Source organism: Periplaneta americana, chromosome 16 (assembly GCF_040183065.1).
Source record: "Periplaneta americana isolate PAMFEO1 chromosome 16, P.americana_PAMFEO1_priV1, whole genome shotgun sequence".
NCBI lineage: Eukaryota > Metazoa > Arthropoda > Insecta > Blattodea > Blattidae > Periplaneta > Periplaneta americana.
Window position 1 is genome coordinate 154,657,717 of NC_091132.1, and position 72,089 is coordinate 154,729,805.

The window sequence follows — 72,089 nt, forward strand, 5'->3', positions numbered from 1 at the left end:
TTCGCTGTACTTCAGAATACCGCGTAAGTACTTACGTACAAAGACTGCAAATTAGAAATAATTAAAATACATGTTTTATTGATGGCACAAAGGTAGTTAAATAAATAAGTACATAAAAAAAATATATCCCCTGGACCAAAAATAAATAATTCAACAAAGCAATAACGACATAATGTATGTACTTACGCGGTATTCTGAAGTCGTTCCTTTATTTTAATCAACTCTTGTGACCTGATTTAACTGCCATGTGACTTGACCTTCTTTACTAGAGAAATATTTGCAAAAAGTGTCTCTAATAACGTATGACTCAAATGTGGAATTTCCACCTTGCCTTCCCTTTGGTATTAAATTATGCTTAGGTAATTTGGCATCCTGTTCATTTGTTACCTCAATATTGTGTGAAATACATTTATTACGTAGAAGATTGTGGATGATACAGGATGCTATAACAATATCATCCACTGCTTCAGGATTGACAGTAATGGGGGTAAAAATACTCGGAAGACATGACACAAGATTCCAAAAGCATTCTCAGCTGTTCTTCGTGCTCGACAGTGACGATAATTGTATATGGCCTTTTTTATGTCAGACTTTGATTGTTCTCTGGGATATGGCCTCATCATTGATGTTGTTAGTTTAAATGCCTCATCACGAAAAATGACATGTAGCAGAACTGTACCTGTACCTGGCAATGGCATTGGTTCAGGGAATTTAATTGTTTCGTTATATATTGATTTCCCTAAATTTGATTTGTTAAATATACCAGCATCTCCTTCCTTTCTATATGACCCAACATCTACAGCCAAGAATCTACACTTTGCATCTACGACAGCAAGTAAGACGATCGAGAAATAATCTTTATAATTGAAGTAGAGAGATCCAGAATTATCAGGCCTCAAAATCCGTGTTTCCCATCTATTGAAGCATAGGCATTAGGAAAATTCCAGATTTCAAGAAAATCTTTCGCCAAATTTTTTAGTACTTCTTTGTTAGGGAACGGTATAGCAAGATCCATCATCCTAGAACAAATTGCTTTCAAAGTGTCTCTAATGATTTTACTGATCCAACTGTGAGAAATCGTGTACTGAAATGATAAGGATCTGTAGCTTTCCCCAGTTGCCAGGAATCTGAAAATGTAAATAGACCTAATTAATATGAGAATATAATAAAAATTAAACTATCAGTTTCAGAATGCAAAGGAAGATGGAGAACAATCAGAGATTCATACAGAAAAAATAAAAATAAAATGAAGATGGCTAGCACATCTGGATCAGTAGCTTTCACAAAGTCCAAATATAACAATGAAAACTTAAGATTCTTAGAAGAGTGTTTCAAGGAAAGGCCGTAAGTACATTATGCGATACCGGTATTTATTTTCTCTTTATTTTTGACAGTACCAATTGGTGCTTATAATTACTATATTTTATAATTTAAACCCCATTACAATTTCTGTCTGTAATGAAGTTACCATTTTTATTTCACATCTCACATCAGAGCTATGAGTCTATTATATAGGTGCTAAAGTAAGTTGTATGCATTTTAGAATGAAAAGTAGCTTCTTCGGAATCGAGTTCTCTTCTAGAAGTAGAAGATGTGAGCCAACCAAGTAATAGCACCATCAAAAATACTGAATTACAAATACCGGTATTTGAAATTGTAGAGAATGTCACAGGAAATGAAGAATGGGGATAGAGATACAAGACATTAACGATAAAGATGAAGGCGAAGAAAGGGGACAACCAACTGATGATGAACAGAACCAAGAACCGTCATGTAAAAAGCAGAAATATTCCGAAAAAAAAATGTTCCTAGAAATTAAAAAAAGTCGTGAAGAAAGAAAGGTTTTTATAAAAGAACTTCTTGGAAGTAGGATGAAAAGAGAAAATGGTCCTATTGATTGTTTTCTAAAAAGCATGGGTGAGACAATAAAGGCATTTCCGCCACATCTAATTGCTGAAACAAGACTAAAAATTTGTGAACTAGTCACACAGATGAAGCTACGCTCATTAAAAGAAAAAAATGTTATGAGTTTAGTGAGTGAGGAAAGAATTAATAATTGTTAATATGTTATGGGATGTGTGTTAGTGATTATTCGTGATTTTCATTATCTTAGAGTTAGACACAGTTTTTCTTGAGCGGATCTGGTTTTTGACACTCAATTGCTTCTAGGAGTGGTTATATCATATTTTATAGATGCTAGAATTGTCATAAATAAATGTCGAGAACCTCTAAAATATTCCCTGAATTTTGTTTCATTATCAATAAGATGTTTCTTAATCAAGACATGGAAGGTGCCTTCTTTCCTTTTTTTAAATAGTTCATTAGGGCTGTCCCTAATTGCACTTATTATTAAAACTTCTTCCACGTCTGTCTTATGTTCAAACAAACAAATAAGTGCAAGATCTATGTTGTCAGCCATCTCGATTTACAACGACGCAATGACACGCTGTTATAAAAACCAGTTAACGCTGTCATAAAAACCAGACCCTGCTGTATACCGCAAGCGTGAACACAATTTCACGCACAATACGTGGGATCCGCGGCTGTTGGAAACCACTGCTTAAGAGATTTTTTATGGAGATGCAGTTTATCGTATATACAAGGCATAATAAAAGCCTAAACTAACGACATCTAACCTGTCACAAGGTGTGAACAGAATTACAAGGGAACTATCTCAGCTCAAGTTTAGCCAAATTTTATTAGTTGCCTAATTCTGTTTAATAAACAATGTACAAAGTCATAAAATACGCATATTATTATTATTAGTTCATTGATCAGCTGATTCTATTACATGTAAGGTTAAAGTCGTAGATGGTAATGAGTGGTTTAGTTACAGTGTCTGTATGTCGTTTGTTGAGGTTAAGTCTGACAAGCACATGTTTTTGTGATATCTTGTCTGTTATCAAAGAACAAGAAAAATGTTGTAGCATTATTTGTTGTGAAACTGCCCATAGGCCCTATAAGTACTGATTTGGTTTAAATTACACTTTGATAAAGATGCGTTTCCAACATTTTACTAACACAGTGTGGGGTTATCAGGTTTCAGTACTTCCAATATATATATATATAATTTATGAAATTGTATTATTATTATTATTATTGTTATTATTATTATTATTATTATTATTATTATTATTATTATTATTATTATTATAACTGCATTAAATAAGGTAAAAATTAATGATTTTAGTTTTTTTTTTACTATGTAATAGGGAGAACAAAGTAACAGAAATTGCATACTATACGTTTTAAATGTCATGTTAAATTTTTTTAGTTGGCTACCGTGTCTTTAAAACTTTATGTACGAAAACTAAATATTGTATTCTGTCCTTGTATTCAACAGCTGTTTATTTACTAACATGAAGCTTCTGAATTCTGCCCGCTTGCACAGCAATTTTCCAGAACCGATTCGAATGTGCAATTGCAATGTCATTTATACAGACGAATGTGTACTATGTCATGCCGATGAGTGCTCCAACGCTATGTGTATCTGCTTTGGTAAAGAGGGAGGTTACTGTACCCCTCATTTGAACGACTCCTCAAAAGGTGCGAGAGACGGAAAGATGGCTCGTACACCGGGGACAGAACATCTAGAAGCTTGCAGACTGTTACTTTTAAGCGGTCCAACCACCCCCTCCTCCCGCACTAGCAGGTACGGTACCATTCAGCTGCAAAACACATTCTGAACAAAAGTTATTGTATTGTGAGAGCGCAGCTAGACCAGTGAAAGTAAGTGGTCAACGTTTTCAGTTTTAGTGCAACGAACAATTCTGCTGTGTGTGGACTCTTCTGTACTGACGTCACTGAGGCCTCTAGTTGTTCTGTCCCCGGTGTAACAATGAACGACTCCGACTCATCACCACTAGTAACTGTTACTTCGGAACTGTTATTTGGAACCAACGAGTTAGAAAGAGAAAGATATAGAGTGGTCATTGCGCCGCCATGTTTGAAGAAAATTGAACGACTGTCCGCCATGAACTTATGCGCCCAAACAAAGTGGGCGTGGCATTAGAATCGTCAGCTGTCAAAATTTCGTTTGCATAAATCAGTTAAACTGAAGTGGAAAACCTAATATTTCGTCAAATACGTGCTAGGAACTTAATCTAAACTTATCCACGCTAAATTTAAAACACTTAAGCTATTCCTAGAAGGAATGCTTAAAAGAATAACCTAAGCAAAATTGTCATGTAGTATGACAAGAAGTCCTAGCAAATATACTGAAGAAAATGTTAATATTTCTAGGTTCTTTTAAATGCAACCTGCAAGATTGCCTATAAAATGAACGAGTATGATTCGGATGTTTTTATAAAATTGTTTTCCCAGTCTCTACACGTTGCAAAACTATTTATTATACAATAAGATATAGAATGAAAGTAGGCCCTAACTGTAGTAAACAAACTTTACCTCGAAGCTTGTAACGTGGGTAAATCATGACCAAACACGCTTTCAGTTTTTTTTACAGTAGAGTATAATTATTATCGAAATGTGAACGTGAGGCCAACAGCCGTCTGGTCTGTCTGAGCCTTTCAAGGGCTGTGGCACCACAGATTATTATTAGTGTATAATTGAGCACCCACGTACAATAATGGGGTAAGAAGTTACGAAATATATTTATACTTACCCCATTAGTGCACGTGGGTGATCAATTATGTTCTTTGATGTCCTTCCAGTCAAAATACTAACAACAATACGACCTACCCCAGAGTTTTGCGTTATTTTGGATGCGAGTATCGAAATACAATTTTAATATTTGATTGCAATTACTGGGTTTGAAACGAAATTGTAGCGGTTTTATCCGTATTTAGTTTAACTTTATTACTAGTGAACCATTTATTTGATTAATCGTTTGTCTTCGAAATAGGCCTACTTTTTATAACCTACAGCTCATCGTCTTCTATAAGCAGTAAGGACAGAAGGAGCAGAAATAAAGGATGCCGGTGTCGAAATACAATTTTAATAATGTATTGCTATTTGTTTTTCACTGGGTCTGAAATGAAATCGTAGTGGTTTTATCCGTATTTAGTTTTAAGTACATTACCAGTGAACCATTTATTTTGTTTATGCCGGGCGTTGTTACACATTTATGCATGAAAAAAAATGCTGCTAATTAACAAAACTATGGACTTAACTTCATAAAATTTTCATGAAATATGATATATCAGTTGTATTTTTCCTTTTGATATTGCAGTTATATGCAGCACACAGAACAGGCATGTTTTTTCTTCGTTTCTTTGTAGTTCTTACCTCCGTTATACAACATTGTAAGCAGACGAATTTTTACAAAGGTGAGCGCTTAATTCAGATCTGCCGTGTTTCGCGGTGGCACCGCAAAGAGCGCTGTACAGGACAACATGGCCACTCTATAGTCTTCTCTTTCGAACTCGTTGTTTGGAACAGTATATTTTTCGAAACCGGAACCGTCGGAACTGTTCCGGGAAAAGAACAACTTCGCATATCGTCGATAACGCATCACTGGGGCAGTGAACATAGTCACTTTCACGACATTATAGATCCCTATGGTTGGCGTTTTGTGTGGGTGTAGGACGATAATGTTTTCATTTTAGATTTTAGAGTTCTACATTCGTTTCGTTGAACTGCAGTTGTGGAAGAGGTGTGTTGTAATTTTTTACGGATAAGGTAGAGTATCCACCGTCCACTGAACGACTGTTGCACACTTGGAATTATCACTAAATTAACACATTATTTCAGAAAACATACACTGAACGAACTAAATGTAATTATTATGAAAGTCGCCATATTTTCTTCCCGCATGACGATCCACTTCCCGACACGAGTAGCATGTATAGTAATACATGCGAAAGAAATGGTACTGAACATGAGGAATGTTGCTACAGGTGTGTAGTATTGTGTGACAGGTTAGATTAGGTGTGTATTATGTCAAAGAATTGGGTTAGAATGATAATTAGAGGAGAAAAATTCGCTCTGGCGTCTTGGTTCTACGTACCAAGTGCTCTAACCACTGAGCTACGCCGAAGTTTAATCCACTGCACCGGATGGAATCCCTCTCCTTTAGTGTTTTCCCTTTATGGCCTGACTCTAAGTTCGACATACAGTCAGTAAAAAATGTCTCCGTACACCAGGCTCACTTACAAACATTTGTGAAGAAATCTGATTAAATATATAGTAAAAAAAATTAATTTTATTATTACGTAAAATATACTCTGTGTACGGTTAATATCTACAGAAAACAGCGCAGTTACCTCTGTACAATTTCTTGTAAACACGACACAACACAACTCAGAATTAAGGGAGAGTACATAAAGTGTCCGTACGGACAACACTGGTGTAAGAGAACCTGTGTTTGTTGTTGTTCAGAAAACTACAGAGTCAGTATAGAGTTGCCTGTGATTGTAGTAAGGTAAGACGCAGCAAACCTTGTGACTACAATGTGAATACCAATACCAATTGGAGAGTTAATTGTTAAGTTGAGAAAGGAAGGACAGTCGATAAAAAAATATCAGAAAATGTAAAAAAAAAAAAACCCTCTGCTGTACAATATGTGTTTGAAAGGTACAATGACACGAAATAACTGGTTAGTAGAAGTCGATCAGGACGATCCAAGAAACTGGAATCCAACAATAGACGGGCAGTATTAAGATCTGTCAGAGAAAATCCAAAGATAACCCGTACAGAGATTGTTGGCCATGGTTAAAGAATATTATGGGGTAAAGGTGGTATTACAGTCTAGTATATACAATCGCGAAGCTCAATATGTAGTAAATATGCAAATATTAGATAGTTGCTCACTGCTAGGATCGCTAATATCGCCTCATTACAGGCAATGCAATATAGTACCGTCACAGTCTATTGTTTCCAGCACCCTCAAAACTCAAGCTTCGTGACTGTATATAGTAGACTGTGGTGGTATCTCAGCCTATAAGAAATATCATAAAAGACGAAAGTTACCATGGCTGAGTTGCTCGAAAGAAGCACTATGTGAGCAACGTCAACAAGCAGAAGAGATTGGCTTTCGCAAAGGAGCATGTTAACAAACCGCAGGACTTCTGGAATTCAGTCATAATCTTCAGTGATTCGTTTGGTAGGACAAGGGTATGGAGAAAGCCAAGTGAACAATTACTGAGCAAGAATTTGTGCCCTACTGTAAAACATGGAGAAGGTAGTGTTTTTTTTGGGGGGCAGCATGAGTGCTGCAGATTTGGGAAATTTGGTTTTTGTGGACGGGAATATGAACTGGATACAATATTTGAACATCTTGAGGGAAAATGTACACGACAATGCTGAAAAACTCAACATCAGTGAGACATTTATCTTTCATCAAGACAATGACTCTAAACACACTGCCTCAAATGTAAAGCTCTAGTTATTGTACAATACAAAAAACAGCTCTATACTCTTCCCCAATTCCCCGACATGAACCCCATAGAACATTTATTTATTTATTTATTTACTTACTTATTTACTTATTTATTTATTTACTTATTTATTTACTTATTTATTTATTTACTTATTTAATTATTTATTTATTTATTTATTTAATCTTTGTTCACGCCATGGCGGATTAGATGTATTCCAGTTCTTAATCCGCCATCACTCTCAATACAAATATAACAAACACTAATACATATTGAACCTATAAGTATCCTCTGTTTACAATAATAATAATAATAATAATAATAATAATAATAATAAAATAATATTAATAATAATTATAATATTAATACTAATACTAATAATAATACACAACTAATAATAAGTATAGCTCTTGTATTTAAAACTCCTACCTTAGCTTTTCATAGAACATTTATGAGATGAAATGGAATGAAGGCTGAAAAAACACAAGATAAGAAGCAAGCAACAATTGAGGGAAAAATTCTAGACAATGGGACAACATTGAGCCAAAGGAAACAAGATAACTAGTACAAACAATGCCTAAAGGCATGAAGGATGCAATAAAAACAAAAGGAAGTCCAACTGATCACTGAATGAAGAGTGGTTGGTGATTTGAATGCATATAAACTGTAGTGTACGGAGACTTTTATTTTATTATGTTTTTGGTTTTCAGTTTCATTTAATGTAATATACAAGTTTGTTTGTTTATTTTTCAAACTATTGTATATAATTCCGTTAGTATAAATCAGAATAATCTATAGAAATGGAACAGCATGTTTTTGTTTTACTTTTGTATATGTTATTATGTAAAAGAGAATAAATTGGTAGGTTGAACGGAGACATTTTTTACTGACTGTATAGTGTATGTTGATTTAGTATATCAACTGTCATTATACAAGGAGCGCACTCAATTGAGTGACTTGGTGGTCTGCATTCCTCAGTAATATGCACTGTTGGGTGAAGAATCTACGTAAAGTTTAATTTTTGGTCCTACAGAATTTATCTGTTATGATAACAATGATAACATTAGAGAAGAGGGGCTCGATCCCGTTTTGTGGATTGAACTTCGGCATAGCTCAGTGGTTAAAGCATTTGGTACATAGAACCAAGGACCAGGGTTCGATCCCCGATGCTGGAGCGAATTTTTCTCATCTAATTATCATTGTTACTATAACATATATTCTGTAGGACCAAAAATTAAACTTTACGTAGATTCTTCGCCCAACAGTGCATATTACTGTGGAATCCCGCCACCACGTCATTCAATTGAGTGCGCTCCTTGTATAATGACAGTTCACTTACATAATTATATGTTGAACTTGAAGTCAGACCACAAAGGGAAAACACTAGAGAGGATTTCGATCCGGTGCTGTGGATTGAACTTCGGCGTAGCTCTGTGGTTAGAGCACTCAGTACGTAGAACTAAGGACCCGAGTTCGATCCCCGACGCCGGAGCGAATTTTTCTCCTCTAATTATCATTGTTATCATAACATATATTCTGTAGGTCCAAAAATTAAACTTTACGTAGGTTAGATTTGATTAGGTGTGTAGTATTATGTGAGAGGTTAAGTTAGGTTTGATTATGTGTGTAGTATTATTACATTTTTGCGACACTGAAACACACTCCAGTTTCTTCTTCGAATTACGTCACATTAACGAAATATGGCCGTATTCTTCATTCACGCACTACAATTTTCGTAAATAAGTAAGGTACGGAATTAGGGAGGGTTGGGTGGGCTTACAGCTCTCTCAGTGATTTGTAATAAGCTTATCTATTTTATGTACTTATTTATTCATTTACTTCACCAATAAAATTATATATTCATTTTATAGACTAACTCTTGTGTGAAAATATGTGAAGGCAGTTGAGTCTGTCTCCCATCTCTGAAATGAGAAATAAAAGTGGGTATGGTTGAAGTGCAGTTATTACACAAAGAAAGGTTACACGAGCGTTGAGCTACTTCCCTTGCCTTTGCGGATATGCACCTTGAACCGTCTTACATGTACCAACATAACTTATGTGACATTACGAAACTTTCACGCTAGTTTCCAATGTTTCAGCGGGAGAGAGAGAGAGAGAGAGAGAGAGAGAGAGTATGTGTATATGTGTGTGTGTGCTTGCTTGCGGGCGCGTGTTTGCGATATTATTTATAAGTTCGAGTATTTCACTGTATTTAAAATGACATAAGTTCTGGGAGAGGCACAAAAGGAAGTGAAAGATGAATCCTAATGGAGTCCCACACCTCCTGGTTCTCATTATATGCGACCTTGATCCGGTACTCTGTCAAGGCTGGTTCACAATAAACCCGGAACGGAAACGAGAACGAGAACGGAAATAATGTTAAAATAAATCTATTTAAATGTGATCATTTACAATAGTTAATTGTGAATCCTCAGATTTAAATACATTTGTTTTAACATTTTTTTCCGTTCTCGTTCTCGTCGTTTCCGTTTCCGGTTTATTGTGGACCAGCCTTCACGGCTTATCTCCAAACAGCTTGGAAGAGACAGACTTGGATGTGCATGCCGGAAAAAGCAGTTTTTGCTGCATTCATGGCTGCTAACTCGAAGTCACTGAGAAATATTGACGGTTGGAGTGGCATGTTCATTCTCTGTTCATGCACATTTTCAGTTGCTCGGAAACATTGTTTTATGTTGTTTCTTATCTACTGCCAGTTAGTACATACAAAAGGGAACACAGATTCCTGCATTACACCAAGAAGCTTATATAACTGTATAAATATTCCTGGAACTGTCTTCAAAGTGCCATCTGTGAATACTGTAGGACTGCGTGCTATCTGTGCATTTCGAACTGGCGGATCAAGGTCACGTACAAAAGTACAAACCACGCACGAGTCACTGAACTGAAAACTGTGAACTGAAGGACTGGTAATTCCGGCTGTCCCAGCTGACTTTAGTTGAGGAAAATGGTCCAGGATTGTGGTAAGCATAAATGGAAAATGCAGTCCATTGCTTGACCTTGAGCCGCCAGTTCGAAATGCACAGATAATACTAAACCCAGTGATGCGTCTCTAGAAAATATGAAAATTTTTTCTGAATTGCTCGCTCCAGAATCATAGAGAAGGAATCTGTCGTTGTTGAGGGTAAGGTTGTAGGGATTTAATACTTGAACGTCCGTCAGGGAACATAGCACAGGAGGACGGTTAATATTCTGGTGTCTGTTTATACAGCCAGGTTAGTTGGGGATGCTTGAGTTCTCTCCGAAAAGCTCTGGACAAGAACTCGAGCATCCCCAACTAACCTCAATGTACTTATCCTAACAGTACTTCTGTCTGACATACTCATTTGTACTGACTCACTTCAAACTGTTGCTGTTACTGCCCTGTACTTTGCAGTAGGTGGTTCGTTTGAGTGTTCTTCAACCCACAGTTTTTTCGGTCGTAACTCATATTGTACTTATAAAGCAATGCTATTGCTCTCATGCATCTGGTTCCTCTTAGAGATAATAGTAACTTCTCTGCCTGTATAAAAATTTCTTACAGCAGGTGCCGCACAACCTTCTTGCTACTCGCAACATCAGTATTTTCCAGTTTTTTTCTTGTGACACGAATGATGATGGTACCTGTAATTTTGATGCTCCAAAATAGGTTTACCACACTAGTGGAATATACGACCCTGGGGGCCATTTTCGAATGCAGTGAAATGTAACTTGTCGCATTTAGCAACGGGAATAGGCCTATATCTTTAGTAATGTGAACAGTTGCCGAGCAACGTTCTAGAGTAGAAAGCCTGCCAATATAACATAATATGAACAGTTGCCAAGCAACCTTGTAGGCAGAAAGTCAGCGAATATAACTATAATATGAACAGTTGCCTGGCAGCATTGGAGTTAGAAATCCTGTGAATATAACATAATGTGAACAGTTGCCGACCAACGTTGTAGAGTAGAAAGCCTGTTAATATAACATAATGTGAACAGTTGCTGAGCAATGTTGTAGAGTAGAAAGCCTGTTAATATAACATAATGTGAACAGTTGCCGAGCAATGTTGTAGAGTAGAAAAGCCTGTGAATATAATATAATGTGAACAGTTGTCGAGCAACGTTGTAGATAGAAAGCCTGTGAATATAATTATAATGTGAACAGTTACGGACCAACGTTGTAGGTAGAAAGCCTGTGAATGTAACATAATGTGAACAGTTGCTGAGCAACGTTGTAGATAGAAAGTCTGTAAATTATTTGTTATGTAGGAGACTGACGAAATGTCATTTGGTTAAATGTTCAGCATTGTAAATAATTCACGAAAGTGATATGTGATTTTCGACGAAATTTTTCATGAGCGAAATAATAATTGGTCAAATATTTGATGGACGAAATGTCTGTGTGTGTCTATTATGCGCATGGAATAATATGGATATATTAGCATATACATTAAGCAACCAACAATAGTAAATTTATTTTATAGAAAGATCTATGTGCTCTTAGTAGAGTACATTGTCTGTACTGTAAACATAGTTGATTTTTCGTAATAGTATCACTTCTACTATTTATGTTCTTATTTCTATTTAACATTATTACTAGTTAGAGACATGTTTAAGATGTAACACATTCACTGCCGGGCATTTAAAGGGCTAGCCTTTGAACTGAACCGGGGGTTTTAAGCATGACGTATGTTTTGCAGTGGCATTAAATGGACTATGGTCGATGCTGGCAATTTTACACGTTCAAACCAAAATCGACATAAGTCGACTTTGGCCGTAAATGTGTTAAGATGAAAAATGTCATAGAAACTTGTAATGGACTTTTCTACACAGCTCAGTTTCTCTAAATCACTTTCAGTTACTGAATTTTTTCTTTCAGTTGTGATGGATGAGATCAAGACGGAACCTGAGGTTGACTTGTTTGGCTTACAACCACATGATATCAAATACGAAATAAAAGAGAATATGATTTTATCAGAGGTAAACTGAAAAGACTTACTATGTGTTTTGTTTATTTATTTGTCTAACAATTCGAATCGTCGAAGTACATGCTATCATTGTTATCAACAAGAATACGCTGCCAATATTGAAATAATGTGGAACAAAACTTAGATTAGATTAGATTAGATTAGATTAGATTAGATTTATTTATTTAACCTGGTAGAGATAAGGCCGTCAGGCCTTCTCTGCCCCTCTACCAGGGGATTACAACTATAACATGAACAATAAGATTACAATTAATATTAAATTTACAATTACAATTACAATAAAAATTAAAGTACGACAAGAATACCTGATTAATGAAAGCTAGACATTTTATCATAGAAGTTAAGAACAAAGAATATTTTTGTATTTATTAAATTACAAATTAAACCTACAATAACAAAATTCTATAGTGATGAAATTACCGGATATTGAGATATTTTGTGGTAGATTAAAATAACTATTTACAAGAAACCATGTCTGAACGAGTCTCAATTACTGACCAAGTGCCTAGTAAGTTTGCGTTTGAATTGAATTTTATTTCGACAGTCCCTGATGCTAGCAGGTAACGAATTCCAGAGTCTTGGCAGGGCTATTGTGAAAGAGGATGAGTATGAGGAGGTGCGATGGGATGGTATTGTTAGTACTTAGACGTTAAAACTTAGACGTATGCTGAGTAGATATTTGACTCTGTTTTTAAAGTCCAAGGATATTTTTCGTAAAAGTCACTAATTATATTGATTAATAATATTGTGATTAATAAAATAATGAATCAGTTAACGAAATTCTGTTTCATGAAGATTTTACATACAAATTAAAATAATTTTACTCATGTGATTAGTTTGACAGTCATTTGTTCCAATTTCATTGTTTGTGTTTTGTCATTTTTTATTATGAAGCTGTTCTATGTGCGATTTTGATATTACCTAATACTAATTTATGAAGAAATGAAACGAAAATAATATTAAAAAGAATGTGTCTTGTGGTAAGTTCTCGAATTAAATAAAGAATTATTTGGAGCCTTCTCAGTGAATATTAATAAGGACAGGGTAAGAATTAAGAGATTATGCTATCTCTATTCAGTGATTATGCTATGTCTACTGAACTCATTTTCAATGAAAAAGATTTTACGTACGTCCGAGATGCTACGTGGCAAAATATCAGATATCAGTATTGATAAGTTTACGTTTATTTCAATTTATATTATAGTTTAAGCATAATCTCATTTCTACTACTTACATTTGTAGCTACTTTGAAAGTATAAATGAGGAGCTCCGAAACAAAATCCGTTAAGTCCACAAATCATACATTTTCAGGAAAGACGATAAAACTTCTACTGCTTAAACTTGTGAATAAAAAAATAAAAATAAACCACTGTCGTAAAAAGGACTCTTTCTTGATAAGAATATGACTAGCACTGAAAATCAGTTGCATCTAAATTAGGAATAATCGCAACTTAAGAAAAAATATCGGGTGGACTTAACTTGTTTTGTTCCATACGGGTGGACAAAATGGCTTTTGAAACGGAAACTAACTAAATACAAGTATGTACTTTAGGAAATCAAGTTTACTAAATCAAAATTAATTCGTACCAGTACATGTTAATGGGCTATTTATGAAAGGGCTAAAGTCGCTAATTTTGTGAAAATGAGTGTGTAATATAATACTGCTCTTTTGGTGTAGATATATCGATTTAGATATGAAGAGGACTAAATTTCACACTCTAATGCTTAGTAGAATTTATGATATAATTTTTAGTTCAGCGTTAATTTCAAAATTTCGGCCTGTAAGCAGTTTTTCTTAAATTTCTAACAATTTGGTATTCAAGACTTAGGCCCTTTCATAAATAACCCACTCATGTTATAGTGATTGTTAATGAATTAATGGTGTAAAATGTATGACTGTTATGTATTATTCGTCTTCACAAGCAAATCAAAACACAAAATAATATGCTATATCATTCCAAAACCTTCTTCATTATCAAGACAATCATATCTTTCATTTTCCTCTTCATTCTGAGTCATCTTTCTGATAATCAACAATGTTTGCGTAAAACTGTAGTTTTGCCATGTTACTTCACTCATCTCCAAATCTTTGTTTCAACAAACAGTCCATATCAGCCTTCTTTGCAGTTTTTACACTACCTGGGCAAAATGGTATGTTCAAGGGCCGAGTTATATCTTCCACCTGACAACCTCTCTTTAACAATGATTTCTAGAATGATCAAGTTGATATGTCACATTCATTGCTACATTTACATTCGTTTTACCTGCCTTTATTTTCTTCATCAGACGTATCGTTTTCATAGTACTGATCCCTTCCAACTTATGAACTTTGGAGGTAAATGCCTTGAAGTCTTGAACTTTCTAATCTATCCCCAGAACGGAAACTTTGTCGACATTATGACAGAAATTGTGGTGGTCTTCAAGCATAAATATTTCAGAGTGCCTTCGCAATGCTTTTTCTATTATACCAAACGCCCTACCTATTGGGAGGACATGAATGGCCTTGACCAGGAAAAGTCATACATATGTCTTTCACAGATTGCGGTGATTTTTCCAGACTCCACCATTACAGAGCATGTACAAGAATGGAATTTCGATTTTATCTTCACATCCGTCTGGAACTAGCCTTTTAGTGGAGACAGCTTCATCAAAATTCTGTCTGTTAAGACAATTTTTAAGAGCTGAAACTACTTCTTTTGCTTCTCGGCGTGCCTGATTTTCAGTTCTGCAGTAAAAGTTAGGGGATTTGTTCTCAACATCTGTAATACAGAATGCTCGGAAACTAATCTAGCATACTTATTGGTAGTTTCGGCCACGGCTGAATCTTTGTAAATCGAAACAAAGAGTGTCAGAATTTTGTGGAGTTTCTTTCAACATTTTGTAGAATTTCTTTGCTTTGATTTTGTGGGCGATGAATGCAGCACGAGTTTCTTCCTTTTTCGTACTGCTGACTGAGGATTACACTTCATGATGCATTCTTGCACAATATCTACATGTGTCCGTAGCAGGTGTACCAAACCTCAAGTTGAATTCAGTGGAAAGGATGTTGTAAAAGAATCACCATTTTCCTTTCAAAGAGTTTGACACACTGGAATTATAAATTTTGTGTAGTTTGCTTATACTAAGTTTTGAAAGAAGGTACAATCTCCTACTTTTTCTGCGAGAGTAGTGGCTTTCGCATGCTTCGAAGTTTGATATAAATGTAATAACCAGGGAACGGATTTATATGGACTAAAAATATATGAAATATGTAAATATATATGTAGTTATTTTTACCAAAATATGGAATTAAATATGGATTTTTACCAAAATATGGAATTAAATATGGACTTAAAATTATAAAAAAATGACTATGTACGTTAAATATTGGTACATTTTAATCAAACTAAACAAAAAATATAGTGGACGTACCTTATCTTCCAATGTAGTTTCAACAAAACACAATTTTTATTGTCTGTTACCATAACAATAGGTTACAAACATTTCTTTCAAGTGCTGAAAAGTGAATCTTCTTCTATTGTCTCTGAGGATAGATTTATACTGACTAAAAGAGCGTTCGACGTCACAAGAAGTAACTGGTACATAATTCAATTTCACAATGTCTGCTGGGGATAAGTCCAAGTTAATCTTCACTGTTGATTCACCACTCATCACAGCAACAACCTTTTGTAGTTCTTCATATCCAGGGTTTTTTGAAAGTACAGTGTCCACCTTAGCTCTTACTGCATCTGCAACTTTACCTCTACCACGATTCAGTTGTTCCACAGTACTATTTATAATTTCAAAACTTTCAGATAGTGAAAGGTGCCTATTTTGGAGACTTTTGAGCGTTTTTATGATGCATGAAAATGTATGCTGAATGTGAGCTAAGTCATTCTTCACACTTATGTCACAGGTAACTGTTTTCGCAGTATCAATTGAGACTGCATCTTCAGAGTCCAATGCAAGGAGAACATTGTTAATAGAGTCTATATGTTCGGCATAATATTCAACTGCTTCTAGCCATGTACCCCATCTAGTTAAAATTGGCTTTGGTGGCAATGGAATTTCAGGGTACATTTCTTTCAACACGTTAACTCTACTGGGAGCTTTGAGAAATACTTTTTTCACTGATGAAATCAACAAATCTACTTTAGGGAAATTGTCTCTGACCACTTCTGCCACACGATGAAATGCATGCGCCACACAAGTAAAATGAGTCAATTTAGGATATACAACAGATAATGCTTGTCCAGCTTTGACCATATAAGGGGCAGCATCGCTAATAAAGAATAACACATTATCGTACATAATACCCTTTGGCCACAGGATACCCATAGCTTCGTTGAACAGTTTAACTATAGTTTTGTTATTGCACTTTTCTAGAACATCACAATGTAAAAGAATTCGTTCAGAATATTGTTCACTTAACAAACCGATAACTACATTACCAACAAGTCTACCTTCTTTGTCGGGAGTCTCATCAATGGAAACCCAAATTGAACTATCTTTAATTTCATCTCTTATCTTCTGTATTGTCTCATCGTAGATGGATGGAGCATACGTCTTCCTAAGTGTTGACTCATCCGGGATTGTATGTTGAGTATATTTTTCAAGGAATTCCCTGAAGACCTTATTCTTTAGTTTGTAGAGAGGAATATCAGCAGAGATGAGAGAACGGCACAGGTCGATGTTAAACTCAGATCTTACATTCGATGTTGTTGGTTGTGTTAAAAACAATTGTCTCTGCTTGGAATTTAGTTGTTTGTTGGCCTGATGTTTACTAGTTGTAATGTGTTGTTGCACCAGGAACTTTTGTGTAGATGATACTGCACACTGACACAAATTACAAAATAATATTTTATTGTCAGTTGATAAACCATCTTCTTTAAATTCTGAAATGTAACTTGTTAGTTTTGATTTTAAATTGACTGAATGACGTACTTTTGGCATATTTACCGTCTTTATAGTATGATTTACAAAACTGAACCTATGTGTACTCTGACTGGCATTTAACTGTTGAGCTGCACAACTGAAGTCTGTTAAAAATTTTAAATTAAATTAATACAGTTTTGTAACTTACTTTCCCATTGTTGATAGGACTGCTAATTTTCAAATAACTCTGATGTTAAAGGGATTACTGAACATGTGTTTAAATCTCTATTGTTGAAATGTATTTTTAAAAGTTAATGGAATTTTGTTTTGTTTTATTGTTAAACCTAATATAATATGGACTGTTTTATATGAAATATGGAAAATATATGGAAATTAACGAAAATATGTACTAAACTCTAAAATATGGAAAAATATGGAAAATAAAAGTAGGATTTTTCAACCCTACACATTGTGAAACATAAAGATAATGCAAAATATAAATTATATTAGCTTTATAAGTAAATATGTATTTACATATAAATCCTTTCCCTGGTAATAACAGATCGTCTCTTTTTTGAGACTGTTTTGACCTACGATCGTCACCTATTCTTTCCATAGTGGGCTTTCCAGCCAGTGTGTTGGATGCTATAATGATAATAATAATAATAATAATAATAATAATAAATAATAATAATAATAAATAATAATAATAATAATAATAATAATAATAATAATAATAATAATAATAATATACTTTTTAATCTGGTTGTAGTCGCTCTAGCAACTTGGTTATCTCGCGACATAACCACTTGTAACATTGAATTGCTTATCTTTAGGGTAATATCTTTGATGTGATGAGGGTTTTAGAAATTTAAAATCCACCACCTGGGCCGGGTTTGATTACACAACCTTTGAGTTCATTGGTGGGCACGCTACCAATGTGCTAACCAGGTCGGAAATAATATTTTTGAGACACTTACAAATGCATAAATTATTATGTATGCTATCATGAACATGATTACTACATTCAAAAACCTTATTACCATATATTTTACGACAAGACTGTTCAATTTTCCGAAATCGTGTTTTTGTTGATGTCGCCTCTTCGTGGATGAAACAGACATCAATGAAGCAAGAAGCCTGTCTTATTTCACTTTGTTATGATGTGCATAAACCCTTTTTCTGGCCATTATAAAACTATATGAGGGGATCGAACAGCATTTGAAGCGCCTTTCCTTGTGACTGAAGGGAGGTTCAAATTCCATGATACCATAATCCTTGTCATTATAATATCTAGAATAAAATTGTAGAGACATATATCCATGACATTTTTACCAACACTTTAAACCAGGACCACATTGTTTTCATTTAATTTACAGCTTCATATTCTTTCTTTCGCCTTGTCTCCGATATTCTTTTCCTCTTTCTGGACCCTGAAGATCCCTTTAAGACGGACACACTTCCCTCCATGGCACCTACTACTAGAACAGTATTGCGAGACTGACTTATTTTCTATGAATACAATTTTATTCTCCTGCTTAAATCATTAAAAATGTGTGACTTATGCACCAACAATGATGACATTACAGTAACATTGATATGCCTTCAGGAGCAGAAGCAGGTGCAACAATGAACTAATAAAATTATTAATATTATGTGGCTGCAGAATAAACAGAAGTCTGAGTCTGTTGACTTAACGGGCTTTGTTCCGACTAGAGCGCTGGACTGAAAGGATTATGAAATAAACACTCGATTTCGACCGCATTTTTAACAGGGATGCAACGGAGTTAGAACCAAATAGAGACTGTAGATCGATGTAGGACATTTCGTAGAGTAAGAATCCGTTTCAAACTCAATTTCGATCGGAGGTGGACTTAACGGGTTTTGTTTCGGAGCTCCTCAGATGATGTGTTAAATGATTTGTTTTAATTAGCCTATCTGTTTTACGTATTTATTTATTTATTTATTTATTTATTTATTTATTTATTTATTTATTTATTCATTTATTTGCCTATAACAGGGCGGAACCCCATTTAGAAGAGTAAGTGTAAATAATTGCTTATAACATAAAAAATGAAAAGACCGTGAAAGAAAATATAATACATATATGAATGTAAATAAGAAATTAAAAAAAGAAAAACATAAATATATTCTTAATTTTCCTAATAAATTAATTTATTTGGCAAAATTTACTCATAATAAGTCTAATAATGTGAGGTAATTTAATTACCTTTATTGTTTTTTAGATTTTTCTAATACATATTGTCAGAAATATTGACTGATATTTTCGAACAATTAACTAATAATATTATTAACTAATAATTTTATGAAACAGAATAAATGTATCATTAGTTAATAGTATCAGTATAAGAGTTTTACGAACAGACTGCAGATATTGACACACATTTCCATTTAATTGTACTCGAGAGACATAGGTGAAACCTTAATTCAATTTGGCATGTTCCAAACTTAAAAAAAAAAAAATGCTCTTGGTTAAGTAAGCAAGATAAATGTAGATTTGAAAGAAAGATGAAGTTCAATAGTGAGCAAACATTAATCGAATTATTTTTTCGTAAGCAACAATAAAGATAACAGCGCAGATGTGCATTTTGTACTTCCCTTGTTAATGCATTCTTAGGGAAATTGTCAGAACTGATGCTGCTATAATATAATTGACACTGTTTAAAAAAATCGCTCAGTGGAAATGTGGATTTATGTGTGTATTCGAATTTGCTCAAGGACCGTCTTCATTATAGGGGATTTAATTATTATTATTATTATTATTATTATTATTATTATTATTATTATTATTATTATTATTATACTGTAAATATTTGTAGTTACAGAAGATATTCCATTGATCATCTGAATTAATATTGACTTCTAATGGTGATTATTTTAAGGGAGAAGAAATGTTTATTGCAATTACTATTTAAAGATTTACTTTTATTTTATTTTATTTCATTTACGTTTATTTATTTTATTTCATGTAATTGTAATTATTGTATATTATATATCACTGCCACCGGGTGTATACCCAATTGTAGTGTTAATAAATACATACATACATACATACATACATACATACATACATACATACATACATACATACATACATACATACATACATGCACAGTGTTAAATTTGAGATATTTCAGAATATATTCTTTTGAGATTTATAAAACCAAAAAGTTTTCACACTCTAAGATGAACTACCATGGGGTTAGATAATTTCAATATTCTTTTTTTTCGATACCTATTTTGCACATATTAATCGTTTTTTGAACATATCAGATTAACAGTTGCTTTTTTCAATGGTGGTATTGTCTGAGCAATAAAATATCCTATTCGAAAAGACATTTGCACACATGGTGCAAAATACGAATTACAGTAGAGCATCTCGTTTAGGCACAGTGAAAACGTATACAAAGTGCAGGTAACGTGTGGAGGGAGGACGAGCCATACGATAAACATGAGGGATGCACAAAGTTTTAGTTACAACATTTATGGCGAAGCATTAATTGAAATTATGTTTTCCAGAAACACACAAAACAAAAGAACACAAATTGCATAACGTTATCATATATACATTTTAACAGACAAGCAATTCTAACATTGAAATAATTCAATATCACAAATCAAATTTTGTTACTTATATGATGTTGCTTTCAAGCAGTATTTTTTACGAACGTGAATTTCATTCTCTGTATGACTAACATAATATCACCGTCTTCTGTGGCCAAATTAACAAAACTACAGTATATTGGTCTGAAGTGACAACACTATTTCCTAAACATAATTATCCCTTCTCAAAGTTCAATTTTTTCAGGTAGACCAATATACTGTAGTTTTGTTAATTCAGCCACAGAAGACGTGGTATTATGTTAGTCATACAGAGAATGAAATTCATGACCGCAAAAAATGTTGCTTGAAAGCAACATCGTGTAAGTAGCAAAATTTGATTTGTTATATTGAATTATTTCAATGTTAGAATTGCTTGCCTGTTAAAATGTGTATGTGATAACGTTATGCAATTTGTGTTCTTTTGTTTTGTGTGTTTTTGGTAAATATAATTTCAATTAATGCCCGCCATAATATTGTTGCAACTAAAACTTTGTGCATCCCTCACGTTTATCGTACGGCTCGTCCTCCCCCCCCCCCCCAACCATTACCTGCACTTTGTTTACGTTTTCACTGTGCCTAAACGAGACGCTCTACAGTAGATTCTTTTGCACATATTACAGTACCCAAATTATTTTCAGAAGGAAACACCTGGTCTTGTATCTATCATTGCCTATAAAGTGAAAAGGTGATAAGTGAATCGAACAAGAAATAGCAAGGAGGTATCACAAACATTAGAACATTGCAATAATAATTGAGACAAATAATATAATAAGATAAAGTAGATGAGATAGTAGAAATATTAGTGAATACTAGTCAGAGATAAAATGGTTTTCATAAAAGTAAGGATAACAGTAATGAAAGATGACAATGATAGTAGTAGAGATGGAGGAGTAGATGTAGACGCGAATGTTTCTATATAAGAGTAAGGTGGGCAGTATTGCATAGCATTCGGGAATTATATTGAGGGAAGATAAAGAAGGTTAAGAGTTGTAAATACTGTACATCAGAAAGGATGGAGGAAGAAATAGACAGAAGCAGGATTAAACTTTAGATAATTGGAAGATTTGGGGAGACATAGATGATAAGAGAAATATAAAGGATATATGATGGAATATAAGCAAGGTAGTGGTGGACCATATGCAGAAATGTGAGGGGAAACCACTACTTGAAAGCCGTATGATGACAATAAATATAAATATGAATATCATTGCCTATGTCTCTTGAAGTCTCGTTTGTATTCTGCCTGCAATTTTCTTCTCAAATTTCTGGCCTTTGTTGAATGAATTAGCCAGTGACTCCCATGAATATCAGAATGATGGCTATTAAACATGAGGTCAACTTGAAAATAGCTAAATTAATTTATTCATTTATGTTATGTTTTGTAGGAAGGGAACTTACTGCATCTGCAAGTGGCGGGCATCAAAACGGAACGTGTGGACCACAGTTATGAGGTCACATCTGAGATAAAAGTTCACGACAATCCTCTGCCTATTAGCTTTCGTATGGTGAAATGTGAAGATGAAGACACTTCAGAGCCTGTTAGCTTTCCTATAGTAAAGTGTGAACCTGAAAGAACTTCTGTGTTGAAGTCTGAAGTGGATGTAAGTGTTTCACTATCAATATGCAGATGTACCAACAGTCTATTTTATGTATATCAGAGGCATTAACAATCTCGTAATACTACGAATTGTTTTCTCTATTTGGAGTATTCTCTAAGTAAAATACTATCATTTTTGGATATGAAAATAATATTGTGCAAACACATACTTCTGATAAGCAACAATTATCTAGAATGCATGGGAAAAGTAGAACCTAGCAACATAATTTCACTATAGCTTTAAAATATAGAGTATTTCAAAAGTCAGTTCAAATATTAAACCCCTATAAATATTATAATATTTGAGATAGGGAAAAAACAAAACCATCACAATGTTGGGCAAACAATGGGGTTTACAAAACTTTGGGAAGATGTCCGCCGTTCTCTTGTCCAACATACAGCATTCTGTCTGCGACACCATGCACAGCATTTTGCAGATAATGTCTTGGAATATTGGCAATTTCTAGCGAGATGGCATCTTTCATTTGCACTAGGGTTTTTGGATGTGTCAGGATAATTCGTTCTTTAAGGTAACCCCACAACCAAAAGTTGACCGGATTGAAATCTGGAGATCGCGGAGACCACATCGTTGGAAAGTGCCTACTGTTGACTTTGGTCGGAATACGAACCTCAATTACGCGTTTTAACTCCACCACTAATTTTTTTTAGCAGGTTATTTTATGACGCTTTATCAGCATCTTAGGTTATTTAGCGTCTGAGATGAAGATGATAATGCCTGTGAAATGAATCCGGGGTCCAGCACCGAAAGTTAACCAGCATTTGCTCACATTGGGTTGAGGGAAAACCCTGTAAAAACTCTCAACTAGGTAACTTGCCGCGACTGGAAATCGAACCTGGGCCACTTGGTTTCCCCGCCAGACGCGCTAACCATTACTCCACAGGTGTGGACAATAATGGAATAAAACAGACTGTTACAGTAAACGGGGAATGCTACTACAGCATATTCAGCATATTACTACGGGTGACCCAAATTATGAAACTTCTGAATCCTGTGGAACAGTCTATTATGTATGTGATAATAATGCTCATTAAGTCCGATTTGCATGTTTAGAGGAAAAAGGATTATGTTGTATATAATTCTAAAAAGAAATCTTATTAGAGGATCAGCTTTTTAGGATACAATCTTTCAGCAGTGATATAAACTGACGAAATGAATTAATGTTTCAATCCATATACACTTCCTGTTTATTTACCTCAAATGTTGTAGCAAATTGTTGCGTAAACTGCAGCACCTTTCTACACCACATGCACATAATTTCAATATCGAAGATTGATTTCAATGTATTTCAATACAGAGAAATAGTCTGAATTTAAGGAGATATACATGAAGGACGAAAATGAAATCAATTCCGAGAGAAGGCTTTAATTTTGCGTGAAAGTCATTACAACGTTACTAAACGATTTGATTAGGATCATTAGGATTTAAGTTCAACTCTGATATAGAAAACAAAACACCTTCGTAGTCAAATAAAGCTATTCATTATTATTCACTTTTCCAGGAAGATTCGTTCGATGTGGACAGAGTTCAGCAGGGAGAGAAAGTGGATATATTTTCAAAGGAAGATGAAGATTTTTTTGAGAGGTGAGTGTAGTGTGCTTGTTTCACTTTTTCATCAGGCTGTAACAGTTTCGTTTAATGATGGCGTAGAACATAAATGTATGATACTGTTTTCTATCTGATAGGTTGTAGATTTGGTTATTCATGTGTACACCTCAATATTATTACTGAAGAGGGTGTGTGTGTGTGTGTGTGTGTGTGTGTGTGTGTGTGTGTGTGTGTGTGTGTGTGTGTGTGTGTGTGTGTGTGTGTGTGTGTGTGTGCGCGTGCGTGCGTGCGTGCGCGCGCGCGCGCGTTTTTTACCTGACGAGTTCCATGGCTGGTACAACACTCTGCCAACATGTGACACTGCAGTTGACAAGGTTCCAGTACCTGCTGTGGATGAGAGTGGAAATGATAAGTGATGATTCTGAAGATGACTCTTGATTAGCTTGTGATTTAGCCTCTAAAAAAGATCGATCATTTAACGCACTCTTTATATCATGAAGTTCAAAATCTGTGAAAATATAATTTCATTCAATTTAGCCCCAGCCATGTTAAAACCATAATTCAATCTACAAAACATGCTAATATGTAGCTTAATGTATGTATTATTTAAGAAGAAGAAGTAGATGAGTTGAAATGTAAAACCAAACTTTCCATAAATATTCAAACTTTCAAGTTGATTTATCTCAATACTATCTTTTTGGACTTAATACCGTTTCCTTGTAAGCCCACGATATGTTATATGCACCAGAACTGATTACATCTCATGCATGTTTGACCAAAGCAATATAAGAATACATCACTTCATCTAATCTCCATGCATAAAGAAAGAGGGAAAAAATGAATCCATATTCACTGCATTTTGAGTGACTCTGTAGTTTACACTTTACAGAATGCGAGTTGTGCAGTGTTTTGTACTGCTGCACAGAGAAAGTAGCAGCACATGATCATTCATTTTGAATGCCAGCCCATCTCCAATTTTCTTAGATGTCTCTCTCCATTTATCCAGCTTTGTTCGTTAGATTGAACACCTTGTTCTAACTATCTTACTTGATTTTCCCACCCGTTTTTCTTCTGCTTTAAAGTCACCTGTGTTCAGTCCTTACTGCATTACCAATCTATTTCTGTATATTTCTCTATGTGCGTTAAGCTAATGTTGTGATAGGATACTTCATTTAATTTTGTATAATATATATTTTTTTTTCAGTGGGAGACGTTTATTTCGATATCATTTATTTAGTGTTTTGAATAGTGCTATATTCAAGTGCAACTTTATTTTGTTTGACAACTACTCTAGTGTTGTAAATCTTAATACGCTGAACTGCAAACAGTAAATTCTTGGTCTGCTTGTGGGTCGTGATCATAAGCTTTGGTCCTCATTAAAATCCAAATTCCATTCTATATAGCAGAGAGTGAAAGTCGAAAATGTACTTTTAAACCTAGCGTGCAAATGTGATTTATTTGAATTTTCTCTCTTCATATAGCTAGGCACGCTTACTGGACAAAATTTGCTTGCTGTGTTCGGATTTTTATTGCAGTATCACTCACTTGTCCGCATTACTGAATTAATCAAATATTGTTTTAATTTACCGCTAGAACGCATTATTTCATTGTGTTCTGAGCTGAATATGGAAATAAATTATCACAGACATACCCATGTTACATTGGTATATTTCTAATTTCATAAATTATTAAGCTCTTCATACCATTTACATTAATAAAATAAGCTTCTCGTCATCCATTTAATTATACCTTCAATATTACCGCGATTGGAGGCCGTCCAATCGATATATTTGCTATGACATAGCCATGACATTCTTTGTTTCGAACTTGGACCATATGGAAATCTGTTTAGAATTCTCTGGCCAGAATTCTAAATGAAATTAGGTCATGCAGACAGAGGCGTTACAGTCAAGTGCGCGATACTTCATTTAAAACAATGCAAAGAATAAAAATCCGAACACAGCAAAGCAATTTTTTCCGGCAAGTGCGCGCTTAGCTCAAGAATGTTTATTTATTTTCATTTTACCAGTTCGATTATTGTTTAGACTTAAATTTTTATTTCAGCAATGCTAATTCCTCAGAATGCGATGGGATTGCTCGTGATGAAGACAAATTAACACTGTGTAGCAGCAACAGCCTTGAGAATTCAGTTGCTAGTGACTTAAACCAAGATTCTGTCAAGTGTAAGATCTGTAAAGAGGTTTTTGTAACGGCGGAATCTCTGAAACGTCATTTCCAGACCCATACATTGAAAAAGTCATTCAAGTGCGATATCTGTGGAAAGTTTTTTTCAGGATCTGGAAAAATAAAAGAGCATTTCCGTAGTCACACTGGGGAAAGGCCATTCAAATGCAATGTGTGTGGAAAGTGTTTTTCACAATCGGGATCTCTGAAATATCATTCTCGCATCCACACAGGGGAAAGACCATTCAAATGCGATCTCTGTGGAAAGTGTTTCTCACAAGCGGCAAGTCTAAAATATCACTCCCGCATTCACACAGGGGAAAGGCCATTCAAATGCGATTCGTGTGGAAAGTGCTTCATACATTCGAGTTGTTTAAAGCGACACTCGCGCATACACAACGCAGGAACGCCACACATATGTGATGTCTGTGGGTTATGTTTCTCACAATCGGAATATTTAAAAAGGCACACCCGTGTACACTCACGCCACAGACCATTTAAATGCGACGTTTGTGGAAAGACTTTTTCTCATGTGGGAAGTATGAGAAGACATAGACGCGGACATTCACTCGAAACACGTTTCAAATGTGAATTCTGTGGGAAACATTACACTCATATGGGTAACCTTAAAAATCATATACGCCTACACGCAGACCAGAGATAATTTGTAAGCACTCTCTGCATGAATTATGGTGAGATAGAGAAATATATATACACATGTACTCCTTAATTCATGCAAACATATGGAAAGTGACTTTCTGCACAGAGGAAAGGCTATTCATATGCGATTTTTGTGGAAAGTGTTTCATACACTCGAGTTGTTTTGAGGGGTTAGGTACAGCTTACAGCAGTAAAATTTTTGGAAATATTCAACATTTTTTCCTCCATTACTGTATCTTGTACACGAGTGGCAAAAAAAAAAAAAGCGCACCGACCCTTGTAGCTGATTTCAGAGCCTTGTTCACTCCAGAGCACGATAGACTGGTAACTAAGACTTTCGTGGTTCGAATCCTGCCTGGGAAGGAAACTTTTTTTTTTTTTTATCTTTATTCAGATTTATTTCCAATACTTTTCGATTGCTGGTAAAATCCATGTTTTGGGAATAATAATTTAATTAAGTAGTAAAAATATCGCTGCAATCGAAAGTATTGGGAATAAATTTGAATAAGGAAGAAAAAATAGTTTCCTTCCCAGGCAGGATTCGAACCACGAAAGTCTTAGTTACTGGTCTATCGTGCTCTGGAGTGAACAAGGCTCTGAACTCAGCTACAAGGATCCGTCCGGGTTTTTTTTTACCACTACTGTACAATATGAAAATTGGTATATGTAAAACACTGTCCTTCTGCTATGTGAAAAAATTATTTTTATGATTTAAAACAATTGTTTTTTTTTTCCAAAATTCAAAACTGTGGTAGTTTACTGTCCAGTGATGAAGTGTTTCCCTCATAACTCATATACTTGTTAACTTTTTCATGTTCTCTCTCTGTTATTTTATTGCTGAAAATCATGTTCACAATATCATGCTCTGTCAACTACATTTCTTAATAACTAATATTTTTTAAATTTTCTATTAAAAGAAAATACTGATATTAGACCATTTTTTAAAATGAATTTATTTTTTATCAGACAATCTATCAAAGGTAGAGAAGTGATATTGCATCATTTATTGTAGATGTGACTTTCATAAATACACACAAAAAATTTCATTACAGAATGTTGGATAGTTTTTGAGTTATGTTTGAAACGCTTCATCACTGATCACTGCGCAGTGAACTGAATTTTGAAAAAAAAGAAAAAAAAAAAGTGAATAATTTTTTTCAAATCATAAAAATCTTTTTTTTTTTTCTCCCATATAGCAGAAGCACAGTGTTTTAGCCTATACATACTAATTTTCATTTTTGTACAAGATACAGTAATGGAGGAAAAAATGTTGCATATTTTCAAAATTTTACTGCTATAAGCTGTACCTAACCCCTTAGAGCAACATTGGTGCATATACAACGCAGAAAGTAGATTCACAACATTTCTTTCTTGCGTGATAACTATTAAAGTGCAATGGGTGATATTTGTGATTCTAATATGTGACAAATTTGTAAAATTTTAAAATGTTATTTTTCGTTTCCATATGTTCGAACAAAATACAGTAGCGTGCAAATTAATCCGAACACGACATATTTTTACATTTTCTGTCATTGTTGGCCTCACAGTTGCTCATACCACTTTAATTGACATCTGTAGTACGTGTAATTCCATTGTTGAAGGTCTGTCGTTATTGTTTTTTTTATAATATGTGACATTTTGCCTGTGGTTTTGTGCTTATAAGCATTTCAGTTGTGTTGAAGACTTAATACTGCAATCCTGTGTACATTCTGTCGTCTTCACAAATGGATACAACTCCACGAAAACGGTCTAAAATTATAACATTAGCAGAGCATTCTTCTATGACACAGAGGCAAATTGCTGCAGAATGTCACATCGGTTTGGCTACTGTTAATTCGATCATAAAACGATACAGGGAGACTGGATCCATCACACCCCAGAAAAAAGGAAACTGTGGCCGGAAAAGGAAGACTTCACCTGCAGATGATCGTTTAATTGTCAGGAAAAGTAAATTAAATCCTAGACCAACTGCTGTCGACTTAACCCGCGAGTTAATGGCTACCACTGGGGCAAATAGTCACGTCACAACAGTACAGCGTAGGCTTTTGGAAGCTGGATGAAGGGCTCGTAAGCCTATTAAGAAGCAACTGCTAACCCCTGTTATGTGCAAAAAATGCTTAATGTGGGCAAAATTACATCAACACTGGACAGTGAATGACTGGAAGAATGTACTTTTTTCCGATGAGTCTCATTTCGAGGTCCACGGTCACCGTGCTTCTTACGTACGGAAAGGATCTGAAAAAGTAACAGCAGCTTATCTCCAACAAGCTCCCAAATACCCCCCTAATGTAATGTTTTGGGGTTGTTTTACACATGAAGGGCCTGGAGCATTAATACCTATCAAGGGAATGATGAATTCTGACAAATATATTCACTTATTGGAAACCAGAATCGTACCCCAGCTGCAAAAATCATTTCCGGATGGCAGAGGTGTGTTCCAACAAGACCTGGCACCATGCCATACGTCTCGAAAAACTACAGAATTCTTCAACAAGAAGAATATTCAGGTACTCCCCTGGCCAGACAACTCACCTGATATCAACCCCATTGAGAACTTGTGGTCAATTTGCAAAAGAAGAATGCAAAAAATGGATTGTTCTACAAAGGAGATGATGATTTCTGCCCTCATTTGTGTATGGTTTCACGATGAAGAAATGAAGAATATTTGTGGGAAATTAGTGGAATCCATGCCAAATCGTCTCACAGCTGTTATTAGGAACAAGGGAGGCCACATAGATTACTGAGGTATGTCTTAGATCTTTTTTTTTTATCCCGTTTGAGTGTTTTTGCATAAGTAATTACATTGTTTGGATTAATTTGCACGCTACTGTAATGAATATTTATGCCTTACACACTTCTAGATATTAAGATATTAACAATAAAAATTTACTTTTAACTGCAGATGCCATATTTCCAGTGAATTTTGTTTTGATTGATATATCCATACGTTTTCCTTATAGCATTTTACCTTGTCTTATAATAAATGTTGTTACATGCAATGTTATGGGTAAAAAGAATTCGGTTCAAGAAATTAACTTTCTTTCAATGTGTTACAACTACACACATTTCACTAACAGTATACCAATCATTAAAAAGATATTGCTCACCTCTTTACTCACATACGCTCAGAGACTTTTAGCCATGCAACTGTTGCAGCACCAATGATATCAATATCCACACCTGTGGAGTAACGGTTAGCGCGTCTGGCCGCGAAACCAGATGGCCCAGGTTTGATTCCCGGTTGGGGCAAGATATCTGGTTGGGATTTTTTCCGGGATTTTCCCTCAACTCAATATGAGCAAATGCTGAGCAACTTTCGGTGCTGGGCCCTGGACTCATTTCACCAACATTATCACCTTCATCTCATTCAGACGCTAAATAAGCAAAAATGTTGATAAAGCGTCGTAAAATAACCTACTAAAAAAGTTATATCAATTGGAAAATCCGCCACTACTGCCAGGAAGGAGCACTTCAGACTTTCCATATTGAAATGTCTGTCCTTGCAGACTATCCCCTCCAAAACTGAACACATACTGATGTCACAACAGTTGATGTCGATGATGTCGAGGCTGCCAGTGGCCATTCCCCAGTTAAATGAAATGAATATGGAGCTCAAGCTAACATTGCGTCAACTGTTGCCTTGAGGGTGGAGCAGAATCGTGCTCTAAATTTCATTATTAATTCAAGCATCGGCTGGAACAACGTTGTAAGTTACATTTGGTAAAATTTACAGGAGCTGCAAAAATGTGTATGTGTAAAACGTTTTTCTTATGAGGGTAGCAAACTTTTGAGTGGACAAATTTCACGTACTGCATTGATGGACAGTTGCAAGCCAAGGAGTATAGCAAAGTAACATGACATACAACATTATGACATGGAAACACGCCGAATGAAAATTTTGTAACTTACAACGTTGTTCCAGCTGACGCTTCAATTTCTAAATACGTTTTTGCTTAGATCTTTCACTTGGGGCTCAGACACAGTTTATTGATTGATTGTTACATCATCATCATCATCATCATCATCATCGTCAACGGCATCATCATTAAAGTTTGCGCCACTTTGTCTGTTCCTTCTCAGAGAAACTGATCGTCCCATCTATTATACCTTGTCTTCCAACTAGAGTACAGTTCAAAAGTAATTTTGGGAAACTGTCTTCATGCATACATTCAATATGTTCTTTCCAGTCTTCTTTATATTGTAATAATTTAGCATTGAGGTTAAAAATCTTAAGTTGAGCATATATGTTTTCATATCTTTATGATCTAAGAGAGTAAACCCCGCAACTGATCTAAAAAATGTCATCTCAGCAACTTCTATCTTCCTTCTGTCTGATTTATCCAAAGTCTAGTTCTTGCTGCCATATGTGAGCATAGGGACTGATATAACTTCATAAAATTGAAGTTGTGTGGACTTCGAAGTTGTATGTCCTACACATTCCTTGGAACTGATTCACTTTCTAAGTTATATCGTTTTTCTGGCAGTATGATACATTACATCCTAGGCAATTGAAGGAATTTACTTGTTCGATTATTTTGCCCTCCATAACTATTTTAGCTCTCAAATGGTATTTACTTATGAAAGTCATAGTTTTGGTTTTGGCTGATGACATCTTCAAATTATATTCCTTTATTATATTTGTAAGTTCATTTGTTGCTAATTACAAACCGTTTTCCAAATCACTAAAAATGACCAAATCATCAGCAAACAAAATAGTATTTAAAATGCGATTATTAATAATAAAATTCTGAATTGCCATTTACAAATGACTGCGTCAATATAAGTGTTAAAAAGTGTTGGGGATAAAGGGCAAATTTGTTTCACTCCCTGATTTACATATATTTCGTTTTAATTTTTTTCCCGTTTCCATACTTAAGCATGTACAACTTTAACTATATGATTTGGAAATCCTTTATTTGTTATTATGGTCCAAAACTTGTTCTGTATCACTCTATCAAACACCTTTTCTAAATCGATAAAAATTAAAAACTTTGAAAGATTATACTCTCTTTCTTTTTTATCATTGCTGTAATACAGATACACATGTACTGTAAGAGCATCCTATTCTGAATACATTTAGGTTTTCGCTAATTTTTTTAATTCGCCGATTTACAGTCTTCGGATATAATTTGTATGCTGTACAGAGTAAACTTATTCCTCTGTAGTTTTTATAGTCACAATGGTTGCGCTTCTTAAATAATGGATATATCTTCCCTTTCAGCCATTCAATTGGGATGTTATATGTTCTGCAACAAACATTGAAAATATCATTTACGTAATATTTTTTTACGATATTTGGAGCATATTTTATTAATTCTATATTTACTCCATCTCCACAGGAGCTTTCTTGTTTTTCATATATTCTAATATCGTGTCTATTTCGTCGATCGTAATGAGGTCCACAGTTTCTACCTCTTCTGCATAAGAGTTTACTTCTATTTCTTCATCGTTTGTCAATAGTTCTTTATAATATTGCAACTATATATTATCCTTTATGTTATTAATAATTGCTGAGTCTCTTTCCAATTGATTAAGATATTTCATAATTTTATAGGCCGTCGGTTGTTGTCCTTGCACATCGTATTCAATATTAGATATGTATTTATTCCAATTTTCCCTGTTTAGCTTTCTTGCTTCTTTCTTGGTAATAGCACATCTTCTTTTATATTCACTCTTATCTTCACCTGTTTTCGTTTGGAGATATTTCAGATATGCTTCTTTTTTTTATTTTAATCTGCTTTATATCATCATTCCATAGTGCCAGGCTTTTTTCTACGTCTTTATTTACAGCTTTTTTCCTAAAGTCACATTTGCTACTTTTATAACTTGTTTCAATTAATACCATTCTGCTTTATTTCCAAACTTACCGGTCGGTGATCTAGGTATCGTTCTAAATGATTAGAATATAATTTCCTTGTTACATAATGATGGATTCATGGGCTATCAGCCGAGTTAAAGTTGTGGAATATTCCAAGCTTTCAGCTACCGACTCTGTAGTCATCGTCAGGGAATTGATGATACCGATGTCTGAATGTCTCTCATATAATTATACCTTATTATATTATAACCCTGGTAGAGGCAGAGCTTATGAACACACAGAATTCCCAGCCCCAGATTGGTCCCACTGCTAGCCAATCCTGCATCATCTGACAAAACCAATTTATATATATATATATATATATATATATATATATATATATATATATATATGAGAGACACTCAGACATCGGTGTCATCAGTTCCCTCAACTGAATCAACACCGAGAAAGTCTGAAGTCATAAATCCTTGTTACATCTTTTACATAAAAATAGGCAAAGTTATTCCAGTATAACTCACGCAGCACTTAACAATGGCTGAGGAGGCATGGTGACCCTTCTCAAACTTTCGATCTTCCAGAGAACTTTATGTATAACTCTTATAATTTTGACAGTTAAAACTTACTTCTGTGGTAATTTTTTTTCATAATGAAGAGAATTCTCCGATGACCATTGCTCATTTAATGCTGCAGAATACGTCTAGATTTCAAAACCCTCTGTTTCTTCACCTGCAGAGTCAGAAAGTGCCCAGTACTGCCGCGATATGCTTCAGGGGTAATTAAAAAATCATGACAAGGGATGGAACGCCTATTCAAGCCTTTACAGTCTGGCTTCTGCCTTTGAACCTGATTTCGGCAAATAGGAGTCATCACAGCTGCCACCGTCCTCACAGTTCTAGGGTGCCCCTTCATGGATCTGGTATCATCGAATCTCTGGATAGAAACATTCAGCTTCTTAAATGTTTGTTAAAGGTCATTAGCTGATTTTCTAAGCACATGGACAGCTATGAGGGTAACACGATTTTCGTATTCTGCACAATGGACACATCTAAGTCCTTTTTCAGTCACACAGAGTAAATTTAGTAAGGATTTCTTACAAAGAGGTGTTTTTGTATTTCCGTTCAAAACGCGATATCTAAACACACTCACTTTAATTATATTTGCTTCATTTTGAGAACAACGCTGCCTTCGTTCAATGAATTTCACTTCAATTAGTCCTTGGAGAAACGATTTTGCTCGTTCTTTGTACTGAAGTCGTCATAAAAATGTGAGAACAGCCAGCTTCTCTTCTTGAGACCCAGACTCTATATATTTGTTACAGTATCTGTAGTGACAAAATTGCAACATTTTCGGAATATATACTGTATTTTTCACGTGTTAAAATTAGGTATCTTGTTGTTGACTGGTTTCAACCTGTTGTAGGTTATCCTCAAAACTCGATGTTTCTGGTTTTCGCACCTTCTGATTGTTCTTCCTGTGGGGGTGTGTTGGTGTAGTGTAATGTGGAGTCAAATAGTGTGTGTGTGTGTTTTCTGAAATTGAGTTGTGTTGAGGATATCATGAGGGTGTGTTCTATAACAATACGAAATACACAGACACACAAAAACACACCCTCATCATAATCTCGTAAGCAACTGTGTGTAGTGTGAGTGCATATAAGCGGAGGAAGAAGTAGGGACGTTGATGCTTCAATGCATAGCGACAATAGCCGATCTATCCCCAATTTCTTTAAGAATTTTTACAATAAATTTAATAGTATTGGCATTCTTGGTCACGGCTCTCTTGATCGTAGTGGAATGTGACTCGCATTATTCAATGAAATGGAATTTCGTTATTCTGAACAATGAAGGGAGGATATCGCTGCAGTGTGGTTAATTTTGATTATAATACATCATAGGGGTAAGTTTTTCTGCGTGAATATTTGCAATTTTTGCCTTCCGTCATATCATTTGAGCCTTATTAGATTATTCTCTTATTGTGTTCATTACATTACAATTTTATAATATTTTTATGTGCGGTCAGTGTCCTTAGTTATTATAGAACTAATATTACAGCTATGCATTACTATTCAAATTATTCATGTTATGCATTACTGTTGATTTTTTATTTACGTATTTGCATACCTTCAGTGTATATTTACATGATAGTCTGTGGATATTTGTAAATGATTCATAATTAATGACAATATTAACAGAAATACAAGTAAAAGCTTAATTGAGTTTCATAAAGCAAAAATAAAACAATTGGCGATCTACCACTTAGCGTTCATAACGCAACATGTCCGCCCTAGTACATCTTTTAGACAACAGGCGGTTCTTTTCATTCTCAGTTCGATAATGTATTGTATTCCAGTCATATCGCATCAGAACCTGTAGTTTATAATGCGCGGAAAGAATGTGTTCATTCTATACTTAACATGTTCACTGTCATAATTTGAACAAAATGCATTATGTCCCGTCAGTCAATGAAACTCCATAGCTGCTCCCAGCATACTTTGTAGTTAAAATGGACTCTAATAAGGAGGATTCTGTTGTACGAGGCAAAAATCGTGGATTCCGAAAGAAGAAAGGAAAATATAGAGAAAGAGATAAGAGGAAAGCTGAAAGGTAAGTTAACAATACTTTCAGTTATATAACTATGGTTATAAAATAATTTAAAGTACATTTTGTTGAAACAAGTGTCGAGTTCCAGTTTAGATTTTACACATGTTTAAACTAGTCTTCCTTTATGTAAGCAAACAGATAGGTGTATTTTACTTCCATTGCATTTATTTATTTTAGGTACAAGGATCCAGATCCAACAATGATGTCATTCAAGGCCCCCTGTAATCATAAAAGAAGATAATTCAGCTGCAGAAAATTAACGTTATATCATTTGATTGAGTGTCGTACTAAAGTCTACAAGAACAAAAATAAAGATATACAAGAATTGTTTAACTGAATTGATGTCAACAAAAAAGCCAAGCAGACATCGTCCAATGCCAGTAGATGAATCACAGAAAATAAAACCATATTCATACCATGTGCTTTATGAGGTGAGAGGACTTCCAATGAATTTTAAAATAGCTGAGTGATTAATTGTGAACTTAACACGCAGTTGTCCTTAATGCTGCATTGTTTCATATACCAAGCAAGGCAGGAAAGGTTTCAGTTTGCAAAAAGATGTTTATGGTTGCACTTGGAGTTCATCAGGTAATGCTGCACAGCATTTCAACAGCGCTTGCCTCCAACAGAGTGCCCAAAGATGGAAGGGGAGGAGATCGTAAGTCTAGCAAATCATTTCAAAAGAGAGAAAGTATCACGGAGTTTATAAGGAAGATAAAGGGTAAAGAAAGTCATTACGATAGAATGAAATGAAAGAGAATTTATCTGGATAGTGATTTGAGCATTTCAAAGTTGCACAAAATGTATAATGAGAATGTATGTCAGGACACTCCAAACCTGAAGTCTTTCCATTTCGGAATTTAATATAGGGTTCAGATCCCTAGCAAATGATATTTGTTCATACTGTACATTACTAAAAAAAATCAAATTAAGCAGTATCCTAAACATTTTAAGAAAAGGTTAGGTCTTTTAATCGCACACCAAGAGGACGAAGTGTTTCTATGAGCTACTGAAAAAAAAAAAAAAAAAAAAAAAAAACCAATACGAGCAAATGCTGAGTAACTTTCGGTGCTGGACCCCGGACTCATTTCACCGGCATTATCACCTTCATTTCATTCAGACGCTAAATAACTTAGATGTTGATACAGCGTCGTAAAATAACCCAATAAAATAAAAAATGAATAAAAATCTACTGAAAAAGGAAACATGTACAGACGCAGTCTGTGTTTTAACATGCAGCAGATCCAACCTCTGCCTAAAACACCATTTCAGGAAGCATATTACAGCAGGAAAATTTGATTTTAGAATTCTTTTATTTTTGACAAGAAAAAACAACTTAGTAATTTGGCTTCTTTTTATGTTTGGACAGAGGACCAGGCAGGTATGGAGTCCACAGAGGTGGCTAGTGGCTTGCTTTCTTATTTAAGGGGACTTCATCTAGTTGGAATAGAACCCTTGCATTTGTTTTGTGATGGCTACAGGGACAAAAACAAAAATAATTTATTACTTCATGCCCTTATGTTTTGGCTCCAGAATTCCCCAGAAGTCCACACCTGTGGAGTAACGGTCAGCGCGTCTGGCCGCGAAATCAGGTGGCCCGGGTTCGATTCCCGGTTGGGGCAAGTTACCTGGTTGAGGTTTTTTCCAGGGTTTTCCCTCAACCCAATATGAGCAAATGCTGGGTAACTTTCGGTGCTGGACCCCGGATTCATTTCACCGGCATTATCACCTTCATCTCATTCAGACACTAAATAACCGAAGATGTTGATAAAGCCTCGTAAAATAATCTACTAAAAAAAATGCCCAGAACAAGTAAAGAATATTGAGTGGATCTTTCCTGTGCAAGGGCATAGTTTTCTTCCAGCAGACAGACCTTTTGGATCAGTGGAAAAAGAGCTAAAAAGAACCCCACAATATTTAATACAGATGAGTATGTATGTATTCTTAAAAAATTTGGTGTTACCAGGCTATTGGGAACTGAATAGTATTTGGAGAACATTAAAACCTTGAGTGATGTCTACAAATAGTCTACAAATATTAGTGAGTGTAAAGTTATAAGATTTAGAAAAAAAATTTACTTCAGGAATAATCAGCACAATAAAAACGTCAAACTTTCATATTAATGACAGTAATGAAACAGGATATAAATCGTTCTTGAAAAGAACGTCAGGTGGAATCACTACAAATAGGTGACTGTATTTCCAATGAAAAAAAGAATGACAATGCACTTTTGAAAAAGGAGTTTGGAAATAACTAGCAAAATAGGAGCTTTGCTATTATAAATAGGTGTTGTTTTCCCAAGATATTAATAATGAAGGTGACCCTGAAGAAAATGTTCGTGAATGCTTGTGTACTCAACTAGAATGGAAAAACTCCACTAAAAATATTTGCCTCTATTGTAGTTTTGTAATTTCTTAATGATTTTAATATATATCAGTACGCAACATAGAATGTTTTTGTACTAAACGAGAATGTGTAATATTCGTCTAAAAGTATTTACTCATAATATAGTTTTATATTTGTTTCATATCTATCAATAAACAGTATTTAATTTAAGTTTTGATTCTTTTTATATGAGTCAGTCATAAAGCAACATGTCCAGATTATATTTTTATGTAAATCACCAAAAATAGTCTTAATTTCATTGTATGCATATACAATTGATTTCTGAACACAATACAATATATTAGGACGTAAAATTAAGTAATTGTGCTGTTTAGTTTGGTAATAAAACTTTTTCGTCATTCCTGAAAAATTGTTTATGATGGACATATTGCATTTTGAACGTCAGATCCATTTTGTAACAATGGCCATAATAGGAGGGGATCATGAGAGGAAGAAACTTGGCTGTCAGGTCAAACTGCGCATGCGCGGACTTCTCACGCAGTGCCAATATGGTCCTTATCTGGATTTATTTTTGCATGCACATTCTAGATCAAATGAAGAAGTTACCTTCTTACTCTGCTTACACATCTTCATGTATGTATGTATAATTGTGACAGTTTAAGGGTTAATTGAGGGTGTATATTAATAATTTAAAAGTTAATTCTTAGTGTATATTTGTGACAGGTTTTGAGTTAATTGAAGATGTATCTGAATAACATTTCGGAGTTAATTCAGAGTGTATATTAGTGATAGGTTAGAGTTAATTTTATTGTGGGTGTAAGCATGTGACATGTTATGGGTAAACATATTTTCCTTTCACCAGGTGATGCTCGTCACACGAAAATGTATTGTATATTATCTTACATATTCTTGGGTTTATTAAAAGAAAATTTTACCTCTGGACGAAAATATTTTTTGTCCTTCCAACAGAAGATGTCTCTTGTAGCAAAACGTCTGAATATTCTTTTATTATGCCTAATAGTGTCTCTTAACAATGGCAATAGTAATAATCAACACCATGTGTTCTCATAAGGTAAGGTTATGGGTTTAATTATTGAAATAACAATATAAAAATGCACAGCAAATTGCCTGAAATAATGATAGAAATAATAATAATAATAATAATTATTATTATTATTATTATTATTATTATTATTATTATCATCATCATCATTATTTTATATGCTTCGAGTATTTCTGAGCTTATCGGTAGTAAGAGAAATGCACACTATATTCCTGTTCAATGAAAAGTCTGAAACTGGCTCCAGTATTGTCTTTTACTTTTGATACATTAGCAACACTAGTATCGTATATCGATGACGACTCTTTCACTACACTTCTAGTATTTTTAATTTGTTTCTTTATTTTTGAGAGACTGAACGAAAATGGGGCATTGTGCATACTTTTCCATTGACACACTTTGTGAAAACAAACTGAATGCAGTAGGCAGTTCCACTGATATTACCATTATACGAGTGAAAAGGATTTTATAAAAAAAAAAAAAGAAAAAACATCAAGCTATCTAATTCCCCCTAGATTATAGCTAACAACTTGGATACAATTAATAGCATTTAAATCCATCATGTGACGATTTCATATTTAAACATAACTCTTTCTTTTAAGTCAACGAAATAAGAAAATTATTGTTTATATTTTCCTCCTTTAAAATTAAATGGGCTTAAATGATAATTGAAAAATGATTTGTAATTATCACGTTCAGTAAGCAAGTCGGTATATGATTAAACACATTGTGGATGAAGTTAATGTCGAATCCCAAAGAAATCATGTTGGTCATACAGCTGTTATTCTTGTAAAAATAGTGGATAGGTATTATAAAGCGAATTTTGAATTCAATAATGGAAGACGCACTTGTTTCTTATCAGTACTTCTTCTACAGATGGGAAATTTCTAAGAGTATATGACGATTTATGAAATACTTTAGTTGTAAAATAATATACCTTAAAATACATTTCCCGTATTATTAGCAACTGACTAATCCGGGCGAAAACAAAAAAACTTTTAACTCAACAGGGAAAGCATAGGGCTTTGATTTCAAACAGTAGATAATAAACTATGTGATATGTGTTCAGCTTGTTTGTAAAATAAATATAACTTTTTCCTAGATTCAACATGCTCATATCTTCTCATGTGCGTGCGTGCGCACTGAGTGTGGAGATGAGGTTTGGAATTTTCTCAGAGTAACTCATTTTGTGTATGTACATCTAAGTTTTTAATTTCAGTTATTATGGATATGATCGAGATGCAACCTGAGGTCGACCCACTGGCTATACAAACAAATGATATCAGCTATATAGAAAAGAAGAAGGATGTTGCGGAGGTATATTTTGAGTAACAGTGCTACTTAGAAATAAGTGCATTATTTATAACAATGTAGAGTGTGATGGAAATAGTATTCTAGAGTAATTCTAGGCGCGACAGCCCACATAGGGGCAATGTCAACCAGCTGACTGCTTTTCTCATGTCCACGTGGCACAACAGAGGTGTACAATCATCCAACCAGTACGATGGTGTCGTATACTTATTATCATGATCTCTTCACATGCTGCAGCTGGCTCACGAAACCTCCTGATGTACTCTTTGTAATAATTTAATAAGCATTATGAAGTGAAATATGTGTGGAGACAGAAAAGGAAGTAGAACTGTACGAATTTGAGCACAATATTACATTATAATATGTTTATACTTTTACATGTTATACTATGAGACTTTTCACAGAACTTAACTTCAATATTGACTTTATAATGGGTACGTGATCAATAATTGAGTGGACAGACTATAAAAATAGTAATTGCTTTTCGCGAATAACTACATATGAAATATTACATAATTATTATGCTTTATTTATTCGTTGTATTTATTTATTTTATTTTATTTTATTTATTTATTTTTTTTTTTTGCAGGGAGGAAATTTATTAGATCTACACGTGACTGAAATAAAAACGGAATTTATGGACCTCAGCTATGACCTCAAATCAGAGATAACATTTGAGGAAACACCAGATAACATTGACTTTCTCGTCGTGAAGAGTGAACTTGAGGTAAGTTCAGTTAGCGAATGTGTTTGTCAATAGTTCTTCCTCTGTTATTTAACTGGTTGATGTGGCAGGTGTCCAGGAAATACGATGTTTGCTTTCATGCTTTCCATTTATTCACCCTATAGTCTTTCGTGAATCTTCACTCTTTCATTGATTGTAGTTCACGTTAACACTTTGTTTGATAAAAACATAAAATTGTTTAGTCACACGTTAAAAAGTGTTAAAATTTTTAAAAAAGATATATACCTTGGACAGAAGGCCCGTTTCGACGTGTCTCAGTGTCTCCTGAACTACTGGTGATCTTGAATTCTGCGATGTGCATTTGTCGGTTGCAGGGGTGGGGGTGTGTTGCTCTTATGGTGGGGGCTGGTTGTTTGTGTGTTATGACGTATCATGACATTGAATAATGTGTGGGTATCGAACTGTAATTGTGTATTAAGTATATGTTGTGGGTATGTTATTGTATGTTTATTTATTTCGTATTGTTGTAAGATGTTTAACTGTGAACTTTTTGGTGTGATGTGTAAAATTTCCATATCTGTTTCTATATTATTGTAGTCATGATTATTGTTGATAATGTGTTCTGCGTAATTTGATGTGAAGAATTAAACACAATAAAATATATAGCACAAGACAATGGATATAACCCTAACATAATAGACACACTAATAAAAAAGGCAAAACAAAAACAGAACAAACCAAGACAAACACCACGTGAGAATAAATACATAACATTAACATATCACGATACCAAGACTCACAAAATTGCAACTACATTCAGAAAACTAAAATACAAGATAGCATACAAAACAAATAACACAACACAGAAATATCTAAATAATCACATTAAACATTGAAATAAATATAATTCAACTGGACTTTACAAACTAAAATGCAATAGCTGCCCACATTTTTACATAGGACAGACAGGAAAATCCTTTCATACAAGATATAATGAACATATTAAAGCTATAACCAAACCCTACATCACATGAAATTACGCAGAACACATCATCAACAATAATCATGACTACAGTAATATAGAAACAGATATGGAAATTTTACACATCATTCCAAAAAGTTCACAGTTAAACATCTTACAACAATACGAAATATATAAACATACAATAACATACCCACAACATATACTTAATACCCACACATTATTTGATGTCATGATACGTCATAACACACAAACAACCAGCCCCCACCATAAGAGCAACACACCCCCACCCCTACAACCGACAAATGCATATCGCAGAGTTCAAGATCACCAGTAGTTCAGGAGACAGTGAGACACGTCGAAACAAAATGTATATAGGTACCTTATTTTAAAATTTTAACACATTTTAACGTGTGACTAAACAATTTTATGTTTTTAACTTGACTCTTTTCTTTTTCATCCATTTTTTGATCATAAATACTTCAATGCTCGACATTCACTGAATATGTGCGTGTTTATATTTTCATCCCCAGTGATAATTTTTACCACGTGTTCTTTTGACTGGCAGCACAGGGGTGAGAGGTGAACTATTATCATTTCCTCCCTTGGTAGGCGAATAAATTTGAAGTTTCCCAAAATTAAGCATTCTCAAGGAAAATATTTTTACTAACTGAAGGAAAATTACAAAACTTGAACAGTTTGAAATTGGATCCCAAATTTTGGAAATAGGCAATGAATTTAAATATTTAGGATGCTGATTAACTGCAAACAATGACGAAATAAATTAAATAAGAAAAAGGATACATAACAAAATGTATGCTTCACTGACATCTATATTTAAGACAAGGGATATCCACCGATAATCTGAAATCACATTATATAAAGTTATGATTAAGCCGTTAATAGCATATGGTAGTGAAACCTGGACTATAAATAAACAAGCCGCCAATATAATCAACAGCTTCAAAAGAAAAATCTTAAAGAGAATTTATGGTCCAGTTCAAGACAATGGGATTTGCAGAATACGATACAGTAATTAATTATATAGCCTACGTTAGGACTTAGCCACTACCACTCGACTACAAAGACTACAATGGGCAGGACACATAATTAGGGTGGGAGACAACCGAATACCCAAGGAAACACTATTTAGTAAAATCGCAGGTAGAAGACCTATTGCAAGACCCAGGGATCGCTGGATTGATGTAGTGGAAAAGGATGTGAACACGTTCCTTAAAACCAGATGGTGGATATCAGCTGCAAAGGATAGGATTATATGGCGGCAGATAGTTAAGGAGGCTAAGGTTCAATTCCGAACTGTGACGGCATAGAAGAAGAAGGAAAAAATACCACCCAGCAATTTAAAAAAAATGAGGATATTTGCACAGATCTGTTGATGGCAGGCTACTTTAATTCGGGAAAAATCAAGAATGCGATATCTGAATTTTGCTGCTATTTATAAGCAAAAATTCGTTTATTGCATAAAATTCATTCATTTATTTTTCTTTGAAATATTAATTCAACTGCTGGTCTCTCATTAAAAATTGGTTAGCCTTCTTTGGTATTACTTGTGCTATTTTTGGTAACAGTATGAATGTTATAATACACTATCTACCAGAAAGTAATTGGGCACTGTATTTGCCCCTTTAGAGCCTCGTGATACCACCTCTTGTTGCTATAACAGCAGGCATGCTGTCCATTAGTTTGTGTAGGATATCCATTGGAATCCGTCACCATTCCTCCTGCAACATGGCACTCGGTTGGACAATGGAAGTTCGCCGCATCTCCCAAGGCCTCAATCGCTGGTCCAATTCATCCCAAAGGTGCTCATGGTATTGAGATCGGGACTCTGTGCAGGCCAGTCCAACCAGTGAACATTATTGTCTGCATACCACTGCATAGTAGCCGCCGAAACATGACACCTAGCATTGTCATCCTGGAAGTAACAAGGGTCCATTTCATAGAAACACCATAGTGTTGGGAGCATTTCGTTATCCAGAATTGTATATTATGCCTGTGAGTTCATTGGTAGTAGGCATTATACACTCTGGTAGAAGCCGTTCCCCGGGTAGCCACCACACCCATACACGTCCATCAGACCGAAATAATGTGAATCTCGACTCGTCACTCCATAGAGCCGATTTCCACTGCTCCAGTGTCCAGTTTCGATGGTCCAAACACCACCTGAGTCTCTGAGCTTTATTCGTCTTCATGTTATGTGGCTTATGTGCAGCTGCTCTTCTGGAATTTCTGAGTTGATAGGCCTCTGTTCTCAATGTTGCAGTGGAAACAGACACGTTTGTTGCTGCTTGAAACTCCTGTCTGATGGTAGCCATTGGTTGTGTCCTGTACTTTATAATCTCACGTTTTAGGGTTCTGCGATCTCTGTTGGTCAGAATTTTCGGTCGCCCTGAACGTTCGCTATTGTCACAATGTCAATCAACCTTCCACTTACGTAGGACGAATGCTACTGTTGATTTGGGCCTGTTCACCTTAGTGGCTATTGCCCCGCTAGACAGTCCACTGAGGTGGCAGCCACAATTATCCCCTTAACAAAGTCTGATAGCTCTGCACCACGCACCATCTCTTTCTCAACTGGTTCTCTTGCTCACTGCAACACATACTGGCCGCAAGAGTCAAATGACATACTAAATTAACTAAAATCATAGGTGCCCAATTACATTTTGGTAGAAAGTGTACATCTTGCGTAAAATATTTTATAAAAAAAAAACAGATTTATAAATGACCATTATCTCGAAACAGGTTTTTGGCGCTTGGTCTCTTATTGCATAACTCCGTCCAATTGTACATTGGATTTGGTAGGATTTAAATTCAAATGTGGAGCATATAGATAAAGTACGATCGATTGTTCATCTATTATTATTCTAATTTTTTTCTTTTACATTATACTCTTTTACAGGAGGAGTCATGTGAAATGTATGAAGTTGAGAAGAACGTCAAAATGGAAGTAACGTCAGAGGAAGATGAGGGCATGAGTCAGAGGTGAGTAAAGTGTATGGGGCTTTACTTTGTCTTTGCTTTCATTTCATTATTTGAATGATGACGAAAGAAATAAAATTGTAATTAGTTTCATGCTTGTGTTTCAAGTGAGCGTTTCAATTTACTTTGAGGACATAAGTGACTTGAATTGTACTGTACGCTATCATTAATACGTGAACCACCACTACTATCCTGTTACTAGTGAAACTACTACTGCTGTCACTGGAAATGAGATTCATACCCTCTTGACTTATTACCTGTTGTTGGATTTTTATCCGAGATTTTCACAAATCACTCACCCTCCTCCCATCCTGAATTTCAAAAGCAGTGGGACGTTATTTTTTCCCAAAAAAATTTTAGAGAAACTCCTTTCTTCTTTCAAATCCGAACAAGACATTGTACATCTTCTAGCTCTTCAAGAGAGTGAGTCTGAAGCTTGGTTACATGCTTTACTCTCTCCTCACATCGGCACTTTAATAGACAGTACATCCTTTAAAATCGCAATGGTTTTATGCTTTGGTTGTAAACTCTGCCAGCCACACCAATGTATTTGCGGACGAATTGCTGATATTTACGGCCATCATGCACTCAGCTGTGCGAGGAGCAAGGGTCGCATTCCCAGACATACATCACTCAATAATATCATTAAAAGATCTCTGACTTCTTGTGGCATCCAGTCTCTTTTGGAACCACCAGGTATTAGTCGCACAGATGGTAAATGACCCAATGGTCTCACCTTAATTCCATGGTCTAGAGGAAAATCTTTAATTTAGGACTCCACTTGCATTGACACTCTACCTCCATTCACTTGCTCATCTTTTAGACAATTATATCTTTATGCCCTTTGCTGTGGAGAACTTCAGTCCTTTGAGTCATAATGCTAAAGTTCTGATATCTCAAATCGGCCAAATTTTGATCTCCATTACTGGTGATCGCCATTGCACTACTTATTTGCGTTAACGCAGAAATGCAATGAGTGTTTCAGGTACTCTTTCACGAATCCAGCCCTTTGGACGAACTCTTTCTTCTGTAAAATTTAACTATTCTGTGTGTAAATAATAATGAACGATTTGTGGATTTTACACTTGAAATAATAGAAGTAAAATAGAACCGTATGTAAGTAATAAGGTGTTACTCCTTCAATTATTGCAATAAGATATATCAAAGAACATGAAATATCATTCATTAACTAAGCATTTTGTAATTCGAAATTTGTTATAAAGTTTGTAATGTTGCTAATTATAGACCCATATCATTATTAACAACATTCTCAAAAGTGTTTGAGAAAGTTATGTATAATAGATTATATCATTACCGTAAGACTAATGACAGGTATACTCATGCCGAAACCTCGTCATCAGTTTCATCAATACCATCTGGCTATTCCAATTTCATTGACACTAAATAACCTAATAGTTAATAGAGGAACTTTAAATAAACTACTAGTGGTGCTTCTTCTGTTCTTCTACTAACTTCAACCTTTTAGAACAGTAATTCACTCTGTGCTTCCCTCAGTTTGCGCAATCGTCTGTTAGAGCTGCTTTGTTTTTTGTCATCAACTGTTTTCTAATGATAATGAAGCTCTTTTTTACTTGTTCAGACCCAGCAGAGGAGCTGCGAGGGAAGTGAAACTCAATATGCCACTTGTAAAAGATCCTGATAAATTTTATAGCAATATTATATTGGCGGCAGTCTTTCAATTGTCCAGATACTGTTCCTGACATTGAGTCTAGATTTCTCTTGCCTTCAAAATCTGGAGATTAATGTGAAAAATGACGTTAGAAATTTGTGCAGTAGTAATTAGTATTGTAGATGTGAATATCTTGTTTACATACTGTATATAGTGAGGGTCACATAAGAACAGTTCCTAAACAGCAAATATTACCGTCTCGTCAGTGTTGCCAACTGTTATAGATATCACACGATCCTATGTACTAAATGACTTATTTACTTACCGTACTTTATGTGGGAAGGTTATTCTGAATAATTCAATAATTTGTAACATATTTTCTTAGGCAAACTATATCGGAAAGGGATTAACATGTGAGGTATTTTGTCTGGCAATACGAAATTGATTGGTTTGACTAAACAATTGACTTACGAGACCTAACCTAAAAATGTATTTTGTGTGACCACATGAAATTATTAGTACTAACTCTGAAAACTTACCTGCCTAGTCTTGAATTATAATCAGAACGCAACACATAAAATAACTATTATGTATTAATATTAATACTGATATTAATTAATTATTAGTATATTCAAATTTCAGTAGCTTCCAGTAACTGGCTCAGAAATCTAGTAGAATTTTAATTTCCTGGAACTCCAGTACTGATAAATATTGTCGATATTTGTCTCAGCTGCCTACATGCCAGTTACTAAATCACTAGCATTTATAGTATTTGTCAGTATCGAAATTCGAAACGAAGTTGGCAAAAAGTAAATTCAACCTGCAAACTAGAAAATCACCACAATTCACTAGCACATGTAGTAATGGAAGAAAAATGGTTAGGTTTCACCCTTAGGGTATGAAGTAAGCTGACCCAGACTATAGTTAGGGAAGGCACATATAAGAAGTACATCGTAACTATCTACTTCACCTTCATGCATTGTGTTGCCTACTACAGTCTTCTCTTTTATGTGGTTGTTGAGATGGGATCCTTCACGTTGAGGAATGAATTTACTACCTATCACTGTATCATCCTTCATACCTCTTATCTTTTAGCCACCATTGCATGCGGCATGCCCATCAGCCCTCCTTGTGTCCTCTTTGTTTTGCCACTCCCTGTCTTCGTAACAGGTGTGTTGTCATTATTGCCATTATGATCCCTAGGTTTATGAACTTCGGTCCCGCAAGCAGGGAGCTTTCCTATCCTTTTGGTCCTTTTCCACTGTTGACACCTCATTTTCGGCTTGTGTTTCCCTTTGAGAAAAACCACACCAAAGTAATTGTGTACTACATACAAGTTCAACTGTAGAGCCCGCATCAGAGGTCACTTTCACCCACATAGTGCCTCTCAAATTTCTATATATTTGCGTCCTGTTGGTGTGTTCTGCCTCTTGGTATGGATGCATTGTTCTAACGTTTTACACCTGACAAATGGAGTTATATGAAGGGCTCAAAACCAGAATGGACCAAGTCCAACAGTGGTCAGTTTGTGGATGAATACAATTTCGGATGAAGAAAATTTAAATTTATTCAGTACCATAACAAACCAAGTCCATAACTCATTTGTTACTCCACAGAGGGCAGCACTTCCTATGAAAGGTGAAGGTTGCTAAGCATGAGCCAGGAATTATTACGATGTACCGAAGTACGTATGATATGCGAAAATAATTACTTAGTGATCCCGGCCACTTAGTCACTCGTAATGAGTGCACCTCTGCACATTAATGTGTTGGACATTGTGCCACTGTGATGTAGTCCATGAGGGTTGGCCACTAGAGGGAGCCTAAGAGGTGGAACTTAAACTGAGTGGATTCAATCTGGCATCGGAATGGTAATCCGGTATGGCTTAGTGGATAGAGCGTCAGCACGTACAGCTGAAAACATGGTTCAAATCCCGGTGTCGGAGAGAATTTTTCTCCGCACCACCCATCCTTCATCATATGAGCCAGGAACTTTAAGGCTCAATGTCTCAAAATTATTCCAGAAGGACTTGGTCCACTCTGGTTGTGAACCCCTTATATAGTGTATTTTCTCAGTCTCACTGAAAATGAATTATGTACTTCTGGCAAGTGATGAAGTTGTTCTATCTGTCTAGCCTGTCCGCCTATCTTCCTTGACTGTCCTATCTGTCTGGCCTGTCCGCCTATCTTCCTTGCCTGTCCTATCTGTCTGCTCCCTCCGCCTATCCTTCTTGCTTGCCTGTCTGTCCACCGGTTGGTCTGCCTACCTCTGTGTCAATGTCTCTGTCAGTTCGTTTGTCCATCCATTCATCAATCCTTACATGCATCAGTTCTCCCATCTATCTGCATAGGGAATTCTATTTGCGAAAGCAATTTTGTAGAAATTTACTTCTTTGTAAAACGTTTACTTTCATTTGCTGTTTACAGTCTCCAGTACTTCAGAGTGGTTCAGTCTCATATAATCTCGCCATAACTTTGCTTGAAGTTTTTTTATTGTTTATTTCATTATGCAAACGCCTTAAAACACTTTATTTTTCTCTTTAACAGGCTTTCCTGATACAGATTTACTTTTTTCCTCTGTTGTGCTACATTTGAGGGTACCATATTGTTTATATTGCAATACTGAGAATTTCTTCATACTAATTTGAAATTGTTAAAACAGTGATTTTCATATGAACATTGAGATTTAATATCTCTGATATCACGGAGCTGGTTGGAAGTTTCATGAACATACACGTATTTCACAGTGTGTGACGGGATACCTATTATCAGTTATATTTGTTAGTGCAATAACTGAACATTTATTTTAAATGCGAATCATACGTGTTACTTACGTGCAGTTATATTGTTTATATAATCTTTCATTGCCTTATGCAGTGTGTAATTGAACTCCTTTTTTCCCTCTCCATTATTCTTAAATGTGTGTTAATCTTCAAGTTTTTCTCTAATTAGAGAGTTTCATTATTTCGATATTTTGGCCATGATTCTGTTTCTTAAATAATCACGTATAATTACTGCTGATGTAATTGAAAACTGAACCCAATCACGTAAAATTTACCAAATCCTTCAGGGGATTTATGCTCGACCATGCCGAAATGTAGTAATTATACACCTGGTAGCAGCCCTTTAATGCATGTCATTAAAGTACATCTATCATTAAAGTTCAGGTTTTCGATTATTCTCGGATATGCAATCGAGACACAACTAGCGAAACGTCACAGAGGCTGGAAATCCAGTACTGTCGCAGAAGGTTATGTTCTGTTACTATAATAATTAGCGTTAATTGTAAATAATATTCAAATAAATTAAATTTGTCATCTCGTTTTTCAATGTCGAATTCAATTTCAAGGTTATATCAAGATTAATGTTTATCTTACTCTCTAGATTATATCAAGGTCGTCGACATTCGTTTCCCGGAAAAAATCAATACTTTCGCGTCTGCGCACATCTCACAATTTATGAGGTAGGCTATTGCACTCACATAACAATAACATGAATACTTATGAATAATTTCAAGTTAGAAATATGGTGGAGCATAAAAAGTCGTATGAAACTTGCCTATAATGGTAATTAAGACGCTTGTGTGAAAATTATGAAACTCGCCTGCGCTCGTTTCATAAACATCTTTGCGTCTTAATTACTACCATTGTAGGCTCGTTGCATAATGTACTATTTCAGGTAAACAAATGGAAAATTTCATAAGAAATTTGCTGATATTCAAACTCCAAATGTACAAAAATATGAAGCCATAATGCAATATAATTATTACAGCTTTATATTATTATTGTTCAGTAAGATAAGATATAAGGTGCGAGACAACGTTTGGTTGCATAGTTTTTCCTTTATTCACTCTTACATTCTATGTGAAGAAATAATCTTACATTCGCAGACAGAGTAGCACATTATTTCAAAATGATATTATGTCGGGAAACAAACATTTTATGCTCACTTTCAGAACTCTTAGAAATGGACTACATTACAATTATAATATCAATATAAAAATTAAAATAAACCATGAATCGTATTTACTAATTTTATAATGTGAAAATTTGATGTTTTCCCGGTGTTATATATCGAATAATGCTTTTGGGATTCTCAGCCAGGTGAGTTGGATTGTTGCTTTCAAGCATTCGATGACTAGCCCTGCCATCTTCTTATGCATCATATTCCTAAAGATGGCAGAGCTAGTCATTGGAAGCTTGAAAACAATCCGACTCACCTGGAGAATCCGAGAAGAATATTATTCCTTTTTTATCATTCTTTACTAATGACTGAAATACTGTAATAAGTTGAGCTTAGCATACATTATGTTATTGCGAACTACCAGAAAAGATAATTATGGCATAATAGGTTTTTGATGTGGGCCCAGGTAGATAAATACCTATAATAATGATGATGGTAATATTATTATTATTATTATTATTATTATTATTATTATTATTATTATTATTATTTTGCTGCTGCTGCTGCTACTTAAATCTTCTCTACTCAATTAGCAAATTGTTCGAGAAAGAATTTCTGTTTTTTATTATTATAGACAACTAACCACAATAAATTTGTTAATGTAAATACTTCTAGCATTAAGAAAAAGTAGGTATCACTATGAAGTACGAAACATTAGACGTAAGAAATTTGTTTCACTTAACTTGTGAGAGTCAATAATTATATACACGATTGTTAAGAATAAGTATAGATTTTTTTTTAAAACATATGTGAATTTCAAAAGGATCATTGAATATGCATGTTCTTAAAAAATGTGTGTAATCTTCGGAACAACTCTCTTTCCTCCGATCAGTAATCTACTGACATCTCAGTGAGAGAGATTTTATCTGGACAATAGGTGAGGAGTTAATATCCACGATATAAATATCCTTATTGCATATAATGTTGATGTTTACTGATTTATTGTGTTTTAATCCATATTGTATGGACTAATGGCACATTTCGTTTATAGCATTGCAGTTATTCATAACATTGGAGTACCAACATACTGCGATAGTATTCCACAGGATGAGGACCTACATATAGACGAGAAGATATACAGATGTGATGTTTGTAAAAAGTGTTTTCTCAACTCGACTATTCTCGAAAGGCATGCACGCCTTCACAGAGGCAAGAAGCCGTTCAGTTGCGATCTGTGTGGTAAACTTTTCGCGCTTTCGGGAAGTCTGAAAAGCCATGCTCTTATTCACACAGACGAAAGGCCATTCAAGTGCGATGTTTGTGGAAAGACCTACAAGGAATCGAAGAAACTCAAAATGCATGCTCGCTTACACACAGGCGACTCTCCCTACAAGTGCAATGATTGTGGGAAGATCTATACGAATTCATGGCACCTCAAAAGGCATGCACGCGTACATACGGGCGAGAGGCCATTCAAGTGCGATTTTTGTGGCAGGACCTATGTGGATTCGAGCTACCTCAAGAAGCATATACGCGTACACACAGGCGACACGTCATACGAGTGCAATGACTGTGGTAAAATCTTGTTGGATGCGAATCAGCTAGAAACTCATTCTCGCGTACACACAGGCGAGAAGCCATTCAAGTGCAATGTCTGTGGGAAAAGTTATGCAGATTCGAATTCCGTGAAAAGGCATGCTCGCATACACACAGGCGAGAAGCCATATAAATGCGATGTCTGTGGTAAACTGTACTCCGACTCGTCAGGTTTGAAATATCATGCACGCCTGCATACAGACGGGAAGAAATTGTAATTCCTTGTCTGAGCAAAATTGTTATCAACTTCGGGTTGTCTCAACATTCTTTGGGCTGCCTATTTTAACGCTGTGACTGTGGAAACTCTTGCAGTTTCGAATTTTAAATTACCTGCTAAACTAAGTAGGTATCTATGTTATTTGTTTTTTAAATTTCACAATATGTGTATCTACGAAATAGACCTGGGCGCATATATATTTACTGCTACTTTGTTTTATAAGAAATAAAATGTCAGATCGAATGGAATTTCGGACTTGTAACTAAGGAATTCAAAATTTGTCATACACATCTCTAATGTAAAGTATGTTTTTATGTTATGATGTAAAGTTAAAATTTAATAATTTTGTGTATGTTGCCTAATTAATTTATGTTACACAAACGAAATTGTAGCAAATGTTCCGGATGAAATACTTTACAAAAAAGGAGCAAAATGCAATATGTATACACGAATTATAACTAAGTGCAATAAACAGAAAAATGAATAATAATTAAACAAAAATACAAATTTATGCTAACTGTGTATGTTTAACGAAATTATGATATAGATTATTATTATTATTATTATTATTTTGCCAATACACAGTTTTGGGTTGTTTCCCGTGTGTGAACTACAAATGAAATTGGTCTGTCCAATGTCGGTGAGGTCTGCATAAATCTCTTCATCCTCGTGGATGGTAATACAATAGTCTCTTTGGTAAACGGTGTTCAGGCGTCCTAAGAAGGTGGTTTCTCTATTTACATTGATAATGTTGGACGTCTGCGGTCATCTCCTCATATAGATTAATAATCATAAGTTTTAATCAATTCCAGTGTTTTCTTTTTAAATATTGTATTATTCAATGATTTCAAATCCGGATTTGACTTAATAAAGTTATTATATAGTCTTCAGCCAAAATTTGAGCTGTGCATTACACCTGCTTCGGTCTTGCATTATGGCTCAATTAGAGGGCATGGTATCCTAAATCTAGATGTTTATGGAAATAATTTAGCAAGGTGTGTATATATATATATATATATATATATATATATATAAATTTGTTTTCTGTCCAATTCATCAAATTTTTTATATGCGACATATGTTCGGTTATGAAACTTTCTTTTGAAAAGTATCATATATGAATATCAATATGGAAATTATTGTAAGATGTACTCACAGCTTCCTGTTGATGTCAGAAAAGAGCTGTTTAAAATGTATTACTCTCTTACAGTGAGCATTTAAAAACTGTGATTGTTATTGTCTTCATTATTAATCAAATTTATACTTAACAGATAAGCCATCTGTTGGGATGTATACTGAATATTCGGGACAGGGGTTCAAATTCCAACCCCCAACAATTTCTTAACTGTAATATTTAATTTTCTTAATTCTTTTGTTATTGTTACAACTCTCTTTAATTGAATGGTGTCCCTACATCCCAATACTGCAGTTGTTTTCTAATAATAGTGTTATTTGATCAGTATTTTATGTTTATTCATAATATGAAATTGAGTGTAACTTTAATAATTTAATTTAATTTACTGGGTTATTTTACGACGCTTTATCAACATCTAGGTTATTTAGCGTCTGAATGAAATGAAGGTGATAATGCCGGTGAAATGAGTCTCGGGTCCAGCACCGAAAGGTACCCAGCATTTGCTCGTACTGGGTTGAGGGAAAACCCCGGAAAAAACCTCAAGCATGTAACTTCCCCCGACCGGGATTCGAACCTGGGCCACCTAGTTTTGCGGCCACACGTGCTGACCGCTACTCCACAGGTGTGGACTAACTTTAATAAATTACATGGTGTTAATTCATATTAATATATAGCATTTAAAAATAAATGTCATTCATTTTGTTCATAATTTAACCTTTTTATTGATTTTGTATATTTCATAATATTCTGATTGTATAAAACTATTTATTGTTTGTATTCCACAGTAGCATTTCTGTGGACTTAAAAATGTTACAAACTTCTATGATCTGTAATATAACTTTCAATAACATACAATCGTGTACTTTCCTTAGTGTATAAAACATATTGATGGAATAACGGTCTATGTTGCCCGTCCGATAGTAAATTTATGAGCAGAATTACGATGTAACATTTGTCGTCGTCGTGCACAGTTAACAGATTGTAACAATGACCGTTATTCTTCCAAATTACTATCATGAACAAATATATTGTAATTTTTATTGATTGCAGGAAATTCTGTTACATTGAGAGAGGATGGTATACTTGTTTTTTCTATATTGAGCAAGAGTAGATTTGCGTCTAGCCATCTTTTAATTTTATTTATTCCTGTGTTACCAGCCTTAAATTCTTCTTCCCTATCGCTACCAGTAAATATTGCAGCAGTATCGTCAGCAAAAGAATACACATTGCCTTTTGTGGCATTTTCATCTGAAAGTAGTAGGCTACATCATTTATATAAATAATGAACAAAAGAGGACCTAATACGGTTTCTTGCGGAATGTAAATTTCCATGGTAACATCTTTAATCATCGCATTGTTTACTTTAGTGTAGCGTTTCTGAAACTATGGCCCGCGGACCACCTCTGGTCCTTCAAAAAAGACAGAAGAAAAAATAAAATTCAAACGAATTGCGTATCACACTATAGCTAAAAATCTCAGAGTTTGGAAATGACACATGGCAATCGCCTTTCACTTTTTCTCCCAGTAGGGCTACTAATACTTTATGAAATTTCTTACCCTACCCGTCCACCCATTTCCCACTCTACTCTCAGCAACAAAAGAGGGATTTAAAGCACAATGAGCGTGGCGTTCCTCGCCATCTTTTCCTTGCACTTCTGGCGTCGCGCCTGTAACCCAGCCAGGGACCATCCGAATTCATAACAGAGGACCGAAGTACTGAACCTTTTGATGTACTGATGGCTTTCTTAATAGTTTTGCCGACACCCAGTCTGCACATTGAAATGGGCACGTAGAGTCCGTCGTTTATCAATAATAGAATGATTGCATCTTTAACTTGTTGAAAATCGGGCATATTTCTGCATTAATTTTTTTGTTTTTCCAGATGACAATATAAGAAATTTTAGACTCCGCCTATTTTAAAATCAGAGAGGTTTACTTTTTAACGTGTTTCGTCTCTTAAGTGCCGTTTCAATTTCGCGGGTTTCATACACTCGTTTGAAAGCACTTCGTAACAAACAACGCACCGAGGTTTTGGTTCACTCTCATTGCCACACCAGTCAATCCAAGTTCCAAATAACTCTTGTCATATTTACGAAAGTATTTCACTAGGACTAGATATTTCTTTAATGACACTATAATCACCAATATTAATATATTTCTTCACACACAGCTTCTAAACTATTAGCACTGCCCAAATGAAGCGTATCATGTTCTTTTATTTTCAAAGATCCGGATCGAAGCCAGTTTTCCATTATTTATAATGGGCATATTTAACAGAGATATGGACAACTACTGCATGTACCACATAAGAAGGATTTCAAACAACTAACTGCTAACAGACAAGCGATTAATCAAGAATGCACAGAATTTGTTACAAGTTACTTGTGATTGGGTACAAAAAATATAATTAGAAAAGTATTATAATTAATTAATTCCATTTTAAAATATAAGTATACTGGTATTAAAATATGCTACAAAAATAATAAATTTGCTTTCGAAGGAAACAAGAGTAAGGTGATCCACGGAACTGTTCTGACTAAAAAAAGTGGTCCTCACTTCAAAAAAGTTTGAGAAACGCTGCTTTAGTGTATTGAATCTATTTGATAGATAAGATCGTAACGTGTAAATGCAATATTTTCTAGTTTTTTTTATTTTTTAAGAATATCTTGACCTACTGTATCAAAAGCCTTTTTTAAACCCAAGAATACTCCTACACATTTCTTGCCTTTGTCTAATGCATTGACTATACTGGTTGTGACTGCCATTATGACATCTCCGGCACTCATCTGATTTCTAAAACTAAATTGATGTTTTGCTAAAGTTTCATTTTCTTTTTCAAGTAACTATGTACTCTTTTCTTTATATATTTTTCAGATATTTTTGCAATAGTTGGTAATAATACAGTATAGGTCGATAATTATTTAAGTTACTTTTCTCTCCAGATTTATGCAAAGGATTACTGTGGCTAATTTTAACTCTCGTGGATACACTCCTTGTGATATGTATAGGTTAATCATATTTGTTAGGGGTTTTGAGATAAATGTAATGATTTGTTTAATTAAATTAATTGAGATGCCATCTCTTCCGGAGGGGTGACATTATTTTTTAAATCGAATTTTGTTAAAAAGAGTTCGTTTTCAGTTACTGGCGATAAAAATATTTGAAGAGCGTGTATTTAAATTTGGTACATAACATTTCTCAACTCTTGAAGAATTACTTCTCATTATGGATTAATGTCCACACTTGTGGAGTAACGGTTAGCGCGTCTAGCGGCCAAACCAGGTGGCACGGGTTCGATTCCCGGTCGGGGGAAGTTGCCTGGTTGAGGTTTTTTCTGGGGTTTTCCCTCAACCCAATATGAGCAAATACTGTGGAACTTTCGATGCTGGACCCCGGACCCATTTCACCTTCATCTCATTCAGACGCTAAATAACCTAAACTGTTGATAAAGCGTCGTAAAATAACTTACTAAATAAATTATGGGTTAACTTTCTTCTGGCGCCATAAAACATTTCTAGTATCATTTATATGTTTGTTTATTTCAATATTTCTTCGATTCTGATTTGTTCGTTTGTTTGTTTTAATGGAGACAACACTCCCATACCTACTCCACAATGGCAGATTAGTAAAAGAAAGTTTCAAGAGGGTGTCAAATTCACTGTCATGCGAAAGCCTCTTTTCGAAAGCTGGTTCACTTGTAAATAAAAAGCATACTTTCCGACTCGTTTTAGATTTTGTTTGTATTATAAGTATTTCAAAAGCAAAAATTATCAGTGAAATCCTTCTTCGGCACAAACCATGAAGAATTTCCAGATTTCCACTGTCAGCATAGACTGAAAAATTTTCAGGTGTGCAACGGTTCCAGAGGGGGACTAGTTCCAAAATGATTTCTTCGTGCTCCTCCTCTCCTGACAAGAAACAATGGAAAGACGAACCAGAAAACGTTTTCAGTGAGTGGTACTCTCATGAAGAACAACGCAATGGATCTGGACTCCGAGAAATTAAAAGTATATACTGTAAATGCGATTTATTGGTGGTATGTTAATTGACATGGAAAATGCTATGAAAAACGTCAACCCTTTCTATGTCAGACACACATTCGATGGAGTCGTAGGGAAAGTCAAGAATGCCAATAGACTATGCAACGGCAACCAGCTCGTCGAAACTTAATGTTCCAAACAAAGTGAGACACTCCTGAAGGCTAAGTTCCTGGCGTCATACTCTATAAAGATTGAACGGCACTCCTCGCTGAACACCATATGGGAAGTGGTTCATATGGATGCTCTGGGCCAGGGGTTTGCAAACTCTTATAGTAAATAGAGCAGTCAGTATATGAGTACCCTTGCTACAGCAACTGTAGTGGGGGAAGCTAAGCGTTCTGAGAGCGGCTGTTTCGAGTCCTGGTGCCGGAAAGAATTTTTCTCCATTCTACCCATTCTTCACAGTTTGTTACCGGTAATGTAGAATTTATGCAAGGGAATATCATATGTACTTTGGTAGATCACATTAATACTGTGAAATAGACTAATGCCGAGTTTCATCAACCGATGTTAATTTTTAACACGTTGTTAAACTAGTTTAACATTTGATTTAACAAAAATTCTGTTCCATCAACAAATGTTAGCTCTAACAAAGAGTTAAACTCTGTGTTAAATTAACATCCCATCTCCCTTATGTTAAAGGCTTAACAATTGTTAAACAGTTGAAAATGGCGGACGTAAATAATGCTTTTGATGTGGAATTGCTGTATTTAGACCATCTGAATGCCGTTCCTAATAGGGGAAGAGCTTTAAGACGAAATGATTTTGAAAATTTGCGAGAAGAAGAATTTTTGAAGGGATATAGATTGTCCATAACTGTCGTCGGTAAGGTTGTGGAAGAAATACAAGAGAGGTTAGAATACCCGACCAACAGAAACATACCTCTATCTCCAATGCAGCAGATACTGATAACTCTGAGGTTTTATGCCACTGGATCCTTTCATTTAATGGTTGGAGATAATGCTGGAATTTCAAAATCTACAGTAAGTAGAATTGTTAGTAAAGTTTCTGCAGCAATAGCATCAATGAGAAGAAGGTACGTAACATTCCCCTCAGTACAAGAACGCCCGAGTATTGTACAACAGTTTTATGATATGTACAATTTTCCTGGTATTGTGGGTGCAATAGACTGTACGCACATCAAGATTCAGTCACCTGGAGGCAATAGGGCAGAAATATATCGGAATCGAAAAGGTTACTTTTCTGTTAATGTCCAGGTCATCAGTGATGCCAACCTCCTAATTAGGGATATAGTAGCTAGATGGCCTGGATCAGTACACGACAGCACAATATTCAGCAACTCGCATATCAGAGCTCAATTTGAAATGGGAGCAATTGATGAGGGTATCCTTTTAGGTGACAGTGGATACCCTTTAAGAAAATATCTACTAACACCATACCTTCATCCCGAAACAAGACCCCAGCACAATTATAATGCAGCACATATTAGGACAAGAAACTGTGTAGAGAGGATGATAGGTGTGTGGAAGAGACGTTTTCCGGTTCTCAGCTTGGGGCTACGAACTAAACGACAAACAACCTTGACGATAATTGTGGCGACAGCAGTGTTGCACAACATTGCAGTGGAGACAAGGGATCAACTTCCTCCAGAAGATTTGACACTGCATCAGTACATCACAGAAAGAAGAAGGAATAGGCACATTAGAAACCAGAATCTTGTTCCTATTCACATGGAAAATGAACTGCAGCAGCTTACAGGAACGCATTTGCACAACAACACTTCGCTTGTAAGTACTACAAACGTTTTATTTTTAAACTTGTTACCTATACTACATGAAACACGCTTAAACTATACATTTCTACCAAACTTCTACAAACAAAATACACTGCAACTAACTTATTCATCCTCAACACGCTTTCTTTTTTCTTTATAGTACATTAATTTTTCTCTAAATGCTTCTTGTTTTAGTTTCTCAGTTTCCATTTTCATTTTCAGCAGTTGTTGCTCCTGGTTATATTTCTGTTGGATTAAATACATTTCTTTTTCACAGAGAGTTGTCCTGCTCTCGGCAAGTGCAGCAATGTTGTTACGACAAAGGTTGGCCTGGAAACAAAAATCAGCAGTGAAAATTTTGGCACTCCTGGCGGACTTTTATTATAACCCTCAACGTGACCAGCTGTGATACTGACCTTGGTGACGCGAGTCTGCTGCTTGTTACAGTTTTCTGCTCCTGTTAAAGCTTCAGCCTGGAAGTACAAACCCCGTTTATTAAACTTTCATTCTTAATTTAAAAAATAAATAACCTAAAAACTTAATAGAAGTGTCGTACTCACAACTGGAGTGACAAGAAGAGATGTGTTAGACGCCGGGCCTGGTGTACCCATTTCAAGTGATGCTGTGTTGTCCTCAAGTGATAATTGTTTTCTGTTTACATTCTCCTACAACAACAATGATACAAATTATAGTTTACAGTTTGTCTTGATATAATATAAATTTAAAAGTATATATAGTTAATGAAAGTGATTTATCACCTCGTGTACTACTGCTATGACTTCAACAATATCGCAAGATCTTGCTTCCTGTTCGGTTGTAATTATTTCAGCGTCACCTAAAAATAAAATAAAATTGTTATTAAATACAAACGAATTTAATTTGAATGAATAGATAATGCTAATATAATGCAACTGGTACTTACCATAGTATTCTGAATCACAGTCGAAGGGGTTGCTGTTAGGTTCTATTTGGTCCTCTATGAGGGACAGAACACTTTCATCAACTTTAGTTGTACATTGACCACCACCTGTTTTATACCTTTCCACCCGTTCGTCACTCCTTGCTTTCTTAGCTGATCTTTTTAAGTTAACATAAAATTGTCGCAGTTGTTTTGTTGTTCTTGATGTCACACTCCCATTCGAATTATATTCGTCTCTTAGTTTGTCCCACGTTTCGTCCTTCTCTTTTATTTTCAACCCATCGGTTTTCTTGCACTCTATAATTTCTTTATACTTGTTTACTAGTTCTATCAACAACTCTTTCTCAAAAGAAGAAAAATTTGTGCCCCTCATCCTCTTCATGGTAACTTCGCGCGCCATTATTTCACAGATGTTCAAACAAAAGCGCAACGGAGTGCATTCAGAAATCGTATGAATCATACACCGCCTTCTCGATTCGTTGTGTTCGCTATTCTTGCGAGTATTAATAACATGTTAGTTAACATTTTGCAGGAAAATGTTGGTGAAATGCAAGAGTCTTAACAAATTGTTAAAAATTTTAACTCATGTTAAGAAACAACGTGTTAGCAGAGTTATAACATCTGTTGATGAAACCGGGCATAAGATTACTATTGTATAAGTGTGGGCACTGTTGAAATCTGGCATTATTCACCGGATGGGATTTGTACTATGCCTATAAGGATGATGGGATGGAACCAACAGCAAAAGAAACAATAATAAAAATCTTAAGGATACTAGGACGTGAAAATCGGCCAAAAATGTCATTTCTTTTCATTGCTTTCGAATTCTTGAATAAATTCTCTATCCAAAAATATATATATTGTAGGGTTTTCTGGGTTTAAATGCCCTAAAATAGGGAATTTAAAAATGGCGTCGTAGTTGCACGCCCCTTTTTTAAATGCCCAATTCAACTTATTAAATATGTTATAATTTCTGGGCTATTTATTGGAATATTTTGACCGGGTAAATTTCTTTGCTGTTGTTGGTGCTTCTGGATACTCTGAAACTGCAAAGAGCATAACACAGCCCAGTGGAAAGCACTCCTATTTTGTTTTGAATAACCTCGTGTAAATTTTGTTGCAAAAGACCGCGCGTGTGTGTGCGTGCGCGCGCGCGCGCGCGTGCGTGTGTTAAAAATGGGCAGATTAAAGAAGTTTGGCAAAAGAAAACCAGTGTTTAATGATAATGTAAGTAAAAGCAAACATAATATAAGTGAACATAACCTGTCAGAGCCTAGCTGCAGTAGAGAAGTGCATTCAGCTTCTGCAAGAAAATTGTCTCACATAAAACCAGAGTGTGATGACAACTTTTATTTTAGTGATGAGGGATATTCAAAGGGTTTTATCATTGTGGACATTCAATTATTATCTAATTTGGTGAAGAAAACTGTACAGTGTAAGTATTGTAGTGGCGTCGACTGTGTTGAACTTACAGAAAATAAAAATAGTAGGCGAGGGCTTGCAACTAAACTGTCTGTTGTTTGTAATAAGTGTAAAGAGTCTGCTTCAAGTATGACATCCAATAAGGTAGGGAAAACAAAATGTTATGAAGTAAATTTAAGATTTGTATATGGAATGAGAAGTATTGGCAGAGGCAGGAAGCCAGCACAAACTCTGTGTGGTATAATGGATCTCCCACCACCAACTGCCAAATTTAATTTCTGCACTTCCCAACTGTTGAAATGTCTGGAAGGAGTAGCAAAAAAATCTATGACAAATGCTATAGAAGAAGCAGTGGCTCTAAATGAAAACAGTAGGGACATAACTGCTGCTTTCGATGGGTCCTGGCAGAAGCGAGGCCACACTTCCCTGAATGGTGTCATCACTGCAACTTCACTAGACAATGGGAAAGTAATTGATGTCGAATGTTTGACAAAATTCTGCCATAATTGTAAATCAGACCAGCCTGGACATGTTTGCATGAAAAATTATGATGGCTTCAGTGGTGGGATGGAGAGCGATGGAGTAGTAAAAATTTTTCAGAGGACTGAGAATTTATATCAGGTCAGGTATGTGAATTACTTAGGAGATGGGGACTCAAAGGGATATAAGAAAGTTGAAGAATTAAATGTTTATGGGAATGTGGAAGTAAGTAAGCTGGAGTGCTGTGGACATGTGCAAAAGAGAATGGGAACAAGACTAAGAAAATTATGTAAAGACATGAAAGGTAAAAAATGTTCTGATGGTAAACCGCTAACAGGGACAGGGCGGCTAACAGATAGTGCAATAGATCAGTTGCAAACCTATTATGGACTGGCCATAAGGAGGAATGCTGGAAAAGATGTAGAAAAAATGAGAAGAGCAGTGTGGGCAATATACTTCCACAAGTATAGCACAGATGAGGAGCCATATCACACGTTATGTCCTCCAGGTACAGATTAAGACTGCTGGTGTGGGTACAATAAAGCTTCAGTCACTGGAAATAAGTATTCCCATCAGCATTCACTGCCTCCAACTGTAATGGATGAAATAAACCCCATCTTTAGGGACCTCAGCAACCAGGAGCTATTGAAAAAATGCTTACATGGGAATACACAAAACCCTAATGAAAGCTTTAATCATTGTATATGGGAGCGCATCCCAAAAACAGTTTTTGTGGGTTTAAAAACCTTAAAACTGGGTGTATTAGATGCAGTCATCTGTTTTAATGATGGTTCTGTAAGTAGACTAAATGTGTTGGAGAGTTTGGGCATTGAAGTGGGCTCAAATACAAAAACTGCACTTTACACCATTGACAAGAAGCGCTTCGAAGACGGTGAAAAGTTTGCTTTGCAAATGACTAAAGAGGCCAGAACAAGAAAGAGGAATGCCAAAAGGAGAAGAGAGGACCAAGAAACACAGGAGCAGGATGATTATGGGGCTGGAATGTTCTAGATTGGTGAGTGAAGTACAAAATACACGTTTTCAGTTTTTTGCATTTTCCCGTAACCTTGATTTTTCAAAACTTAGGTACACTTATCTCATAAACTAATGAAGATAGAGTCATGAAATTTTTGTGGCAGGTACATATTAATTAACTCTTTAAAATGAATGGAGTGGTTTTCTTTTAAACTTCATCATTGAATTTTTAAAAATTCAAATCTAAGGAAAATTTTGGAAAAAAATTATGTTAATAATTTTTTTTTTATTTTTTACACATGTGATGTTTAGTCAAGAAAGTAGTGCATTCATTTTGTCATTTGATATGTTCTTATTGTACCACAAAAAAATTAGAGAGGTCTGACTAAAATTCTATGAGATATGTGTACCTAACTGATGAACCGTGCATAAGAATTTATTTTCTAATTACCTTATTTGGGGACATCCTATAAACATTCTATTGGAGATAAGTGATTTAATTTTTCATGAAAAGATAATATAAACATTGTTTAATGCATGGTATAAATTTCATAAACCTGTGACATAGGAATGCTTCAGTAGAGCCTATATGTTATTTGCTAGTTCAAGAGCTAAAATAGGCACTCGTCACGTCCCAGTACCCTTAACACCAGAGGCGGTGTATTTAAATTGCAATATATACAGATGCGGTCAATTAAAGAAATAGCTTCCGTTCGTTTTGTTTTTAATATTACTGCATTAATGTTAGTTAACATAGGTATTAACTTAAAAATGTTAATACTGTTATGTTTAACATAGTGAATATGAATTAGTAACAATAAGTGCCTCGTAACTATCCTTCTGTGTAAAATTTTCAAAGACGGCGTCAATTATAATGTGTAAATTTTATTACTCAACTTCTGAAAGTCTGATAAATCTAGTTGGGAGATCCATCCCCGCTCCACTCACTGGATATGCCTACGAATCAAGTGAAGTCTTATTTCGTTCACATTAATTTTTTACATACCAGGTTGCTGTTTATATTTTCGCGCGTACCTTTACTAGCGAAAACCACGGCTTCCTTAGTTCCTGCGCACGTACTTTCGATTGGCGTAGGTCCGGTTACGTTAGCTTATTCCACAGTGAAGCTATGAATGCCTTTACTTAACGTTATTTCTACTATTATTTTCCTTATTTTGGAAAAATATGCAAAAAATTATAAAACGAAAATAAAATTTTTTAAATTTTTCTTTCTGGTACCAATGTGTTCTCACACTTCTCAAATTGCTTGAAAAAAATCATCACTACAATAAACATGTTGGTTTAGCATGAATAAATTATTCCGTAATTATAAATGTAACATTTTTTACAGTAACAAAATATTTCATTAAAATCATAACTCGAAAATTAAATGTCATAATTTTACTTTCTTTGCGTCGATAGATATATCACAGTCCAAATAATTGACAAAATATTCATGAGGGAAATAGAAACAAAAATATAGGACCAGAAAATAATTATATGAAATTTGCTCATGGTCTTAAACTTTTGTTAAGTACTGTATCTTCAACAACATTAGTTACAACCTTTTCATTCAATGGTAGAATACCGGAATTTATTTTTAATAATTAATTGTATGGTGCGATTTATACCAGGGCCTATACCAAATTCATGAAGTCAATTTTTGAGAGATCTGATTGTAAACATAATTTTCTCTTTAAAAATCTTTAGCCTTGAGGTGAATATTAAAGGAAAGTTGCGGCAAAATTTCTGTCGTAATTGGAATATCGTCTCCCCAGTTCCTTCTTTTTAAGCAGAGTTGTGACTAATGAATTCATCATCTTGAACAATTTTAATTAAATCGGCATTCGAACTTGCTGTGTTCAGAGCTGTCATTTCCACTTGAGCCATTTTTTATCTTTTAGGATTTCTTGCATCGTAAAAAAATGAACTTAATTTAGTGAAATATGAATAACGCCTTTAAAGTGTAGGACTAGGCAAATTATTTGAACGAATAACTACCTGAATCACTTATGAAAAACGTGAGTCCACTTTCTTCACAAAATCAAGAATTCACATTTTTATGTTACGCATCCCAAGGCACACTACTTGGTTAAAAAAAGTAAAGAGTTTCAATTTTTATACGGAAAAACTTTAAAGAAATGTTGTTTTGTATGAACAATGTAAAGTAGATTTATGCATTTTAATACATAACTGTTTCAGTTAACATAGGGAATACCTATGTCATTGCTACTGCACTATCTAATTACTGTCGTTTGTGTCTGATATCAGAAAACCCGTAGTGTCCTCAATGCAAGATCTAATATGTTTCTTTGGGACCTTCGCGGTTTTTTCATTGTGCTTTGATTTTGACTCATAGTTTTGGAAGAAGGAGTTGTTAAATTTAGTGAAGTAATAACTGTTATCTTCAGTCTGTTATTAAAAGCAGAGTATTAAAAATTAAAAGTCTTTGAAATTCCGGTAAACTTTTCCAATTTATTACATTCTATTTTTATTTACCCCTAATGTTTCAAATTATGGTTATTGAAGTCCGATAATCAAAAGTGATCTGAATATATTCTGTAATTTTTGTACAGATATTCTGTCCCTCTAATTTTAAACGTTTCGTCTAGAAGGTTGACAACGCTTTTAGTTGGTGCTCGCATTTTGCTTATGATATTGTTTGTGTTATAATTCTTGAAGAATTTTAGATAAGGACTCAAATAGCGATAGTAGCTGACGCGACCTATTAAACCTTGCTAACTAACGTCTGTCTTTTGCGTTTATTTACCCATATGAGCATGGCACACCTAAAAGATTAAAGCAGATAACTGCAGAATAATAATAATAATAATAATAATAATAATAATAATAATAATAATAATAATCTTGTAATAGAAAAGTAATATTCTACTGGTGTTTACATGACTACTCCCAATCTCTATCTTTTAGAAATCTAAAGAAAGATCTAGCATATTTTGCTAGGCGTAGTTTTTACAAAACCCAGAGAAAGAATTCAACATTTAACTGACATTGTGTGCAACTGTAATGAGAATAATCCTTACGACATCACGTCTTTGTTCAAGAACAAAGCTCATATCACAATTCATTGGAGTATTCGTCACATTATCCTCGCTGCCTACAATCCCTGCCGCTAGATAGCACTGGCGAGTCATTCGCCACTTTACCATGAACTTTCCGGTATTATCATTGTAGAGTATTTGTGTAAAGATAGACTATACTCAAGGTCTTCAAGCTAAGACCGTCATTATTATTAGGTTAGGTTAGCTTAGCTTACAAGCAAACATTCCAATGGGGGCAGATAAAAAAGTTATTTTTCTTTCACCATGTTAATAATGTGAAAAGAAGTGCTGATACAAAGTTTGGTCACTCGACCATAATTATGAGGGCCATAAAAAAATAAGTACACCAGCAGGGGCCGCAAACAGAAAGAAAACACAGTTTCGTTTTAAAAAAATAATTGAAACAGACACAGCAATTCCCCACCGGGATTGAGACATTTATCATATCATGTGATCGACAGAGAGATGCAGATGGCTGTCAAATGCTGGTTCCAATCCCAGGTGGCTGACTTCTACACCACAAAGACACAAAATTGATCCCATGTTATGACAGATGTCTCAGTTACAGTGGGGAATAAAGGTAAAGGTATCCCCGTAACAGCCATGAAGGCACTTGGGGGGCATGAAGGTAGAGCCCCATGCTTTCCATGACCACGGCACTTGAATGAGGTGGTGTGGTCGGCACTACGTTCTGACTGCCTTTTACCCCCATGAAAGACATGGTACTCAATTTTATAGGAGGCTGAGTGAACCTCAGAGCCATTCTCAAAGTTTCGCAACGAGAAAACTTCCTGTCACCACGTGGGATCGAAACCCGGTCCTACCAGTCTGTAGCCAGCTGCTCTACCAACTGAGGTATCCGGCCGCCACAGTGGGGAATATGTTGTCAAATAGCGCAAATATTGCTGTATCTGTTCCAATTAATATTTCCATTAAATTGTGCTTTTTTTCGTGTAAACGAAAATCACTTTCTAGACGGCCTCGTAATTGCGGTCGAGTGGCCGAAATTTGGATAAACACTTCTTTTGACATTATTAATGATGGAAGAAAAAAAATTACTTTTTTTATCTCTCCCCATGAGAATGTTTGCTTGTTGGCTTAGAAGGTGTCAAGGGCCTTTATCATGGCGGTCTACCTGAAGATGAATATGACAGTGATTGAGTGCAAGATTTTCAAGCGGTGTGCTGGTAATTTTTTTTTGTTAGCGACATTGTCAGTACTAGTGCATGAGAAGTTACTGTCATGGGCGAAGTATAAACGAAGTTACATTACGAAATGTGTGCATTTTAAATTATTATTTTTTTCTTTTTCTTACTGTTTTTGAGTGCTTATACCATTAACACAAGTTATGCGTTCTTCATATTATAGAGCATCATGTCTTTCATATCCATCGTTTCTTTTTCTGACTAGTCACCGCAACATATTCATCTCCATTACGACGCACCTCTCATTGCAATCGTGATTTGATATATATGTTCTAACAATTTTTCTATCTCCAAAATATATCGCTATAAAATCCTTTCGATTTCAACTCGAGTTCCGCAAAAAAGTCCGTTACAAATTCAATGTTTTTCACTTTCAAAATCACCAGAAGTATGTGCGCGCTAGTTTCTCCATTTTTTTTTTCTGAATCTGTTCGCATAACATGCTGAGGAAAGAAAAGAAACATTTGTTGACCATGCTTGAGGCCAGAAAATTTGGAAGACAATTTATAATCAGTAAATAAATATAAATGTATTTATGCACTTTATATACGAGTATTTATTCGATGGTGGAATGATCTGCAGCTTACTATAAGGAATTTGATGTACCCAAGATGTTATACGAATAATTAATAATATATTAGTTTTTAAAACGTCTTTTGCACTTTTGCATGTTCTTTTGAATTGATACCTTGGAATGTGATTCACAAGTGTGCTTACAGTGAATTCTGAGTAGTTTAATAAAACACTGTTCTTAAACTGAAGACGACATTTACAGTTACATCATATACGTACATTGTATTCTGCCCTTCTATCGTAATTTCGGTGTTCGTGATACATTGTCAATAAGTGCGTACTGTATCTGTTCTTTTTAAAAGGGGATAATGTATTGTTTTCACGATAATTTTGTTTACGTAATTGTTATGTCGTGTTTACATAGGCCCTGTTTTAAAGTCATTGCGGCAATGTGACGTCATCGTTTGTTAAACTTAACGAAAATAAAGGGATATCCTAATGTAAAAGAATCCCAAAGTGTCCAATTATGATGTCTCGTTTTACTGCAGGAACGGAATTTTTTGGATGAGCATATGACTGGAGTTGAGATGGAATATGTTGACCAGAGCCATGATTTCGCATCTGAAATGAAATTTGAGGAAAATCTGGAACCAATATCGTTCTCTGTGGTGAAAGATGAACCTGAGGTGAGTGGAGCTCAAGGAATTCACTGTGTTCTTCCAAAGGTTATGGTATATTTTGATTGGCTTGTACATTACTCTTTGGTCTAGAGATAGGAAAAGTATAACCAGTTTTTGTCATTAATGGTTGTGTCTTGTTTCAGAGAAGTCTAATATTAAACTGTTATCTCACTTTTTGTTTTAAATTTGAAAGCAAAATTGCTTGTTACACTTCGTCTTAATGGTTGCCAAGCTACACATTCCACAGTGAGTTTGGTATTATGTTGTACTTAAGGACACGACTTCTGTTTGCTGTGTCTGTGCCTTTGTCTAAAATTCTCAATACATTTACTGCTTCATATAGGTAATTATGTTTTATTTGTAGGTCTACGTACAGGTATTGGCGCCATTACTTCAAGAACTGGCCTATCTTTTAACATTTTCATAAATTACAGTACCTAATAAAGCGACCATAATAGAATGTTCAGAATATTTCATAATATGTACATGTTCCGATTAAATTCTACATTTTCTATTTTGAGTGTGCGTGTACGTGCGTGTGTCTCCTTGGTTGAATATTGTATTATGTGTTTGTGTGTATTGTCTGTATGTATGCACGCTAGCTATGTTCAGCCATCCTCCTGCTGTTATGATAAGCGTCCAGTAACCACAATGGAACCGTATGGTATGTTCGGATTTTTATTCTTTGCATTATTTTAAAGTTGGCGTCACCCACTTGACCATATAGCCTCTGACCATAGGACCGGATTCCCTTCAGAATTCTGACCACAAAACTCTAAATGAATTTCTGTACGGTCCGAGATCAAATTAGAGAATATAATGGCCATGTCATGGCAAATATATCGACTGCAAGACCTTCAATCCCTCTAATATCTAAGATATAATGAAATGGATGACGTGAAGCTTATCTTATTAAGTCCTATGATATGAAGAGCTTTTTAATTTACGAAATTAGAATAATGCAACGTAATTTAGAGAAAGAAATATGGGATGAAATTGGGAAAATGTTAAATTAATCAGGTATGTCCTTCATAATTTAATTAATGTATATAGAGATATTAATTTTATTTTCAGGTTCAGTTCAGAACACTGGAATGAAATAATGCGCTTTAGCGCTAAATTACAATACAATTTGATGATTCATTCGGAAATTCGGACAAGTGAGCGATACTAAAATAAAAATCCGAACACAGCGACCAAATTATTTCCTGTAACTGAGCGCCTATCTTTATTGTCTGCTTCCCGTTATTTAAACATAAGATTTTTCTTACCTATGATATAAATGCTGCAAGTAATAAACTGGGTACTGACTATATGGAAGCAGAGAGCAACCAGTGAAACTTGAAATCACATTCAAAACTGCAAATAGGTATAAATATATTATTACCTGTTTGCGATTTCCAGGAAGTTATTTTATTGGAACTACTCTTGAATGAGGTAAGGATGGAATGCATTTTTCCTTTCTAATCCTGCACTGCTCGCTATAGTTTCCCTCTAAAAAATTATTATTATTATTTTTTTTTTTGTGGGAACTTCATTCAAGATTCTTCTCTTGTCTACTGATACCAGTATTTATGATATAACGTGGCCTTACATTTGAAAGTAAGTTCCATTGGAAGAGGAAATTAATCTGGGTTCATTTCACCCACTATTAACATTTCCTGAGAACTAATTATATAAGAGAAGACAAGTGTAACGTGTGAGGAATTAAATATGCGAAACTATTAATGTACACTCATGGAAATCAAATATGACTGGCTTAGCAATGCAGTACAGCAATACCAAAATTTTGGGTTATACCATCTTCATGATTCTGCATATTGTTTTCTCTCTCACGCCTCTAAATGCAACATAACCCTTTTGTGATGTAATCTCTTTTTAATTTAGATAGTGGTACAATTCACGAATTCGACAGTGAATAATTTCCATGTCCCACATGCTCTCCATTCATACTTGTCGAAAGGACATTGCCAAAAGCTTCTTGTCGAACTATGTGTTAACTCATTGGTATGATGTTTGAGTACTTTTCGATACGAATCAAAATACACCTAGTGCAACAACTCAGAATAAGTTAAACATAGAAAAGGAGGGTAGGGATATTTGGGAATGTTTCCATTTGTGCAGCAGTTCAATGGAACAAAAGTAGGCAATGGTGGTTTTTCCACAGTTTCCTTTCATACACAACGAATTTCTAGCCATTAAGTACAGTCATCCAAAAAGTATTATGCTCTGGCAACAGAGCAATCAAGTGTTTTGTTTTTGTTTTTTTTTTTTTTACAAAACTATGCAAATATTGTTGTTAATCTAATACCATGTTGAAGATATGCTTCAATATAATGCACACTAGTATATTATATATAGGATAATGGACTGATTATTTAAAAACTGTGAACAGTTAGCTTTGCGTATTCATCATCACAGACTTTAATAACATGTATAGGCTACCAAAGGTTTTTGCATGAAAATATGCATTTGCATATGAATCCTGGCCTTATTCATCATAATGTAATACACATACTGTGGGTTGTGATCAAGTTGTAACCTGTGGACACATAGAGAACAACCTAGTAAACTTAGAAGTTGTCTTGTAACACCTTGTAATAAATTGCTCATTTTAGATGTCTCTTTGTACTGCAGGAACGGAATTTTTCGGATCAGCATGTGACTGGTATAAAGGAGGAATATGAGGACCATAGCCATATTCTCATATCTGAGATCAAATTTGAGGACGATCCGGTGCCAATTTATTTTCCTGTGGTGAAACGTGAACCTGAGGTGAGTACAGATCAAAGAATTCATGTTCTGATTCATCCGGATGGATACAGCATACATCAAAGTATTGTAGTATAGTTTACTTCCTTTTTTCTGTCAGTGAAGTGCATTCAGTTTTAATATAGGTAGGAAATGAATAGTGGGAAAGCAACAGGAGGTGATGGAATCCCCATTGAATTAGTGAAATGCTTGGGTGAACACAAGAAGCAAATTCTATCATTATGCAACGAAATATATGAGACAGGCGAGGGGCCTGAAGATTTCATGGAGACAGTGTTGATTCCAATATCGAAGCAAATAATGCCAACAAATGTAAGGAGTTCAGGAGTATCAGTCTAATATCGCACTCAGCGAAGATTCTCTTGCAAATTCTGAATAGACGTTTATATTATATTGTAACATGGAAGAATAGTTCGGAAGAGAGCAGTTGGGCTTCGGGAAAGGAATAGGTACGTGAGATGCAATTGTACTGCTAAGGGCAATCGCTTGAAGATACCTGGAGAAGAATAAAGAAGTGTATAGAGTAGTTGTGGATTTAAAAAAGGCTTTAAGAGAATAAATTGATTGAATCCTAAAGAAAATTGGTATGGATTAGGAAGAGAGCCCTAAGAAATTGCTAAAACGTTGTAAAATAACCTACTAAAAAAAAAAGGAGAGAAGTCTGTTCAATAATGTTTATATGAAACGAGTGAAAGTCAGAATAGGAGAATAAATGTCAGGAGGAAGTGAAATAGGGATAGGAGTACGTCAAGGATGTCCTTTATCACATATACTGTTCAATATCTACTTGGAGGTTTTAGTAAAGAACTGTTTTCAGAACATGAAAGGAGAGATACTAGGGGGAAGAAGATTAAAGTGCATAATATTTGCTGTTTAAATGGCGTTGCTAGCAGAAGAGGAAATGATACTAAAGAATATGCTACTGGAGCTAAATGACAGCTGTGAGCAGTATGGGATGAATATAAATGCAAATAAGACGAAGACCATGGTCATAGAAAGAAAAATAGAGACGATTAACTTGCGAATTCCAAATGATGCAGTAGAGCAAGTTGACATCTTCAAATACTTGTTGTGTACTGTAAGCATTAACATCAGCTGCTGTCAGGAAGTCAAAAGAAGGATTGCAATGACCAAGGAAACTTTTAAGAAAAGGAATAGTGAAGTGCCTTGTATGGAGTGTGGCTTTTTTTTTGGTCGGTTATTTTACGACGCTTTAT

At 35.0% G+C, this 72,089-nt stretch overlaps 2 protein-coding genes across 8 annotated transcripts; one reads left to right on the forward strand and one right to left on the reverse strand.

The window, feature by feature from the left end:
- Positions 1–5,471: 5,471 nt before the first annotated feature.
- On the forward strand, positions 5,472–54,606 carry LOC138691485 (zinc finger protein 664-like). Of its 7 annotated transcripts, XM_069813454.1 has the most exons (8): positions 5,494–5,637; positions 12,193–12,293; positions 22,165–22,380; positions 23,897–23,979; positions 39,831–39,928; positions 40,512–40,649; positions 44,510–44,592; positions 51,173–54,606. In XM_069813454.1, coding segments are annotated over exons 3-8 (1,167 nt in total). In that variant the 5' UTR covers positions 5,494–5,637; positions 12,193–12,293; positions 22,165–22,378; the 3' UTR covers positions 51,936–54,606. The 7 variants fall into 7 exon arrangements, with proteins under 7 accessions (XP_069669554.1, XP_069669553.1, XP_069669555.1 ...); XM_069813455.1 differs by lacking the exon at positions 12,193–12,293 and having other exon boundaries at positions 5,539–5,637; XM_069813458.1 differs by lacking the exons at positions 5,494–5,637; positions 12,193–12,293; positions 22,165–22,380; positions 23,897–23,979 and adding exons at positions 34,381–34,501; positions 35,064–35,208; positions 35,383–35,636.
- A 4,241-nt stretch (positions 54,607–58,847) lies between these two features.
- Positions 58,848–60,393, reverse strand: LOC138691481 (myb/SANT-like DNA-binding domain-containing protein 3). The gene is made up of 5 exons (XM_069813442.1): positions 59,767–60,393; positions 59,603–59,679; positions 59,405–59,509; positions 59,261–59,317; positions 58,848–59,174 (listed from the first exon to the last, which is right to left on the reverse strand). Exons 1-5 carry the CDS (start codon positions 60,221–60,223, stop codon positions 58,968–58,970), a joined length of 903 nt encoding a protein of 300 aa, XP_069669543.1. The 5' UTR covers positions 60,224–60,393; the 3' UTR covers positions 58,848–58,967.
- Positions 60,394–72,089: the final 11,696 nt, after the last annotated feature.

What these genes read in the sequence shown, in the direction of transcription:
- LOC138691485 (XM_069813453.1), top strand. Translation starts at nt 12,198, where the DNA reads ATGGATGAGATCAAGACGGAACCTGAGGTTGACTTGTTTGGCTTACAA. An exon ending in AGAATATGATTTTATCAGAG is followed by an intron (nt 12,294 to 22,164) that starts GTAAACTGAAAA and finishes TATGTTTTGTAG; the next exon opens with GAAGGGAACTTACTGCATCT. An exon ending in GATGAAGATTTTTTTGAGAG is followed by an intron (nt 23,980 to 26,007) that starts GTGAGTGTAGTG and finishes TTTTTATTTCAG; the next exon opens with CAATGCTAATTCCTCAGAAT.
- LOC138691481 (XM_069813442.1), bottom strand. Translation starts at nt 60,223, where the DNA reads ATGATTCATACGATTTCTGAATGCACTCCGTTGCGCTTTTGTTTGAAC. An exon ending in CTGTGATTCAGAATACTATG is followed by an intron (nt 59,680 to 59,766) that starts GTAAGTACCAGT and finishes TTTTATTTTTAG; the next exon opens with GTGACGCTGAAATAATTACA. An exon ending in TCATAGCAGTAGTACACGAG is followed by an intron (nt 59,510 to 59,602) that starts GTGATAAATCAC and finishes TTGTTGTTGTAG; the next exon opens with GAGAATGTAAACAGAAAACA.